The sequence below is a fragment of the Centroberyx affinis genome, unplaced genomic scaffold (assembly GCF_046629955.1).
Source record: "Centroberyx affinis isolate AG114_WGS23_722 - 3 ecotype Tasmania unplaced genomic scaffold, CSIRO-AGI_Caff_v1 ptg000139l_1, whole genome shotgun sequence".
In the NCBI taxonomy this organism is placed as follows: Eukaryota; Metazoa; Chordata; class Actinopteri; order Beryciformes; family Berycidae; genus Centroberyx; species Centroberyx affinis.
The window spans coordinates 306,597-377,107 of record NW_027278838.1 but is presented as its reverse complement, the minus strand read 5'-3'; the positions used below and the strand labels follow the sequence as shown (position 1 = coordinate 377,107).

Below are 70,511 nucleotides of genomic sequence, written 5' to 3'. Positions count from 1 at the left end.
GACAAGTCATATACACTGCACTCAAGTTGAAAGTGAAAAACAACAGATCTTTAATCCAGTAAACAAAATAAAGATAGTAGTAAACAAACAAAATCAGTAGTGTGGCGATCTTGGTGCCACAGGTGGTGTTAAACTGATTTTGTTATACTGAGCCTTTAACCAGGGAATTCATTAAAAGCCTAATTGAAAAAGGTATTACACCATCACCTTTTGCAGCAGCATGACACCAAGATGCCTTTATGGCCATTCAATTTGACTGAAGACATTTTACACACTCAAATTGATTGGCTAAGGACTTGATAAAGGGACTGATATTCAGCTAAGGGCAAATTTTAAATTAACTTTGAAGCTGTGGAACACAATTCACAATTACAGTATGAGTGAAAGAAGTAAAATGTCAAGAAATTAACCTCGATGTAGCGGCTGCCCATGTGGTGCTTGTGGCGCTCCAGGGCCAGGTCTCTGTGCTCTGGGTTGATGAAGCGAACTAGGGCCTCGCCGTTCCTCCTGCCCTGGGCATTCAGACATAGGGCCACACCACCCCTAGATACACACACACACACACATGCAGGCGTGCACATGAACACACAAAGTCCGCTGGAGAAGTCACAGCTCTACTTCAACAAGATACTCCTGACAGCATGGTTATCAGAGCTGGGTCCAGTAAGGTTGGCCAGAGCCTAATCATGTCAGTCAATTTCTCCTCAAACAAATTTTCCTGATTGACATCTTGTTGACAAGAGTGGACTCATCAGCTGGGCTACCATGTCAAATAAATGACTAGTGTCTTTGATCCCAAGTTCTAACCATTTGGGTCCTGACCCTAGCAAGTCCCATCAGACCTAGCTGCAAAAGAGTGTCAAACAATGAGAATTTCAAACAGACTCTGCAAGCACATCACTGGTTTCAAGAGCAAAAGTGGGAGTACCAAGTGTTTCCTGCCAATTGAAAGAGGCTCAGTTACAAATCTCCACCCTGATTCAGATGCTGCACACCTGAACCTCATTAGGCAGCCAGGCAGCCTATTGTTTGTTCTTTATATCTTCCTGCCTTCATTTGTTCTGACTAAAACTAGACACATACTGTAATACAGGGCTATTCTTTCTGATGGTGGCGCTATAGCAACCATCCAAAGTTTAAAACTTTGGAAATTAATTAAAAATCAGCCATATATGCTACAGGAGTACAATTTTCAGAGGATGTAGGCCGGTGCAATGGGAACCTCTTGTGTGGAAATTAGAGCAGCAACGATTAATCGATTAGTTGTCAACTATTAAATTAATCGCCAACTATTTTGATAATCGATTAATCGGTTTGAGTAATTTTTTTAAGAAAAATAAGTAAAAATTCTCTGATTCCAGCTTCTTAAATGTGAATATGTTCTAATTTCTTTACTCCTCTATGACAGTAAACTGAATATCTTTGGGTTGTGGACAAAACAGGACATTTGACGACACCATCTTCGGCTTTGGGAAACACTGATCGACATTTTTCACAATTTTCTGACATTTTATAGACCAAACAACTAATCGATTAATTGAGAAAATAATCGTCAGATTAATCGACAATGAAAATAATCGTTAGTTGCAGCCCTAGTGGAAATTATGAAGTTCATCACCTTTTTGTTTTTCATAAAAAAAACTAATTAAGTCAAATTCCTATTATACGTTTTTTAAATTTCATCAATTATTCAGCTCACAGTGACTGAAAATGACTGTAAATGCTAGTGACAACACACTGTACATTCTTGCTTAGTAAGTGTCCAAACTATGAAAATACCGTGATATTCTACAGGTTCTTCTTAACCTGTAGAATGTCACTATATTTTCATGGTTTGGGCACTGATGATGATGATGTGTACTGTTCAGCAAGTTACCTAAAAAATGAATTTTTGCCAATGATTTGAGTTTTTTTTTGTCTTGCAAACAGTTGCAGCCAATGGGAAACAGGGGATATCTGACCATCAGCGTTTTGCTTACAGTGTACCAAAACCTAGTGAAAATAATTTAAAAAACATCCACATTTTTTCCAGATGAGAGACAGTCACACAAATCACTTGGACTGTTGTAACAGAAGTTCAGAAAGTTGAATGGGATAATGAGGCTACTGGAAGTTGCCCTTAAGGTCCAACATACTTGGCAATGTTGAGGCCTTTAAAGAAGCGAGCAATGTCCTGGTCTGAGGACTGCCATGGGAGGCCCCGCGCTCGGATCACCGTCTCACTGTCCACTGGCTCCGTCTTACTGCTGCACAGCACACCATGGGGAGATAACAAACAAGGGGGGGTTAGCATAAGCTGGGAGAAATCTGAACGGTGTGTGAACGGGAATGAATTTTCCTTGTTGGCACAAATTATTAAATGCATCTCCCTCCCGTCTATAGCTTCTAGAGAAAATAATGATGAATTTACCTTTCCAACACCATCCCTCTTGTTAACTTTGAACAAATTGTCCACCAAGCTCAGGCACGGAGGCCACTCACAGTAAGTGCTTAACACAGTAACACCCCCACTGCGATTAAATGTCAGGGGTTGTCAGGGTTATAGGCTATTGGCTGTCTGAGAACAGCAGGATTTGGTGCTCTGCTACTAGATAGCCAGGTAAGCGCTTGATGGCAAAGTTGGACAGCTTTAATTACACACTTGTGGTTTCCTTGTTGCTGTAATCAATGCTAAGAGCCTGAGGTCTGAACATGGAGGGGATTGTCAGTCAGGCATGAGCAAGAACACTAAACAACAGTCCTGCCTAATAGGTGTGGCAGGACAGCGTACAACGATAGAATAAGATAAGTTTCTATACAGGGGAGAACAGCTGAAGCCCATACATACCATGTGCCAGATTCAAACTTGTACTTCACTGTTTCAAAGCAGGAGAATTTGTGATCTAAAAAAAAACAAGAAAAGAAATTAAAATTATACACAAATGATAAGTAGGAAGCTGATTATATAATGTGTGTTGTTTGGTTCTCAGATTCAAAACAATGTTGTCTCCTGTCTGTCTGCACTAAACAGGTTAGCCCAGCCGAGCAGCCTGTGTTTTTAGCACTCTGCATTCCTATTAGTTATCACACCCAAAAAGATAGATGGGCTAGGCAGTTAATGAGAGGGTAAGCCAAAAGGGACTGCCACAGTCAGATGGAAAATACCTGATTCGTGTTTGATTTACTTGCTCTGCAACATCAGTGGAGTCATCTTACATGGACACAATCTATCTACAGTATATCCCAGTGAAACACCTAATGGTGAATGTACACAATAAAAAGTTTTGCTGCTATTAAACACAGATATTCAAGACCTGCGTGCACTGAAAAAACCCTGAGAAAACTAAGACATTGAATTTTCTGTAGCTACTGTAGCTTCCAGGTATCAGTGTGCTTTCTATACGTTTGGGGTTTTGCTCCAGTGCCAAGAGCTGTTTCCTTAAGTTTTCCATAAAAATACACCCACGCAAGACCCACGCAGGACAAAGGGGTGATTAATCAGTTTTGCAGGCATAGTGCTGATACGGTAAATCCCAACCATTTGGTAGTCAAAGTAGACAAAGACAAACAGAATAATTTAATAATGGTAACTTCACTGATCTCCCTAGGGAAATTCTCTTGCTTTCACCCTCTCCACAGGGAGGTCAGAGTGCAGGGTCAGCTACAGAAAAGCACCCCAGGATCTGCTAGGGATTCAGTTCACTTTTTGACCCAGGTCTGGCCGATACTTACTGTAGGGCTCAGCCAGGATGTGGAGCGTCAGCTGCACCATGCTCCTCACCTCCGTCACCCCTATCACCTGCTCTGACATGGGAGGAAGACCAACATCTGCACACAAGCAGTTAAAGAATTTTTCCATTGGTAGCCATCTATTGTTTTTGCACTTTGTACTACTTGTTGATGTGTCCTGATTCTGTCCATTGATTATGTGTGTATGTCTTTTTACATGACTGAATTGCCTTTATGAATTGGCAAGAGGATGAATAAAGTTCTAACAAATTCAGAAAAACAATGCAAGGTTAGTTCAGTTTTAACAAAAACAGGGTGTGAGTAAGTTTTCCCTTGCATTTTCCTTAAAGTCACAATGAAACCGCATTTTGACAGTTTTTTCTGTGATTTGATACATGTCCTGCTGAAACAGGATACTGGGGCAGGACATAACGCTGGGAGGGATCTTTCGAAAGTGTAAACCAATGGGATATCGGTTAGGGAGAGAAAGACAGTTTTAATTGATGGGAAGAGCAGAGGGATGGGATTGTTCAAAAATCTGTGATGGTTTTATTGGTTGGGATTTTTATGTACGCCTCCTGGTACGATATGAAGTAACCACTCAAGATTCACCGTTTTCCCGGAAGCATATTATGACATAGAAAATCAGATAACAAGATGAAAAAGTAATTTTGCATTTCATTGTGACTTTAAAGTCTACAGTTAAAAAAAGGTTATTTATTACATATGAATGGGACAAATATGGTAATTCTAATGAATGACATGAGAAGTACATGCCAGCACAGAAGGATACATTCTAACATGGAGGACAGTGCAAGCTTCTGCACAGGGCCGGCATTGGGGCAGCATTTGTGAAACTCCTTCCTCACGTCCACAAATGAGAAGAAACATTCGGGGAGGACAAGGTTCTAAAGAGGAGAGACAAGAAACAAGGGAATCAGTGGGGCAGCAGCTCATACACCAGGAGGTGAGCAGACTAATAGTCAGAAGAAACAGCAAACAGACAACTATGTAGCAGGCATTTTGAGAATACTAGTTTCAGGGATGTGATCAGAAACATAAAAAGCAGGAAAAAGGTGGGAATCCAGTAATTTATTACAAATGAAAAAGGGGCTCCGTGCCTACATCTGAGGGGAAAAAAATCAAATTTTTGTGGCTTAGAACATTTTAATGCTGGCAAATTTCTAGAATGGTTCATGAGCTAGTTTAATGGTTTTCTTGTGGCTTCTCACATACTACAGTTTTTGTAGGCAAGACATGCAGAAAGGCCTTTCCCTTCTACCCAGAGCCATGAACAGAGGAAGCCATGTCTGTCTGTATGATTCAGTGTGGATAGCTGACATTCCGGTGCAGATTACGACATGTTACTGCTCAGCAATACGCAAAAGCAAATAGTGGAGCCACGCTTGGCAAAAATACTGCCTTCGTGACCCAGGAAGTAAATCATACATGTGGCTAACATGTCAAACATGGAAGCATGCACTTTGCATCTGTAAAAACCTACCTAAACTGTTTTTCTTTCAACTAATTTGACGACATTTTCTCCCATTTAAAACAATGTTTGGGAACAAGCCAAACAATTGAAAACACACTGCAAAATGTCAAAATTTCATGGGAATCAATGGAACAGCGTCTCTCTATTCCTAGAAATGTGAGTTTTTGGGCATACAGGGTTTCTGCAGGACACAGAAAACTTAGTGGGGAACCAGTACCTTTTTGGAGGCCTCGGGGTGGAGGGCCTGTCGAATGACCAGGGGACCGTTGACACAAAGTGTGTAGGAGTTCCTGCCAAGGGCTTTCACTTCTGATGACACTAATTGCTGGAACTGCACAAAGAACCACAGAGGAGCAAAAAGGAAACATGGATGTGATCAGAACAACTTAGCAGGCAGAGAATTAAAACAACACAAATCATGTGAAAGCAGGACTTTCCATGTTAAATACATCAAGTGTCCAAAAAAAAAACATGAAATCTTTGGACACCATCCAGTGTGAAAAGTGAGGGTTTACACAGTGGGCTCAACAAAACGGGTGACAATGGTGTCGTGTTTGACATTTGACCGTCTGTATGTGTGTGTGTGTGTGTGTGTGTGTGTGTGTGTGTGTGTGTGTGTGTGTGTGTGTGTGTGTGTGTGTGTGTGTGTGTGTGTGTGTTTCCCATTAGGAACAAGTCTTGTCCGACAGGTTTTTGTGTTTGCCTAGTGAGTGAAGGAGCGGACAAGAGAGAGGGGGATGATCACAGCACTAATCACCTGGATCAAGGTTTTCACTTAGCGAGACCAACAGACACAGACAAGAGGAAAAACAACCCGTTCGAGACAAACCTGTCAGTCTCCACTTTCCGTAAACACTGTTGGCTAAATTAGCTCAACCCCAGTACCAGTGGCTCCCACATACCCACCTGTGTTTATTCATAACTTGCACATTTATTGGGCCCCATTACCACTGTTGTGTAAACCTGCTGGTGGCGTTTAACTGTCAACAGCAGACATCACCTCAATATCAACCTTCACAAAACTGCTTCCTGAGGCGTTCTGTCACAGAGACCCAGTAACCTTCTTGTTGATTTGAGTATAGTACTTCCCAGAATGTGTTAAATTATCTTCTGGAGGAGTGATTTAACATTTACAACATACTTCCTTGGCTACCGTGTAGGCTAATCTGACAGAATTTATATTATTTTAGGCCGCTATACTACCCAACAGTGTTTGAATCAGACCACTTTACTATGCTTGGACTTGGAATGGCATTGGAAACATAACATAGTTAATAATATAAATCAAATGTCTTTAGCAAAATTTGGGGAACCCATTTTATACTTCTTGCGATTCACCTTTGCATCCTGACCCGGATATTGGAAAACCTTGTTCTAGAAAAACAAATCTAACAACCACCACCCGCCTTTTTGCCTTCACTCTCCAGCATGCAGGGATCAGACATCAAATGAATTAATTAAAGGGTAACTTCGGTATTTTTAAACCTGGACCCTATTTTCCCATCTTTGTGTGTCTAAGTGACTAAAGGGGACAACAATTTTTGAAATTGGTCCAGTATTGAGCGAGATTGCTTCAGCCAGCAGCCGAAACGGGCTGCAATGTAATCCGACGGGGCAAATGCGCACCGTCAATGTACGTCCACTGAAAGTGCTTGTTTTTGCCACTGACAGGCTCAGATTGTTATTATAAGTGTCTGACAACATTATGGAAAGGACCCTACAGAGAAATTAAACGTTTTTCTTTACCTTTCACTTGATCCGGTCTGTGTGTAACCAAGTCTCGCTCAAGTCTCGCGAAAGTGCTTTGGTATAGGATTTCTTCTCCTCTTTGGCTGGCAGTAGTCATCCCGGTCAAAATGGTCACTGCAGACCCGATGGTTTGCAAGGCGCAATGTATGGACAGGAGTGTTAGCATCCATTTGTAGCACGACTAGCCACAACTCCAGCGTGTCCCTATCCAACAAAGGTAGTCTATGAAAGCTGTGGGAAGTGTTGCACAACATTTTGTTGGCACAATTCGGAAATGTGCAAACACAACCCATTGTTTTTTTATCTTTTAGATAACACTACGCTACAATTTCTGTACTCCAACACATCAAACTCCTCCCGGCACTCCTCTCTTCAACTCTCACTCACGTTTCCACAGTTGACTTCCTGCAACAACTCAACTCTCGCGAGTCTTGAGTGAGACTTGGTTACACACAGACCGGATCAAGCGAAAGGTAAAGAAAAACGTTTAATTTCTCTGTAGGGTCCTTTCCATAATGTTGTCAGACACTTATAATAACAATCTGAGCCTGTCAGTGGCAAAAACAAGCACTTTTAGTGGACGTACATTGACGGTTCACATTTGCCCCGTCGGATTACATTGCAGCCCGTTTCACGGCTGCCGGCTGAAGCAATCTTGCTCAATACTGGACCAATTTCAAAAAATTGTTGTCCCCTTTAGTCACTTAGACACAAAAAGATGGGAAAATAGGGTCCAGGTTGAAAAATACCGAAGTTACCCTTTAAGGTCTAGCATTGTTCTTTAAGGAGGTTTTGGAGAAGGGGGCGGGGGGTACGCGGTATCTGTCCGGGGGATCTTATACCTTGGTCCCAGTGATTGACTGGAGGAGGATAGTTTCACATGGCCACTGGCTATTTATGACAGATCTTCAGACAGTGAGAGAGTATTAGAGGTACATGTTGGGGCACGCTCCTTAACAGACAGGAGAGAAATGCAGGGCTATTTAGCAACCCCAACCAGCTGCTGACGAAGGAACTAATTACTTGGGTGTGTGTTTGTGTATGTGTATGTGTATGTGGGGTGTAGGGGAGGTAGGGGGTAGGGTGATAAAGAAAGACTGAAGAAAAAAGAAAAAAAATAATGGAGAGAGAGTCAGAAGAATCATGGATCTGAAACAATACAATATACTTGGGGATAATTACACCGGCCCATAAATACTAACAGACCTCTAAAACATCATTGGCAACTGAACTTCTAACCACAGCAGCATGTGTAACAACTGAAAGGTTTCTTGATGTCAACTCAAAACTGTACATTTTATAAAACGTTAAATTCAGTGCAATCCCTCTCGGCTGCTGCTGTGCATTTGTAACGGAGAGGAAGAAGTTAGTTAAATTCATTCTTCTGCTAGAAATCCTTCTCTTCATTCAGTTTGTGACTCGAGGAAGTACAGTGGTAGTGACTAATGATGTCCTCTGTGGGGTGAATTACTCCCATATCACACGTTCAAGGGCACGAAAGATAGTGGGGACACTCATCACTCTGTCCAAGAGCAATCGGATAAGTGAGATAGCAGCGTTGCCATGGTGACCAGGATCTGATCCAGAGGTTATTGTTTGACAGGGCCATCCTCCCATGTGGAAGCATGCAGGCGGAGGCCGTTTATGGCCTGCTCTACATTTCAACTGCGATAACATTTCGGTCATCATCATCAGCATAGATAAAACACAGCCGGATGATTGGATGACAGATCCTGTATTGCTTGGTATCCCAATCCCTACCCTAAATTACTTCTTGATTAGAGGTTGCCATGATCAACTCTGCAGGTAAAAATAGGTCAACAGGTAAAATGTGACTAAAAGGGTGTATGACATGATCAACAGTACACACTGAGCTTGTTCCATCATAAGCAACTTTGTTTTCATTGCACCTTCCTTTCTGATCTAATCTTGAGTCAAGTTCAACAATTACATCACTAAATTCAACAAATGGTCCTATGACATCAAACCACAGCATCAATATGCCACCTGAACTGCAAGCCTCATACAAGTAATAACACAAAGACTGGAGCACTATAGCCGTGGATGGGTTTGTGAATGCCACAGAAAGTTGTAAAAGATCAAGAAAAAAAAGTCACAGCTGTGGAAATCCAAAGTCTTCAAAAGGTGAATGCCATAAACCTCCTTCAATGGACCTAGCAGGACCACATTCTCCACATGCATGAGAGATCACAACTGTGCACCATGTCACCTGAACTCCAGCTGAGTGTTGCACTCCCGATCTCTCTCACTCCATTTCTCCCCGAGGGGATGTATGCGTCTGAAAGCTCACACTACACACTAGGTATTTTCTGTATACCAACTTATAGCAGTAGAACATTTTGAAGGCAAGGCATGAAGGCAAATGTTGCTTTCATTGAGTTGATACTAAGCAGTAAAATCCAAAACTATGCTTCTCTATAAAATTCAGTAGATTAATTCACAGGCGTATTTGAGACAGCCATAGAGCACAATTTCATGTTGGCTGTGGTAGGGCTGGGCGATATGGACAAAATCAATATCACAATATTTTTGACCAAATACCTCGATATCGATATTGCGACAATATTGTAGGGATGACTATTGGTGCTTTCACAAAATATTTACACAATGAGATTTTTGATAAATAATAATCAGTAATGTGGCTATAATGACAGTGGGTAAAGGCAAATAATAGAACAGCTAGAACAGTCTGGTAAGTTCAGAAAATTACATCACTTTACTGTAATGCAGCCTTTAAAACCAGGAAAAGACAACACTTATGCCATATCACGATATTACGATATCCAAAATCTAAGACAATATCTAGTCTCATATCACAATATCGATATAATATCGATATATTGCCCAGCCCTAGGCTGTGGGAATAAGACTGATGTTTGCTCATAACTGTGCATGCAGCCCCACCTTGAACAATTACTATAGCCGGATTAGTGAGAAAAGCAAATGGTTTAAAAGAGGTGGTGGCACACCCTGTCCCTCTCTCCTCTGTGCCAAAACCAACGTATAATTGAGCAAACAAGCCAAAGAGAAGACAAATCTAGCAATGAGAGCAGATATGTAGAGACAACAGGCCCTTAAGCACTCCCTCATGAGTGGGTAATAGGAAAAGGTAAACTTGAGTGCCTTCACCTTAAATTTCACACTTCACTGAGCTACAATGAATCAATTTCAAATGTGCATGATCTGAAATGCAGTCCTTTACATCAGAGGCTTTTACTTGTGTTCCTGTGTAATGCTGCGAACAATGTAACAACATCAGATTAAAGCATGACTTACTATCTATTCTTACTCTGCTTCCACTAAAAAGTTTTCTCTTTTATTTTTGCAATTTGCTGCCAGAAAAGATGAACCGCCAACTGCACTAGCCTTAAAATGAACAACTCTTAATTCCATGATACCAACATTTTGTTCATGCCTTGATCTTCTTAGAAAGTCACACTTGGCTCTGCGCTCAAAACCAGCCACTCCTTACCAGTTATGGTGTAATAAACCAGGTTTCATTTTCTGATTGACAGCACCAACTTTTTCTTAGAGGGAAAACATTTTCAGGATTTTCCAGGGGAACTATTCATTTACTCAATTGGAATTGAGTAAATGAATCTAATAAAATTGAACCCACTTAACCCATTTTTAAAATAACCTAATATTTAAAAATAAATTGCAATATTTTCGTAAATAGCCTACAATATTTTATTGAACTTGTGTTACATTGATGGGACAAGGCTATGACTTAACACTAGTCTCTAGAAAACACCAACACCAGGTTCTGTAAAATAATTTCAGGACCAATTTTAATCCAACATTGGGTCTCACCCTACTCTCTGAAAGGCATTAATAGGTGAGGGGGAGGAAGTGGCCTTTGAACGTGGTCATATCAGAGTTTTCTCTCCAGTAGAGCTGGACTGTTTGCATGCAGAGGCAAGGTAGGGTGGTGGTGGCTGAGGCTGGCTATGATAAGAGCAGCGGGGAGTGCCAGCGCAGTCCTCATGGGTCACCATTTGACGCAACTGAGAGTACTACTTGCAAAAATTGTGGATAAAATAGTGAGTGTGATGAGGGAAAAGAGTTTGTGCTCAAACAACAGGGGCAGCGGAGCTACCAGGCACAACAGTTTCACCATTAAAAGCTGATCCTTTTATTGTGGCATTAAAACTGACATTGTGGTTTTAGGGATCTTCAAAGGTCGGTCAAGAAGATAAACATCTGCTTGTTTGCGTGAACCAGACAAGAAGCATTCACACAATGCTAATGCAGACTTTTAGGCTGGCTTGACCCTGACAGACGAACATGAAAGTGTCTTCATATATTGGAGGAGATGTGATGGTTCTTCAGTGATTATCCAGAGTTAAAAAAAGGTCAGATCATGTCTGTCTACTCTATCTAGCCTTTAGGCTAAAATCCAGGATAGCCCTGGGATGGGATTCATCATATTTCACTGTCACAATATGGCTGCCTTGGTAGGCAAGAGGCAAGTGTTAATCAAATTGACAGCCAAAGCCAGTAGTCAGCATTCATGGCATTCATTAGATATTGTGTATGAGAATGCTATGACTAAGTGGCAGAGTAGGGCTGCAGATCAGGTGCATCACTCCACAGGCTGTGACATGCTGTCACTCTCCCAGCCTGAAGCCAAGCTTGTACAGAAACAGCCCACTCCCAGGAACCACACTGCAGGTGTGAAGTGCACAACATAATGTGATAAAGTGCCAACAGCTACAGTCATAAAGCATGCTCAGATACTCATACACCATCCATCTCCATCATCTTTCTCATACTACTATTCTGACAATGTACATATACTGTAGGTTTGATTGGCTGCCCGGATCTGTGGAAGTTACTTGCTTGCTTATATACCAAGTAAAATATTGTTTTACCCTCTGAATATTATGCATTTAAAATCACAATACCATGGAGTATAGCTGTCAGACTGTATGCAAGTCTGTGTTAAAAGTCAGTCCTAATCTCTCCAGCCTTCCCTGGCTTAATAAATGTTTCACCACACCAAACAAACAGACATCCTTGGGGGCCCTGGCCACATGAGTCGACACTGACAAGCCCACCAGTGAGAGATACGGCTTCTGCTCTGCACCTACATACCACTGAATAAGGTGGCTGGACCATCCCACCTAAAGGAGTTCCCACTCTGCTTACCAGAAATTACTTTGTATTGGTTTAAGTGGAAATGGGTTGTCTAAAAAGGCTGTGTCAGCAGAGATAAAAAAAATAAATAAAAATAAATTACTGGGAGAACTGCTATGAAGCCAAATGCTTCACAACTGTAGTGTAATGCAGTGACTCAAACAGTCTGGAATATTGCCATTTTCATTCCTTCCCTGCTATATATCAATAAGGATTAAATTTAGCCTGCCCAATGGCAAGAGAAAGTAGACAGCCAGACAAAGGTATGAAAAGTAAGAACTGATTGCTTGGGTTAATATTTGAAGGCTCAGCACACAAACTAACCTGCATTGGAATTGAAAAGCCTTACTAGGCCTCTGTGAGAGACAAATGACTTCAGCATTCAGGCAAAGCTGCCATGCAATGGGAGTTATTAGTCTGTGCTTTCGGTGTCATAACCACAGCAGCATCATCACTGTCCAACCAAAGAGGCTTCCAAAGAAAACAAACCCATTTTGGATTGATTACATCAACCAACCTGCTTGTGCTTGGGTGACATTAAGAGACAGAGCAGCACTAACATCAACTAGTCCAGCATGATGATCAACTAGTCCAGCATGATAATAAGAGGCCTTCAGACTATGAAATACTGCAGGGGGCAGGAAAGGGTGCACCGAGTGCAAACAAATACTCTTGTCAGGGTGGTTGAAAAACACGTTTGACAACATAAGCGCTTTTGTCAAAACATACCTACTGAAAGGGAGGCACCAGAAAGCAAATTCACATCTTGGTCATAAATAGATGGCCTACTCTCCCCAATGAGCTGCTGAAACCAGCTGCTGTGCTTGAAGCCCACGGTCTCAAAGCCTATCCACATCAGTCCGCTCGGCTCCCTCCCTCCTGTCTGCCCTCCTGCGTTCCCAGGTAAACATTCCGTCTTCCAGATGTCTGCAGCATGCATCAGTCTGAAACAAGACTAGACCTGCGACTCCTCTTCCCCCTCCTTATCTCCAGCACCCCAGGCTCTGCCCATCCTAGCTACTAAACCTCTCTAAACTGTCAGCAGAGTTTAACTGTTGGGCCAAACGGCTGACATAGCCCGCCGGGTGGAATACAGTTTTTCAAAAAGGTCATCACTGAGAAACTTGACACACCTTGCATTAAGTTAAAGCTTTACACAGAGTCAAGCTTGTCTCATCTCGTTTTGTATAGCTGCCAGAGTTCCATATAATGATATTAGAGATTTCTTATTTAATGAGCTATCTGGATTTGATGTGTCTAAATTAAGTGACGATCAGAGATTTCATAGTGTGTGCGAGGCTGAGCACCAGGGTATTTAAGGCCAGTTTAAGAGGAAAGACGACTTGAAAGATTCATTTTTGACCCGTGATTGAACTCACCCTCACCATTTAACAACCAGTGAGTCTCACCTGTTGCAGAACTTCGTCCAGAGGCTCTGCTTTGAGGATGTCGTCCAGTTCCAGTCCTGTCTCTTCTTTACACTGGTCTGTCAACTCCAAAGTGTCTGGCTTGACAAGACATCTATGAAGCTTCCCGACCTGTGAAGGGAATTAGCGTTTCATGGCGTAGAGAAGGCTACTCATTTCCACATTCATATATCCCTTTAACACATTTCATATAGCCGACCCCCAATTTAGGCAATGAACTCTAACAAAAAGATCAGTCAAACAATTGACAATGTAGTTGCAAAAGCACTTAATTGTCAATAAAGCGTTGTTGTTTATGTCGAGAAGTTGACATACCAAAAAGGTGTGCTTTCCCCCCCATTACGTTACAGCCTCCTCACCTGCAAAATTTTGGTTGCACACCTGAAAAAGGTGAGCTAACGAGACGGTTTGAATTAGCGTGTTTGAACTGATGTAGCTAGCACTTGGGACACAGTACAGACGGTTTAGAGAGCACACCTTGTTGGTTTAAATGTCAGCTGTCAAACATACTATTCCACTACAGGTAGACACTGTGCCACAAACACTTTGGCTACATAAGAAACCTTACAAGGGGTCAGAAAGGTTCGTACCTTTTTCTCATGTAGATCCACAATTTGCCACACCAAGAGAATTATTTCCCTCTCATCCGAACCCAGTTTACCCCCATTTGCACCAGCTGTTGCCCCAAAGAACACCACCAGAGTATCACTGTGCGAAGCCATCACGGACCACAAGGGTAAAAACTACAATTAAAGCAAAGATCAAATAAAAATAACACGAGGGTTCACCTTTTTCCAAGTGATAAGAAGAGCGAACAAAAGATCTGGAAACTCAATTGAGGTAAACGGAGACAGAAAAAGGAGATTATTTTCAGAGGAAACACGAAAGAGTTTGCGGTCAAAGACTCTACCTGTTCCAGTACTTGAGTGTGTTCTATCCAGAGATACTGGTTTAACTGGTAAAGAAGGGTGGAAATCCGTGTTTCTTTCACACGAACTCCATAACAAGCCCTGGAGGGATTTTTTTTCTCTCCTTTCTATTTTTTCTGAGTTACCTGTATGGCTCAGCCTCTGCTGGAGTGAAGTCTCACGGGTCTTTTCTATTGGCTGCTTTGCAAAGGTGAGGGCGGGACGCGGAGGTGTATACTCTAATCTCATTGGTCAGATCCGTTGAAAGAGGAAGCAGCAGTAGGCGTGTATACTGTTGTGATTTGTGATAGGATTTACATTTTAAGTCAATTTTAAATACATTTAAGGCAATTCTTAATATTCTCTATTCAAAGTAGTGCTGCACTAAGGTATCTCCAGGTCTACATCAAATCATGATCTTAAAAATATGTGTTATAAGAGGGAGTTCATACTTTTTTAACAACATATAGACATTATCTGGGGTCAGTGCAAGGAGACTGAGATAAAAATGAGTGGGGGTGTGGTGTGACTTTTGTGTAGATTTTTTGTCCTGGTCCTGTACCACTTGTCCGTGTTTTTGCCAGTTGTGTGTTCTTTTGCACATTAAAGGATAACAGTGGGAATAAGTCTCTATGTATTCATATCCTTGAAGAATATGTGTTCTGGTTTCATCCTGTGCTTCTCTTCATCTCTGCCCTTGTATAAACTATCTGTAGTATTTTAACTTTCAAATGAATACAGAAGAATTCTCTGTATGCTCGTGCCTCTGCCGACCATCCAATATAGGAACCACCAGTTGAGACCATTGTAGCTTTTGTGTTGAAGCCATAATAATAATGGTTGTTTCTGCAGATTATACAACTGCAGCTACAACTATATATTTTGCAGAGTGAAATTCTTGTGTATAATCTTAATTAATGTGATGTGAGGCACCTGGCAAATGCTAGCAAATTATTGCATAGTCAAAAGTATTCTTCTGTGCAAATGAGTTAGAAATGCTGACCACCTTTCTGAAACTCCACACTCTAATGTGATGCATCACAGACTATGGAGTGTGGGTGCACATACAGTTACATACAATTCCAATGTAAGGGATTGGTTTCCGTATGGACACTGACCTGCTTCAGGCTATGTGTACCAGCAAACATCTTTCTACTTCCCAACACTGGCACCGTTAGGGCTGAGGACATTGCCATACCCCAACACATAGCATGGGTGATGTGTGCAAAAATAGATACATTTAGTTTAATTTTGTGATAAGCTGCAGCATTGTCAGGTGGGACAACCAGGATAACAGTCCCAGGTCCAGTAGGACCCTTTCAGGAAAATCAGTGATAGTGTGGTTGCATTCATAAGTCATGTGTAGGGCCTGAATGTCAGGTTTTGTCCTGGGACTGGGAATACCTAAAGTGGCCGTAATTATTAGGTTTTGTGGTGCGCTTGTCACACTCACCAGAGACATCAGTAGTGTGAGGAAACACCAGCACAGTTAAAAGTGAAAGCATGGTGTCTGCCATGGTGTCACTTTTGCCATAAAAGAGGAAAAATCAAATAAAAACATCTGATTGCAGTGGACCAAATTATATTAACATCAGGCAGAGCCCATTAGATTTGACTGAAGTTAATAGAATATTTTTCAGACCCTCAAAAACAGACACAATGTATTTACAGGCACCACTGCAAGGATATTACTCAATAAGCTGGAACACCTAGATCCTTCCCTGTAGATATGAGCAGAGTTGAAATGAGGATGTGTTTTGTTTCCAAGTAAGGCAATAAATAGTTCGGGAGATGGGTATACTGCTTAGGTGAGGTGGATATACTGTAATCACTATCTTGTACATTTTAGTGGTTATTAGGCTGATAAGTGAGTACACTTTGAATACCAATAAAAAGAGGACCATATCATGTACACCTGTGTATATATCCTCTACACCACTAATTGACATCCACCAAACCCAGCTGATATATGAAGCCCAAAAGAGCTTCCATCATTCTGCTTCTTTGCAGCATCAGTCTCTATTTATGGAAGCTAAGGGGATCATTTGAGAAAATGAGAGTGATGATAACAGAGTATTACCCATTGGCAATGCACATTAGAGATTTAGTCATCATAGAAGCCTAACTTTTTACTGCACAAGTAGTACTGAATTCCTACTGCAATACTGTCCTCAATAGGAATTGCTGGAAATTAAAATTTCAAGTAACAGAAAGCTCAAGGAATGGCGATGGAAGACACAAGTTTTGAGTTCTAGATTGCAACATTTAAAAAAGGAAGTTCATCTACAAGTGGCAGGTGCATCATGGCTGTAGCATGAGGGAACACAATAAATGACAAAAGTGGACCTTGTTGGCCATAATGAATATGAGGGATCAACCAGTACTGATGGAAAAACATCACAAACACATTCATATACAAATATGACAATGATGATTCTCTGCTGTGAAACACAAAATATAGAGCCAGAGGGAGGAGGAGCTGCACCTGACTCCAGATCAAAAGATACACCTTACATCTCTGTTGTGATACCAACTGCAGAAAACACATCAAAGCCAGCCACAACACTGTGTGCCTAGTGTCCCTTGGGAAAAGGGAAGCACAGTGGAATTAGCATTGTACATGAGAGGAAGTAACTTCTGATTCATGGATTCTTAAATGTCTTCAGCTGTGATCCAAATAGAGTACATATTTAATAAGAGAGTCCAAATCTAATCTATTACAGAGCGATTGACAAATTGCATGCTAAAAATTTAAATCAGCAATTTGACATTATAAATGTAATATAATTGCTTTCTATTACTTTTGGGAACCACAGAGGCGCAAAGACACATGGAAGTGATCATTATGTGATTACTTTGACTCTAAAATCTTTAAAGCGATTTAGAGAGAATTATACGCTTGAAAAAGGCATCTGCACACTGCAAATCTGTGCAAAAATCATTCATTGCGAGCTTTCTGTCAGGAGGCCTTCTTCAAGGCATGAAGTCAAGGCATTCAATGCCTTGAAGAAGGTCTCCTGACTGAAAGCTCGCAATAAATGATTTTTGCACAGATTTGCAGTGTGTGGATGCCTATGTTCACATCACAAAATTAAAGTGAAATCATAAAGGCCATACACATGGATGTGCCAGATGGCCTGGATCTGACTGGATACAACCCCTTTGCCAGGCTCTACGTATCGTCAAACCTCTCACCAGCAACACCCAGCTGGCTGTTTTACTGACACTGCCAGTGGTTCTGACAACTCTCCAAGTGCAGCAGGAGAATGCAGGCCAACATGCAACAACACCACCAGCTCTCATTTCATACCGAGAAGCTCCTTAACTCCTTAATGCCTCCAGAGATGGTCAACATCTAACATCTGGAGAACAGAGGATTAAACTACTGTATGTAGATACACTGTCTTAACACAATGATACATGGGCAACATTTTGAGGCAGTGTGGATAGAAATTTCACATCAAATTATGATATTATACATTACTTCCATAAAGCCACAGAAACAACACACACACACACACACACACACACACACCTAAATTCAACCTTGAATTTAACCTTAAATCATTCCAATTGAAATTGGCAGAGCGAGCGTTCATGCTCCTTTTCAGCACTGCCATGCTTCACACTCACACAGTGATATATAACATCACTCAAAGTGAATACAAGATCATGCGGTAAAAATAAAAACTAATATGTCTTTGTGGAGGGGTTTGTATGGCCACATGTGTGAAGTTTCTTAGTCTCTTGCAAAACTATGCATGAGTATATTTATATGTAGGCACCGGAACAGCTGTTGGTATTAAAACGTGCCATTACTTTCATAAGAACAGCTATATACCACCTAGAATTTACAATAACTTTGTAAACAAAATACAAAAAAACTTAACAGGTCCCTACTGGCCTGTTTAGAGTTTTCACTAGTCTAGTCTCTGGCCTGGTTCCCAGAATGCCGTGTTTTGTTGCGCCTGACACTCCCTTTCCTGCTGTGTAGGTAGCTATGGGCCAAGAGATGATAGTGAGTGCAAGGCTTTTTCTCTCTTCACCTCCTTTCACTCGTCTAAGTCCCCCACCCCGAAGACTCATTCACAGAGTCTCTCTTGTGACCCGTCATTCCTCCCTGCTGTGAGAAGTAGAGGGAAACACACACAGGGAGATACTTCGGCTGAAAACCTAGACTATTACCAACCGTATGCAACAACAACAACAACAACAAAGAACACTTATCTACATGGCACCACATCGGAGACATGCTTATGCATGTTGTCTCTCTGTGGCACTATGCCAACATGCTGAGGGCTTCCTTCAGCAGGTGTAACTGGTGAGAACCTGTACCATTGACAAGCCACCGTGCCGAGAAAATATTTTATTTGTTTTGGTTCTAGTGGTGAGTTTTAGTATCATGTGGTCTAAATGCTGTTCAGATGTCTTCCACTCTTCCAACAGCAAATATAGATGTGAATTGTGGCAATCAACAATTATGAATGAAGTTGAGAGATGGCCAAGATTCACGGTCTTGTCCTGTTGTGTGTATTGATGGCAGGGTTGGGGACATTTAAAGGGATTACAGTAATCTGATTACAAAAAATGAATGATAAAATTGCTGAAAGAAATTCAGTGATCATACTATATGAAAAAAAATATTGCTTGTATGATTACCCAGAGGCATGTTTGAAGGGAAAAAAGACTTTTCATCTTGAGATCATATTTACAAAAAGATACATTTCCACACATCTTAAAATAATGGTTGATGATATTGTAGATGATAATAATAAATTACTGCCTGTAAATCTGAATAAATTGTTTTACTTCATGCACTTGCTACTGATAGATGTTTGTATACTGCTAAAAGTCGACATACACTGTGACCCCAAGATTCATGTGTGCCAACGGCAGTTAAGCAGATGGATGAGCAGCTGCTATTGCTTGCTTTTTTGAAACCCCACAGTGGTGTTTGACTAGTTTTCATTGGCTATACAATGCTGAAAACCATTCAGAGCATAAATGACAATGCATCCATTCAAGAAAAATAAAATGTATTTCACACACAATAACAGTAGTTACACTCTAATATGCCTAATATACTGTAGGTATTCTGTAAATGTAAGTATACTCTGGGTCTCCTCCAGTAATGAAGGGAGGAGGATATACCAGACATATCCCACACTGCTGATCTCGTCTCACACACAGATGGTTGCTTCCTCATTCTGGAAGAAGAGGCCCTTCATGTCTCAGAGTCAGCTATGTTTTCTTGTGTGACCGCTCCCCGCACGTAATTTGTGACACACTATTTACTCACTGTATTTTTCCACTATCACAGTTACACTAATCCTGACTCACCATTAATCAAAAGCCCCAAGGTGATGAGCACTATCACTCTGGTTTATTCAACTTTCAGCTCCAACCAGTATCACAAATCAGACCTATGATTTGTGATACTGATATGTTTAGAAAAATAAGAAGCAACTTATATTATTTCATTTACCCTGGCAGGACAATTATCATGTCATGGAATTTAACACAGCATACTAATGAGGTGTTAATTTTTTGAGTTTGTAGGAGTTTTATAGGAAAAAAAATAATAAAGCACACATCAACTGGTTCCAAATGTTTAAGATCATATCTTTTTTCAGGTCTGTGTACTGGACAACTGAATCATCCTCCCTAAGTTAAGTACAACAACAGTCCAATCTACTTTGAGTTGCCCAGAAAAGCTGTGAGCCATGTTAAGATTAAGAATTGTAATGCATCATAAGTATACATAGTAGCACATAGTAACCCATATTATAATCATAATATCATATAATATGCTGTGATACATCCAAAACTTGTGAAGTATTTGTTGGAGACACAGGAATTATATGATATTATAACACACGCATTTGTAATACATCCAAATGTACTGTACTGGAGGCAGGTGAACAACAACATACAAAACCTACAGTGTGCTCATGTGATTGGGTTGTGTTGACACAAGCCTCCCTGCATCTCTGCCAGGTTTTCTCACACTATGAGCACAGAAATCCAACCACCATGGTTAAACATGCGTGTTTTTGTGATTATGTGTGCAGTGTGAAAGTGTTGTATGTTGGACGAAGGTGTGGCGCACAGAACAAAGTTTATAAGAACAGGCTAAGACAGAGACTCGGGTGCTTAGTCAGCTCATATATAAATCATTTTGTCAGTCAGTTAAATGTATAGAAAGAAAGTCTTCTGGGCTTCTTCCCTTCTTCAAGGGCCCTTTAGCATAACAGGCACCAACTGTGAGTGTGTGTAAGCTGTATGAGACGAGGCAGTCAGTGATGAGAAAGCAGGGTGGGGATGAAAAAGAGAATCTGTGCCCGACAAAACCCTTCCCTGGTTAAATAAAGGTTAAAATAAAAACACACAATAACAAAGTCAAATAGGGATACATGTTACCATTATGAAGCTGTACAGAGAATGTATCAAAATTCCTTCATTGAAAATACAGTGCTGACACTGCCACCTAATGGTGAGGACAACTGTTATGTGGTCATGGCAACAAACAAACTCAGTTTGCTTTTACAACAGAACATTATAAATACACATCTGTACCTCGCTTTTAAAAATATCATAGATTTAGCTGACACTAAAGCCCTTTGCAAAAACATTGTGGGTTTAATTTCTATACGACTGTGGCAAACAGTAAGACATGATTCCGCTTTTTACTGCTCCCCAAAGGGAACACATGCAGTTTTTCATTTTGCAATCTCCGGATAGGGAGGAAGTTGAAAGCATGAGTGTTGCTGTCGCAGGAATCTGAAGTGAACCATGACAGATTTAGACTTGTCACCAGCAGTGCAAAATCATTATTTTACAACAGTAGTCATTCTTATTTGTTTTTGTTTTTGTTTTTGTTTTTTAAATTGAATAAGAAATAATACTAGGAGTTTTGTACAAAATATGTTATGTAAGTTAATCAATCTCACTCACAATCATAATGGCCCTAAAACAGAAAGGTTTTGGAATATTGAAAATGTGTTGTTTCCATCATCCATCATGACAACCAAAGCAGTGTAAAATATGAACTATCTGTGGCAGAGGGGTCAAAAATAAATAGAGGGAGACACAGCCACAAGGTAACTAGCTGAAAACACACTGTGCTAATTGTGTTCCCAAAACTTTGCAAAAGTAATCAATAATACAAGCAAACAATTAATTACAGCGTTTGTATGGCTTCAATAAAATAATACAAAACAAAAACGTTTCATTTCATGCATATGGTACCATTTATTATGCTATTAGTGCATATTATAGGAAATAAATGTAAGTAGTTCTAATGCTTGCATTAATAGTATAATTATAAATATATTCTCTACAGTCACAATAAAAACAACATTACAGTATTTTGTCTAGGTCATTTACAAAGTGGGACACATTTCATCATGTAACTAACATCATGTAATTGTCTGTGTTTTAATTCAACAAAAGTGGCCTGAAAATGAGCTTAATTTAAGGTCAAATTGGGTAACACTTTATTTTTCTGGAGCTGATATGTAGCTGTTAATTTCTTAAAAAAAAAAAAACATAGAAGATGAAAGAGGTCAGTTTGGTGGAGTTGATAAGATACTGTTAATTTCTAAAAGAGCTGGTCAACATGTCAGCTGAACAGACAAAAACTGTTATGTCTGTCTTCCTGTAAGGTTATAAATTACAGAGAAGTAAATAATTCAACAAATACCAAAAATAATTGCTTCCACTAATTTCTGTATAAGTGAATAATTACTTAGGTTTCTAAATCAAGCTCTTTTATTTATTTATTTATTTTTAGAAATTAAGTTTCTTATCCACCAAAATGACCTCTTCCATTTTCTGTATAACTACTACATCATTTTATGGTTCCTTGTTGGAACCACCTAAACTTTAGGTGGTTCCACCTCGGGAAAATGGGGGAAGAGTTTAATTGACTAATTCAACTCTTCCCCATTTTCCCGATAATTAGTACAAAACGTCATGGTGCTTTCCACGAAACTTCCCAAAAAGTTGACAGTTACATATCAACTCTTTTCTAGGAAATTAATAGGAAATTACAGACCTGGAAAATAAAGCGTTACTTAAAATTGCTTTGTGTGAAAATATATAATACAAAAATATCTACAAGACACACAACATATACACCAACCCATACATTTACAATGTCAAGTTGGACCATTTTCACACATGTTTATTAGAACATCCATTTGGTCTTTGGACTCAGATAGACACTGAGAACTGTTGGTCTGATGGCTCTGTCTCTTGGACACAAAGGACAACTCTCTATTGCCCTCACCTGGGGAGGTGCTGGAGATGTGGCGGAAGAGCTTCTGGATCCCCGTGTCCCGCAGCGAGCTGCGGAACGAGCGTGCCGCAAACATGTAGAGGATGGGGTTGACGGTGCTGCTGATGAAGACCATGGCTCCAGCGATAATGGTCATTGTGTTCCTCGCGCTCTCCACATTATCTGCCGCATCGTGGTAGGAGTTTTTAATGGCAAGGTAGACAAGTGAGAGGACGTTGCCCACATGATGCGGCGTCCAACACACGGCGAACACCACCACCACGCTGGCGATCAGGACCGTGGACTTGCGCTTGGACTTGAAGGTCATCTGAGTGATGCGGCTGTACAGGCAGCCATAGCAAACCACCAGGATGGAGAGGGGTACAATGTAGCCCACTAGAGTCTCCAGCAGCACACACACCGTCTCCTGGCTGTCTGAGGTGTACAGCCGGTACAGACACTGCTCCTCCCCGCTGTGTCCGTCCACCATCTGGGTTGGGATGACAGGTATGCTGAACAAAAACGCTGCAGCCCACAGGGCCAGCAGCACTTTATTCAGGGCTTTTTTTCTCCTCCAGTCAGCTGAGGCAAACGGGTGTCGCACGGCCACAAAGCGCTCCACGCTCATGAGGGTGATGAGGAAGACGCTGCTGTACATACAGGCGTTGATGACGAACACCATGGCCTTGCAGGAGGCCTCTCCAAAGACCCAGGAGTACACCAGGGAGTAGATCCACAGAGGCAGCGTGATGAGCACCAGTAGGTCAGCAGCAGCCAGGTGCAGGATGAGCACCACGGTGTGGGAGCGCTGCGTGACGTGTCTCAGGATAGTCCAGATCACCAGCAGGTTCCCCGGAGCCCCCACCAGGAAGGACAGGCCCAGGATCACACAAGACGCCGCTGTCCCGCCAGCAAACTCCTCAGGGGCCATGTCTTCGGAAGGAGGCAGATCCACTGAGAGGTTCATGCTGCATGCGTGTGTGCTGCCAGTGGTGTCCTCATGAAGACAAAAAAAAAAGTGCTGCACAAGCAAGCCTTCACTTCCCTTTAAGTGTAGAGTGAACAGGAAAGGGGTTTCTCACAGGGCCATCTGAGAGACGGAGAGGTGATTCATCCATCTGGCCCTTGTGTCACGAGAGACAATGAGCAAGTCAAGTTTTAGAGCTCAGATCTTGGATTAGGGTGTTAAAGGAAATTAAGTTGCTCTGTGAAATGTGGTCCAAATGATATAGTCAAGGAGATTAAATGGATAAAAAAATCCACCCTAAACAAATTTACATATCTTACACTAATATGTTGTACCAGTGATCTCAACTGGGGGAGCAACTTTGTGTTTATATGCATCATATTTTATAAAACAGTGCTTCTAGCACTACCATGATTCATTTAGATGTAAAAATTCAAACATTCTGTCAGTTCACAATGTTAATCTGCAGTTATTTGTAAACTAAACAGCTTCAGGTTTTGCCTCTTGATGGTAATGCATAAATCGACTCATAAATAGATTTCCAACCAGAAAGTGATGTATTCATAGATGAGATTTAACAAAGCCACAATGGGACTGTTCACCCCATAAGTAAACCACGAAGGGTCCAACCTTGATGCCCTCCATGGTTCTGTATTTAACAAGCTCTTCCAACATTTCATTGTCACAGGAGTAAGTCTAACCTCATGCCTGGAGGCTTGGATTATGAATGACTTCTAATGATATTATTTCACCTCAGCATCTATTGTAATTTAATGTCTCTTAGAATCCTGATTTTTGCCATGTTTCTTATAGGACACAGATTCACTTTATCAAAACACAGAAAACATTGTTGGAGCCCATAGACATTTATTTATTTATTCTATTTACTTGGAACTGCGATAGATCATTTGAAACTAATATCACCAATATGATACAACTGATAATGATTCAACTGAAATATCAGCTCCAAAGAACAATAAATTATTTAGACATTTCTTCTTTCACACAAACAGGCAAGAAACTTCATCATGTAAAACAGTCCTACTTCAAAATCTGGGTTACTGTGATCAAGTTTTACTAATGTGCAAAATAATTCAAAATGAAACAATTTTATTAGTTTTCAAAACATTAAGTCAGCATTAAGTGAGGTATTTCATTTAATTTCTCAACTAAAAAAGACAGAGGCCTCACCATTTGAAGGTTAGTATTTTAGCATTTTGTCACTTGGACAATGTAAGCATGAGGTCCTCAAAAAATATTACATACAGTGCAGAAAATCACATTTAAAACTTAAGACTATATCACAAGTAACTATCATACCCATTTAGAGAAACATATAGCCTAGATCATAATCATATGTATTCATCAGTGACACCTAGGGGTGTAGTTGAAAAAGGATGGGAGGATATGGTATTCCCCTGGAAAATAACTGGTCTTCAGACAAAGAGCCAAACAACTTTCATTTTTTTGAACAGCTAATATGCTCAGTTTTCTATTCAACCTACATCATTTGGAGTGTGAACGCTATGCATCACCAGATACAACCTCTGCTGTCTTTATGAGTCAGTGCAATATTGCAATGTGCAGTCTTAGGATAGTGATATTTGTAAACATCAGTCAGCCCAAACCTTAAATCAGACCTATGTTGTTGTTCATATGAAGGCCTCCATTATGAAATCTATTCCCTTAATTAACTACTACGGAAGCTAATTGAGCTAAAGCTGAGGGAAAACAACATTCCTCCCTAGTCTTCATGTTATATTGAACAAACCAAGCATTGTCGAGAAAAAAAAAATGTCACAGTCACAGTTTCACACTGTCACACTTTTTTCTCACACAGTGTCAGACATCTGCTCTGTCTGTGGTTTTGTTGCCCTCTTGCCAATCTGATACTGTACTACTTGTTCCCTAAGTTTGTTGGTGTGAGTGGCCACTTCCTGGAACAGCCTGACCAATCGGGTCTCCTGGAGACTCCCTCGGAAATTCTTAGCAATGAGAGCGTACAGCACAGGATTCACTGAGCTGCTAATGAAGGTAAGGGCCCCAGAGATGAAGATTAAACTCTCCGGTGCACATCTAGCTCCATCGTTTGTGTCCCGTGTTAGGATGCAAACCAGATCAATAATGTTGATGATATGGTAAGGCAACCAACACAGTGTGAAAGCTATCACCACACTGCTGATGAGAACCATGGATTTCTGTTTGTGTTCGAGATGCATGCCCTTGAGCTTGGTAGCTACAAGACAGTAACAGATACCAAGGATGGTGAAGGGAGCTACAAAGCCCCCCAAAGTGTCCAGGCATAAGCAGATCATCTCTTGTGCCACAGAGCTGTACTCCATGCCAAGACACTGCTCAGTCCCACCAATTGTATCCACACGCTGGGTCAGTATGGCAGGAACTCCCAAAAGGAAAGCCAGGAGCCACACGACTCCTAGAAATGTGTCCATAATGGTCGTGTCCTTCCATGCCTGCATCTCAAAAGGATACCGGATGAACAGAAAGCGCTCCACGCTCATGAGGGTGATGAAGAAGACACTGCTGAACATGCAGACTTTGATGATGTACACCATGGCCTTGCAGGAGGCCTCTCCGAAGACCCAGGAGTACGCCAGGGAGTAGATCCACAGAGGCAGGGTGATGAGCACCAGTAGGTCAGCGGCAGCCAGGTGCAGGATGAGCGCCACGGTGTGGGAGCGCTGCGTGACGTGTCTCAGGATAGTCCAGATCACCAGCAGGTTCCCCGGAACCCCCACCAGGAAGGACAGGCCCAGGATCACACTGGAAACTGGACCACCTATAGCAGACAGCTGATCTACCGCAAAGCCTGTAGCATTCTCTGAAGCGGACGAGACGCTCATTTTTTTTATTTTTAGCCTTCACTTCTCTATAACACAACAGGTAAGAACTGAAAGTAACTGATAATTTGATGGCCATGTAATGATTTACCTTGCGTGACTAATAAACAAGTCAAAGGTCTTTTATAGTTGCTCAAATGATTATTACCCAAATTAAATCATAGACTGTGGAAGCCTGGGAAATGAGTGTCAGATTAAAGTTGAAGTTGAAACCCCAAAACCAATGGGATGCATAAAATCACAATAAAGTGGATAGCCTACCCGCCTATCATTCTGAAGATATTATAGTGGGGAAAAGTTCAAGGTTCATTTAGATGTTTTCTCTCTACTCGTTATGCTATTCTTAGGCAGTCAAGAAGAAGAGGCATTGGTCATTTTTTTTAATTCTAGTGCTTTAGTGCTTTATTCATGTTATAGTTAGGTTTAATGCACATGTGAAGATTGTGTGAATCATTGTCTTGCAACATAAAGCTGTCGATGTGCATCATTACGCATGGAAAGCATAGCGACAGGAATTTCATCATCTCCAGAAACGTAAATTCCACATCATCAGTGCCTTGCAACTCTGCCCCTCCTGGACGAGTACATCAGTTTCCTCTTGGGAGAAGCTTTTTTTTTGGTGCAGCCGGTCTGGACTCTCATCCTTTAAAGGGAATGAGAGGAGCTGATTGGATTGATAATTCATTCCTCCAAATCCAACTCCTTTTACAACTGTGCCACAGGTGCGCCGCAGCTACACTGGTGCTTTGTGCCTCTGATCACAATAATTACAAAAAAAGTGTGATAGAGTCTATAATCCTGAGGTGTCACAAATTCCATATTCTTCAAAATGTATAAATTCCAGCCACCGGGACCTCAACAAAAAATACACTGCCTTACGACCACATTACCACTAATGCCATTTGTGAAGTTGCAGGTTTTATAATGTAGGGGGGGTTCAAAAATTTGTGATGGTATTATTGGTGTAATGAAATATAAAATGTAGAGTATGTACATTTTTACTGTAATAAATATAATTTAGACAGGGAAAGATTTTGTGCTAAGGTTAGAGAGGGTAGCCTGGTTCCAGACTCCTGAATCGCGTCCCGCCCACTCTTCAGATTTTGTTGAGCATTCAGAGAATAACTTTCTCTCAATGGCTCTGCGTACGCCTATGGGTACGCCATGACGTCATGACGTCAGTACTAAACATACAACGTTTTCCAGGAAGTAAAAGTAATGGGATTTGATACAAAAATACGAGAAAATAAAATTTGGTATTTTTAAGCATATATTGTCAAGTAGATGCACATTAAGATAAGGAGGATTTGCTGACGAGGTGGGAAAATCGTTTTTCATATCATTGTGATTTTAAAGTTGTTACGATGACGTTGTTATGATGCGCAAAAGAAAGTCTCCTCTCACATAACCTACTGCTTGCTCGTCGAAAATAAACATGACGAGGCTGTCAACTTGGATCTTCACATTAGAACATCAACAGTAAAGGATTGAATACAGCAAGGGGCGTTGGCTATCGGATATAACTGGAATATTGACAAACTGTAAGTCAAGGTTTACGAGCTTGGTATCTATTGGGGCTAGCAAACAGTGGCTAGCTACGTAGCTAACGTTAGCTAACTAGCGAGCTAGTGTTAGCTAATGTAGCTGGGTAAATAGCTAAACAGGTTATGTTAGGGGCGTGAACTCCCATTATTTAACTACTCGGGTTATACTTGTTATCCAGCAGCAGAATTAAATTAACGCCTAAGACAGTCCTATCAGTAAGTATTTTGCACCGTTACCAACTGTCAAACGTTATTTGGCTAGCTTCACTTGGTAACATTGATAACATTAACTAACGCTAACTTACTGGGTAAGATAACAGGCTAACGACGTTAGCTGTACTCTGTCTTACATGTTAGCCAAAAAAATCTCGCCTTGAATCTTGTCTCAATTATAAGACTGTTGAAAACGAATTTACACAACACTGGCTAGTTACCATTAGCAATGATCAGGAAACGTTTACATTAATGTTTTAACATTTACATTAAGTTAACTGCAAGTCTGACAGATTGTAAATCACCTAACTATTACAGCTACTTTTCTATTACTTATACACACATTCTGCCTTCACAGGTTGTTTGCAGAGTTCATTCAGCTCGGGGATCATTATACGCTAATTTCCCAAGTTTGGTGGTGTAGAGCCTCAACATTGCAATGCCTCTACTGTTCTTGGAGAGGTTTCCTTGGCCTAGCCTGCAGACCTACACAGCGCTGAGTGTGGCTCTGCTCGCTGGCAGCATCTTCAGTGCCTATACCACTGTGACTGACCAGGGCTTTGGGACCTTGGAGACAGATGAAACACCTACTCCCTCTGAAGTTGATCTTGAACATCTAAGTAATGATATTGGGGACACAGAATTGGCAACCGCTGTCCTGTGGTATCTCGTCACTGACAGTCTCTTTGTATGGGTGAGTTTGATACAATATAGGACTTTGTATTGTTTGATAAGCTAGTTTTGTTAGTTTGTTTACCAAAACTAATAATGTTTCTTTCTTCTTTGTCCCTCCCCAGGTGTTAGTCAACACGTTTTGCTGCTCTTTGATGTTAATCGCTAAGATGATCCAGTGTGTGGTGTTTGGACCCCTGAGAGTCAGTGAGAAGCAGGTGAGTTGTGTAGTCACAACAGTGTTACAATAAAGCTGATTGTATCTGTTTTATATTATTAACCTCTTGCAAACAAGGCCCAAATGAGAACGCAGGGACCCAGGCTCCTGAAAATATGCATTGCAGCTCTTGTTAAGTGTTCACCCATCAGGAAACAGGCCTATGAGCTCAGTTGGGTCCCAACTCGTATCTTTTTGAAACACTGTTATAACACAAACCTAACCTTCACTGTTGGATATAGCCTTACACTTATTACAGCTTGATATGTCTGACACCTCATTTGCTCTGTGTTCATCCCTCAGCACCTGAAAGATAAGTTCTGGAACTTCATCTTCTACAAGTTCATCTTCATCTTTGGTGTACTGAACGTGCAGACAGTGGAGGAGGTGGTCATGTGGTGTCTGTGGTTCTCTGCCCTGGTCTTTCTACACCTCATGGTCCAGCTCTGCAAAGACCGCTTTGAATATGTAGGTTTTATTAACTACATCAGCCATTTTCACTCTTTCGTTGTGACTCAGAGCTTATTTTATGGATACTTTGTAAGACAATCTTCTATGTAGCAACAACAGGTAGCATGGTGCTAACATTGCCAGAGTTAGGGGTTCTATTCCCACTGGGGCCGTCCATGCCAAAAATGTATGCATTCATGGTACTGTAAGGTGCTTTGGATAAAAACATGCATCAAATGGTATATATAGCATGTTACCAAGATTTGCTGTTTTTACACTAGTAATTTACTACCCAAGTGTGCTTTATGTTGTAAAGACTAGCTGTAGAGACACTATAATAACCCACTAATAACCTAGTAACATTTGGAACAAATTTATTCAGAGTAATTTAGAATAATTTACTGACCTATATGTACAAAACTCTGCAAGAATGTATAGCCTACGATTGAACTGATTGGATGGGCCACTCAGTCAAGCTTGTCTTTCCTGTGAAGGAAACACTGCCTCAGAGGAAAGCATACTGTTGTCATGGGTCCTTGGTGATGGGAAGTTATGATTTTCTGCTATAGCGCCTCCAGGCTGTTTTGAGCTCTTACTTGTGAGGGTAGGATACACATGAGTTCAGAAACGTTAGTTGCAAACAGTACATAAAGGTTCTTTTGAATGGATTATCATATTACTATGCTTAAGTAGTGCAAAAGTGATGAAACGTGAGGCAATGGAAATAGCCAGTATTGCCTTAAGCAGGGGTAGGGTTAAGCACAATCAACATGGATAACAAAAAAAACCTCTTGGTTATAATTATTGGCATAATTGCCCATCTATAATACCTCAAAATGTTCCCCATGCATCATTGCTGTCAGACTTTGTAGACCTTGTTCCATTCCATTTAATAGGTAGGTCTAGATGAGCCTGTTTCTGTTCAGGCTACAGAGTAAACATGATAGGGCTAGACCTACTTTTTCTGTGACTGTTTTGGCACTGCTGCTGTTTGTAGGTCTACAGACTGAGAGTGATCATACAGTACTGTTTTCAGGTCTGGATCTATTAATAGTACCTTGTGCTTGCATGTTTGGCTACTGATACTGTTTCAGCCACATCATTGACATTACCCTGTATCAGATTGTGTTCTGCATGTTGGAAAAAACAAAATATCATAATTAATCACCTCCTTACAAGTAATGATATTTGAAAGCGGTATCAGGTTTGTATGTTATCTGTGATGTAATGCTGACTGGGTGTCAAGTGTACCAGCAGGTCATTTCTGCCAGCCCAGCTGTAAAATGTTTGTATCAGTGTGTATCAGTTGGCGTGTATGAATGTCTTGTGGCACTCTCACCATGTGCAGCTCTGGCTGTAGGTCTATAGGTTAGCAGTCTGTCAGTCCTTGGTTAATGTGTCACCCGAGCCGTCCTCCTCTCCCACCACTCCTCTAAAGGGCTGTGCATCTTGATGATGTCACAGAATAGGGGCCTGTTCCTCTGGTTTCTGACTTTGGGTTAATAATTACAAGTGTTGGTTGAACTGCCTGAGGTTACAGGAATAGGGTAGTATCAGTGTCCTGGACTAATCGTGTGGTATTTTCAAAGAGTTAACTTTTCTAGAATTTAGAAAATCAGTTTTTTTTTTGCCTGTCTCAGTTGTATTTTTGACTTTTTATAATGCTTAGTCCCGAGGTCATGAAATGTGTTCTATACACTGGGGACAATGTTAGCTGTCAGTCACAAACATTTTTGTTTGGGAGGTGGGAGCCAACAAGTTAGAGAAGGAATCTTGTGACTGAGGTTTGGAAACATGGACTGGTTGAGTAAAATCTGGAAGGGGAGGGGAAATTGAAGCACTTTCTCATCTCTCAACAACTGCTGTATAAATGTCCCTTTAGTAAGGTACTGAACCCCCAACTGCACCAGTGATGCTGCACAGTGGCCAGTAGTGCAAGGCGGAAGGGGTGTGTGTTTGTGTGTGTGCATACATGCTCAAAACCCTCCCTCCTCTTGCAGTTGAATTAATTATTGGACCTACCCTGCAGTCCATTTTCAATCTGTTTAAATGTATATCATGTTTTCCCATACAGCTGTCATTCTCCCCCTCCACACCCATGAACAGCCATGTGCGAGTGCTGTCTCTGCTGGTCTCCCTGCTGCTGGACTGCTGTGGTCTGGCTGTGGTCTGCGGTCTGCTGGGTGCTGCCCATGGCTTGCACACCCTCTCCTTTATGGCAGCGGAGGTGAGAGCCAGGCACCACAATTGGGTGAAAATGGACATCTGCTCTACAAAAAGATCTTTTTGTTTAAAGTATACCTAATCAGAAAATGGTTATGTGGACAAATTTTCTCCAAAAATTAGTATACTTAAAATGTCTGTGTGTTATGTTTATTTCCTTTTTTATCCCCGCTTATTGAATTGGAATTTGGCCAGTGCTGACAACACTTACACAAAGTAGGTTACACAGAATTATTAATGCAGATGCAGAGCTATCTCTATTAATCAGTAGGTACAAAATCACACAAGCTTTTGGTTAGGCCCATGTATTTGATAAAGATTTCAAATAATATGCCTATGTCCTTCAGGTGCACTTCATTTAATTGATCAGACTAGAAGCTGTCCTCAAAAGGGAATGCATAATTTTAAAGAGAGGATGAGCCTGATGAACTCACAAACCATTACTGTACAATTTTAAGTACATTTGTCTGCCATTTCACACGGATACTGTTAGTATTTTGTAGTCATACTCTATTACCTGTAATGTCATATTTGGTATTTGTTTTTATGGAAAGATGAAAGCGCAAGAATTACATCATATTCACCTGTGTATTAACTGATATATAATCTTTTTTCAGTGTCTGCTGGTGACTGTACGCACGGGGCATGTCATCATGCGGTAAGTGCCTTTAAAGCCCTCTCAGACACACACCACAGCAGCACTGACATGGCCTCTGCAGATTTAGAATGGTTCAGGGGCTAATATTAGCACCACCATTTGTTTTTCCTCTGTTGCCATGAGCACCAGTTTGAAAGGCTTCTTTGTCCCAAAGAGGGACAATCAGGATTAGGCTAGCAGCAAAAACTCTAATCAAGGGAGGCACTCATTAATAGGTTTAGCCTAAAACTAATACTTCTAAACTATTGTAAAATGAAGCGCTGTTAGCTTAGTACATAGCAGAATTGTGTTTGCGGAAACCCATTGCCCTGTACTGTAACAGTGAATGATTGAGTGGTTCATGTGAAGCCCTTAGCTTGTGTTTATTCTGTGTTTAGTACACATAGTAGATGAAGGTTCAGCAGCCTGGGACTATTTCTACCATTTGTGGCCCTTTTTTAATGGCTTAAAGCCATTATATACAGGCAGAATTATGTGGAAATGGAAGATGGGCAGCTTTGACCAATCATATTTTTTCACTATACTTATATTCCCTATCCTTGTTTATGCTATCCAAATGGATTTAGTCCCATTTGCCAATCTATTGCTATCTATTCCTGCTGAAGGCAACATTGTCTCAAAATGTGTCCCATGTATCATCGTCTTTGTATTAAAACTGAACTGATCTGAGCATCCGGAAATGAAGGCTGTGCCACACAGGCAATTTTCTAAGGCAGTGTAGTTGAGCAAATTTACCAGCAATTATGCCCTATAGTCTTTTTATATTATTTTGCATGTATTAATTTTGCCTCATTTTCCATTTCCTAATTAAGCTGAGAGCAATATTGCCCACCACCATTCTGTCTGTATATTGCCCATGTTTAATGACCTTAAAGAGCTGTGTGTCTCCCTCTAGGTACTCCATCCACCTGTGGGATCTGAACCACCCAGGGACTTGGGAGAGTAAGGGAACATATGTCTACTACACAGACTTCATCATGGAGCTGGCTATGCTCTTCCTGGACCTCATGCACCATATCCACATGCTGGTGAGACATGACAGAAATGACAGAGTAGCCCCTCTGGGCAGGCCTGTGCAGTATACTAACAAGTCTAGGTCAAAACCTAGTATATGGCTGGACCGTGTATGAGTGTGCCACGTGCCACGGCCGACCAATGGTATAACTAACTCCGCTGTAGACTGTTAATACAGAATAATAGTCCATACATCCATACTGATCTCCGTTCCACCGCGTCCTGTCTCCTCTCTCCGTCGCTGTCCTCTCCACCGCGCCCATGGCGCGCATTGATCCTCCCAATCCAAGCGCCGGTCGCTCTGGTACCCATCGGTGCCAAAAACGCCGTTCGCCGGACACCCGGTGACGCATCGGCGTCGGGACCCCCGCTGAAATCTTGGCCGGATCACCGGGAACAAATCGGCACTGGCCAGAACCGTGCCCCCAGGAAACTCCGGGAAGCAGAGCGCCGAAACCTCCATGCTTGTCTGTGTCTCTCTCGGACAGAACAGAGGGCTATATGATATAATTGTATAGATTCTACTTTAGCTTCAGCTTACATGCATGATATTGGTCAGCCTGCTTACTGTGTGGGAGAAACGGGCTCCCGATCTCAGCGGAGAAACAAGATGGCGGAGAAAACGAAACTTAAATTTCTGGCTCTGTGATCCTATGATATGCCACGTGCCACGGCCGACCAATGGTGTAACTTTATCACTCAGTCAGTCAGTCAGTCAGTGACAGACATTCGCGTTTATAGGGCTGGCCCTGCTGTTGCGGTCCAGCCAATAATAAGGAATGCCCACTTCTGTTCGGATGAAAGTCTCATAACTCTTTTTTAATTTTGGTATTTTCTTTGCAGCATTGATGTGTTAAGTAATATTCTTGACCATGGAGTCTCTGAAACTCATTTAAATTGCAGTCAATTTTTCTTAATTCTTGAAAATATGAGCTCAGTTTGACCTGTATTTGACCTGCAGTTTCATCCTTGGCCTATCCTCTCTCACTCTCTCTGCTCCCTCTATCACTCTTGCTCTTTCTTTGCCCGATTAGGGCATTCAAAAATGTAGTGAAGGGTTTGGAGGCAAATTCAATTGGAATTTGTAATTGCTTCCTTAGCTAGACCCGTTTCCTCCTGTCTATATTTTGTTTTATGTGCTTTTAATGTTTGCTTGTATGTTGTTTGAAACTCTGTATTACTGCTATCTTGGCCAGGGCTCCCTCGAAAAAGAGATTGTGTAATCTCAATGGGACTCACCTGGTTAAATAAAGGTTTAATAATAATAACATTTGTCCATATTTCTCTCATTAGCTTTTTGGTAACATCTGGCTATCCATGGCAAGCTTGGTTATCTTCATGCAACTGCGCTATCTATTCCATGAGGTCCAGCGCCGCGTCCGCCGCCACAAGAACTATCTTCGTGTCATCAACAACATGGAGGCCAGGTCGATTTTTCTTTCTTTTCCTTCAGGGTTTTTGGTTTCTTTGTATATAAATTATTTCTAATGGAGTTTGTAGATATCCTACCCTATTATTTTCCTGCCATTATTATTTGTGTCTCCTTCATAATATCATCATCTATAAAGGCACATTTTTGCGGTGTGTGTGGGGGGGGTGTTATACAGTATTCTACCATGAACTTTGTGTACTGCGTTTTGTTTGCAGGTTTGCTGTTGCTACGGCAGAGGAGCTGGCAGCTAACGATGATGACTGTGCCATCTGCTGGGATGCCATGATGACAGCACGCAAACTACCCTGCGGCCATCTCTTTCACAAGTAAAGAGTGACTTTTCAATCAACAGGAATTGCTGCTATGCAGGAATTGCTGCTATGCACGATACAGGGTTGGAAATTTTACTGGCGCCACCAGCCTGTGGCTTGTATTGTTCTGCCCAGTGCAAGTTTGTCTTCCCTAGCCAGAATCAAGATGGCTAATGGAGAGGGATGGCAGGCAACTAGACATGCCAGGCTTGTGTGCAGTATCCTTAATTGGGCTAGTGCTCAAAATCCTGCATACAAGGGTATAGTTTTTGTGGTAAACTTGAACAAGGAACAACTGTTGGCTCTTATAATAAAAATGTCAGTGTTTTGAATCATAACGAACATTAGAAATTTGACATTTGTTCTCTAATTTCCCTAGAAGTTAGAGTAGCTCGGTGAAAATTCAGAGAAGAATTTAATGAGTTGGTGACTTATTTGTGTTTGTCTGTATGTATGCTATTATGTGTGCTATATTAAACACTATTGTGTTTCTGCAGCTCCTGTTTGCGCTCCTGGCTAGAGCAGGACACCTCGTGTCCCACCTGCAGGATGTCCCTGAACATCAGCGGCGATGGGGGCCAGGTGGGAGGCCAGCAGCAGGGAGGGGGCTTGGAAGACAACATGGGCCCTGGAGGAGCTGCGGTAGATGCCAGACCACATATCAACCAACACAACCACTTCTTCCACTTTGATGGTAAGTCTATCAGACACAAACCTGGGCACGAAAATAGCTGCAGGGTTCCTACAGTCATACAAGACTGGGGAAAATTGTTTTCCCGGCCTGCTAAATGAAATGGAAATTGATGCATATCCAAAATGTTTTGGAAATGTCATGGAAATTACAACTTTTCGGTGAAGTGTTTAATGTGAAGTAAGAGCTGTTGGACATATGCTATATATGCAAAAACAGTGTTGAATGTGAAATTCATGGTCACCTATAATGTCCCAGGAATAAGCTATTAAGACAATATACATACTTAAGCTATCTCAGAAACCCACCTTGGTTATGCATTACCAGTTAGTGCCCTAAATCTACAAGGGTATAATATTTACTGGAAGGACAGGAACATCCATGGAGGGAAGTTGACAAATACATGCAGAGCCACATCCCAGCAAAAATAAGGTGTGACCTCTTGCCAAGAAACATTGAAGTGCAGGTTCACCTCCCACATAAACACAGAGTTAAACCTCTATTCATAGGAAGCCTATTTCGACATCATGTGTGAAATGCTCGATGATGTGTGAGAAGCTAGAAATGAAATTATTTGATGGGAGATCTCAGTATTGATTGGCTGTCACTGGACTGTCTGCTGAAGAGTAAACTTCTGTTGCTGATGCATGTCATCTAACTCAGGTTATTAATCAGCTGACATGAGTCTGTGTTAGTAGTGTTGGAAATGTGACATCAACCTGCTGATTTTACGAACGCTATAGAGCTCTGCTAAGGGAGCATCACTTCCCATTGGGTGTAATGACCATAACATATTGGCCATAACAAGAAAAGCAAAAGAACCTAAGGCGACACCTTAGATGGTCTATTAGAGATCCCACAGAATCATATTTGCGGGACTGTGGATATGGCAATCACAGCTTTCGATACATTTCTTCTCCCCATTATTAACAAACATACACCAGTGAAAAAACAAACAGTAAAAACTGATGTGGCTCTCTGAATTGATGATGAATTTAAAGATTGTTGGCTAAAAGAGATGAAGCAAAAGGTGTGGCAAACAGTTTAACAAGCAAGTGACTAAATTCTGAGCTTACATCGGTTTGATTTCTGCAGTCCGACTGCACCGGCATTAAGATGATCTGACAAATTAAAAAGTAGCCCATCCCTAAATCAGCTATCTGCACAGACGCTAAATGTACTAAGTTGTATTGTACTGGTTATATTTAACATGACAACGGGATAAATATAATATAAATATACTCTTTGTTCATTGACGGGGCTTCAAGTTTTCTCACTTTCACAGGCTGTGTGCTGCACAGCTAGATTGGATACTGAGTTCTTCTATTAACTTAAAACAAACCTCTGTTGCACAGGAGCAGCTTGCGGTCGCCACCCGGTGGTCAAAGTCAGTATACATTCGGCCATATATCAAACCGGTTTTATATTTTTTGCACTGGCTCAACCCTACTTTGGCAAAAGTGTTTTTCTTTTTCTTTTTTTGGCTGATGTCCTTAAGGCTACACCCCCTACTTCTTGTGTAACCCCTTACTTCCTTGCTTTGTTGTTAGTATTCCATCCTAAGCAGATCAGCCAACAGATATACAGTTATTACAGGTTATTGGTGTGTAGTTTTCATGTTTTAATTGATAAAGATGGTACACGCCATTAAAATTTGTTGTGCATTCAGTTGGTCCAATACAGTGTTTATTCTCACTGGTGGACTGGTACATTATCCACCAAAAGAAGTGAGAGTGGAAATAAAATATGGCATTAGAAAGCAGCTCACAGGGACTGTAGAACATTGTGCCCATGGTTGTACAGTTCACCATTCAATGATATTTTGAGAGAAAATGTTATGCAAGTTATGCTTGAGGTTCACATTTTGACCTTTTAATGTGGAGCTGTGCAAAGCTTTATCTTTTTCTAGCTAGAAGTCTCTGGAATTACCTTATACAAATAGGCACGATAATGAATCGTAATGAAATGCATGCATTCCTTTGCAGGATCCCGCATTGCCAGCTGGCTGCCCAGTTTCTCAGTGGAGGTAATGCACACTACCAATATCCTAGGCATTGCTCAGGCCAACAACTCCCAGCTCATTGCCATGGTGAGTGTATGTCTACAGTCTGATGATATCCTTGTTGGTTTTAAGAGCAGTGATACACGAGTGGCATTTTGAGACAAGGTAGTTGGATAGTTTCACTAACAATATACTTAAATTACATTAAGCCAATGCTATGATATCTATGTTGATTTTGTCCAATATTCATGCTCTTTGCAAATTGGCCGATGTCTATTGCCTCAAAATATTGCCTGTGCTACTGCTCTTAACACCATTACCTTGCTGCTCATAAGGTCTCTGTCCTCTGGGTAAAAGCTTGTTGCCATGGTGAGTTTGTGTTACTAAGGTGACGACCTCATTATTAACAAGAGATTTAGCACCACATGTTGGGCTTTCACAATTAGATGCCCAATATATGTAAGCAACCATGGGGGGCTGTGCTTTACAGTCATTTTAGGATAGCTAAGAGACATGGTTAGGCACAGTGCAAAGCCGCCTTAAGGGGCTTTAATCAGTAGTTATTAAATAGTAATTCTTCCCTAAGCATATAGTACTGGTAGGACTAGTAGGACTGGTATGAATGGTGATTTTCAGATAGTTCATTACTATTTAAATTCACAGGTTTCTGTTTATCAGGCAATTTTATAGCGGCTTTGACATTCAACTATTTTCATTTTAAGACCTGTGTGTATTTGCCTTTTTAAAATATCAATATTGTTCAAGGTTCCACTCACTAGAAAATAAATCAATCAATTGTGTCCTGTCCTCTGCCTCCTCCTCCAACTCTCTCCCACTCTCTTTGCTGCACCTCCTCGTCATCAGGCCCATCAGATCCAGGAGATGTTCCCCCAGGTGCCCTCCTACCTGGTGCTGCAGGACCTGCAGCTGACCCGCTCTGTGGAGGTCACCACCGACAACATCCTGGAGGGACGCATCCAGGTGCCTTTTCCTGCACAGGTCAGTCAGTCAGGACTTAAAAAGGCATAAAAACACTTTTTAAAAAACAATTTTAGTTCATTCTTTTCAGTTCCTTTCAGTTCTGTTGAAAAGATATTCAGTCCATTCCATTTTTCTATTTGGTTACATTCTTTTCAGTTCATTTCTTTGCTTTTAAGTTAAATTCTTCTCAGCCCAAATAATTTAAGTTAAACTCTTTTCCCCTCAGTTTGACTAAATTAGTTTCATTTGTTTCTTTTCATTTCACACCTGATTCAATTCTGCTCTCTTTATTTCAGTCCCTGTAGTTGCACTGTGTGAATTATTCTGGTGAAAGGAATAAATTCTCAGTTGTAACAGTAGTAAAGCCACATGCTGATTGTGTTGACTCACTTGGGCGTATTTGATGGTTCAGACCACTGGTCTTTCTCTGGGTTTGAATCCTGGCCCATGCCATGCTGTCACATCATACCATGCCCTCTTTCTTGTTTCTAAAACTACAGCAAAAAATCTTCACAATACAGTTCTAAACTGCACACTCGCAAGGATGTGTGATTTTATTTTTTGGAAACACAACTCTTCATTGAAGTTCTTCTGTCCTGATCCCTCTAACAATTCTGTCAGTAGTTAACTTGTTGTACTTGTTGTACTGGTTGTACTTGTACTTAACCTGCTTTCTGTGTCATCCTCATCCCTGTAGTTTTATTTAAAAACAAAAAAAAAAACAATCTGTCACACTCTGTCATGGCTGTGTTCCCTCCTCAGGCCGCAGAGCGTTCCCCCATCCAGGTGAGCCCCGGCACAGGGGAGCAGGCAGGGCCCAGTGAAGAGGCAGAGCCAGGCCCCAGTGAGCCAGACAACATGGAGGTCAGAGGCAGTCGCTTCTCCAAGTCGGCCGAGGAGAGGCAGAAGATGCTAAAGCAGAGGAAAGAGGAGATGATCCAGCAAGCACGCAGGTTGGTTCACTGCCGGTTGGAAGCAGCAGTACTAAGACATGTTTTACATTCATAATAAATGGCCTTTGTTTTTGAATTGAAAGCATAGGTCTTTTTCTGCTGATGGGATGTGACCACACTTGATAGAGCCTCGTAGCTGCACAGATTCTGTTTTATCAAAATAGAATGACACCTATCTGATGACGGCCTCAGTCCTTCGTCCAAGCAGGACAACTCTTTATACTGTAAAACGAGTAAGAGAAAGAGTTACCAGAGTGGCTCAAAGGCTTGATTGTACAAAATTAATAAGTTGTAAAATGACTGGAACACCCCTTGTGCAGAGATGTGAATTTTGTCAGGTCTTTTTCAGGATTCCATTTTTTTTTTTTTTACATTTGTTAATTTATAATAGAGATTCCTGGTTTGCTGCTTCTCTCTATATCTTGCATTTTGTGTTGTTATGATCATATCCTTACATGTGCATCATTACTTCCTTATAGGAGATATCTAATCAAGAGTCCAGATGAGCAAGATGAGGATTTGCCCACACTGGAAGAGGACACTGTCCCAGAATCGGACTCAACTGTGCTGAGACGTAGGACCATGGCAGCCGCTGCAGAGAGACGCATGCAAAACCAACAAGACCCGGCACCCTGATACCACAACCATTCACTGGCACACGGATTGGCTTAAAAAATTGCTCGCAGGAGTGTCTACCACACTATCACCCTAAGAGGCACCGACAGAGCTAGCTCAACCTCCCCCCATTCGTTATACAATCAATGGTATCACCCATGCAAAACATAATAATACAAAAAAGCATTGCAAACACGGCCTTTGGCTGCAAATGGAGTTTCGGCTGTTTTGGGCTGCCTAAGTAAGATGAGACTATTGCGAATGGCCACTGCATCACCAATTACAGCGTCAGTTTTCTTGGAGCATTGTTTAAATTGAGGGGTGTCAGTCAACAAGTGCAAGGTTGCGTTGCCCTTATGTACCTGCCGCACATTACAACCACCAGCTTCAGTAGAGATCAGTATCTGCCATCCTTGGGACTGGCTGTCAGAAAAGAGCATGCATTGCATTCAGAAGATGCAAGTCGGTTTTGAAGGTGCCACTGCTAGGTTAAGCTACTATTTGGGTCTTAGTTATTTTCCTTTGATCAGATTTTTTTTAATTTTTTTTTTTATTTTTGTGTTCATGGGGGGGGGGAAAGGTTTATATCATGGATGGAGAAACTCAACTGATGTTTTTGTGTGTATTATTTTATGAGATGAGTTTCAACTGTGAATTAAGAGTAGGCTAGACGATGACAACACGCATCCTGTAAAGTTTGTATTTCTTACCTCAAGAGTAAGAGAATGTCACTTTAGTGTTTTTCAGCCTTTCTGTCAAATATGAATGTACCTATCAAAATAATGCTGCAGACAAAGTGTTTTTGACCCTCATGGGTTGTTCTGTATTCAGTGTGTGCCGTCTCCCATTGTACGCAGTTTTCGTCTTGTTCATATTTAACAACGGGGACAGTGGGGATGTGAAGTTTTTTGTTACCTTTCCCCTGAGATCCTTAGGCAACAAAGGGGATGCATTACATTTTGTACAAGAAAAGTCGGTGTTATCCTTTCTCATCCTTCCTCAATTCACCCGCTCCTTGCGAGCATTTCTGTCTGAATGAGACAAATTAACCTTTTCTACTCAGTATAATAATGGGGTCCTCGCTCATCTGGGTCCACCGTTAAGGAATTTTAAGGAGTTGAATTTGTGCTGCCTTGTCGATTCACACTGAGGGGTGCTAAGCGGGAAAAGCATACTGGTGGGGTACATAATCACCCCCTGCTCATAGATTCCATCCAAACCACCTTTTTTTAGATTGTCGGTAAACCAATTCAAAAATATATTTCGTATTTTTTCCAGCCGGTTATGGTATTACCTTTGTTAACTTTCTCATATTTGATTATTTTCTGCTGACAACAAGAACTGATGATTTTGTAATGCCAACAGGCATTACAAATGACTGGTACCAAGGGTTACCAAGAGTTACCATGGGTTATCTCCTCATGGTATGAAATGCCGCATTAATTATATCTTCTTCATCTCAACAGTGTACAGAGTGTTGACTGGGCCCTTGCAAGCTGCTGTTTGCATATTGTCAAACTAAAATCATTCTGTAGCTGGTTTTGCAGTTATATAGACAGACTCATACTTGGAGACAATGTATTATAAGTGTTTGGTTTCTGTGATTACAGTGCAAAGGTGGTTTGAGTTGAGTTATGCATGAATCTAGACAAGTGCTTTTGTTTCCTTCCACTTTATCCCAAAGAGCATCCCACAAACTTCCACTAAAAGCTGAGGTCTTGTGATCTTTCATGTGTGTTATTTTATTGGTCAAACTCGTGGGTCGGAGGTTGTGAGAAGATACAATACAGGATTTTGATTTCAGATCTTCACCGTTAGTCAAAATGTTAAAAAAAAAAAAGAAATCAGACAGTGTGAAGACAATTGGTTTCATTGAATTATTTAACAACTTTTCATATCCATGACACTTTCCTAATCATGGGTTATGTTTTGTAACCATTACATATTTAATCCAAACTGAAAAACTTTTTGGACTGAGCTTTCTTGTATTTTTGTGCCTAAATCAAGAATGGTTCAATTATGGATAATTTCTGTAAATAATGTAGTTTTTTGTAAAAAAAAAAAGAAAAAAAAGTGTACTATTAATACAAAAGACTCAATAAACGGGGCTTCTACAGCTTTTTAATGGAATGTAATTTGATCTAATTTTTTGTGAGGAACCCCATTGTTATTGAAGCAGTGCTTTCTCTCTCCATATTTCAAACAGACTGCTGCAGGCCGAGTCACGCACTGGGAGAGTGTGAAGTGTGTAGACTGGATGGGAGATGGATTTTTGCTTATTCAAAGATTATGCTGTTTTTGTCTGGTAGGAACTAAGACAATTAATGAAGCCATGCCTACCCTTCATAGTGATCAGATGTCCATACAGTGGACCTTTGAGTTTATTACTCCCATAAATCTGTGTGTGTGTGTGTGTGAGAGAGAGAGAGAAAGAGAAAGAGGTGTGTGTGTATGTATGTGTGAGAGTTATTAGGAAAACCTTTTTGGTCAAAACAGTATTTTTCAGTGTCAAAATAGTCAGTTACTTACAAGTCACTTACAAGTCAGACCTACAAATCAGTCTCATTATTCTAGCATGGCTTAAGATGAGGAGGGGAGGGAAGGGGAGGAGGGGAGGGAAGGGGGGGGGGGCTCTTTAAATATTTTACTGACGTCATCGGACCGCGCCCCTTACCTCCAGCATCTCTGCCACGTCATACAGAAGTGCTCATGCCAGGCGGAAACAGCCAACAACACCCCATGCTGTTACGGTCAATGATGTAGCCCAGCCTCATGCAAAACTAGTAAAACAGCCCGGTTGCCATTCACTTCACTTCAGGGTGTTCTCAGTTCAACCGCCAACGCCGACGTAACTTCTGTTGTCATTGTATTGGTAAGTAGCTGCATTCTTGGCATGGCAAGTTATGTCATGGAAGTGAATGTGAATTAAGTGTTAAATTATAGCTATAGCAAGCTAGCTGTGTCTGGGTTGAGTTTGAAGGAAGCCTCGGTGCCTTAGCTGGTCATTTGAGACGAGACAGGAGAGGAGGAAGATGTTCTATAAATACAGCTACATACAGTAACCGGCGGCTGTCATCAGGTCTGTCTGAGCTGTAAGCTAGCTTAATGCTGTGTTGCTGTCAGAACAACCTAGCTAGCCAAACCTGTGTGGTCAGAGTCATTTATTTGTCAGCGTGGGCAATTTGGTCAAATGTAATATAGGCTAAGGTATTGCGGGGAAATAAATTGTTCTCTTCTCATCACAAAATCTGTACTGAACACAGTGGAGACATTTAATAACTTGAGACGACAAGGGGGACGCCATTCCCCCCCATCTTCTCACAGCACCCCAGGGTGGTCAGCTGTAGCCTCTAACGTTACTTACAAGCCCACAAACACAATACAGTCATATTCTTGTGTGCGTGGCTTCTGATCCGGAAATGATGACTAGCAGCAGTAAGGTGTAATTGTGTTTTGATGCTATGGAAACTAGAAGCAAAGCGCAGTCAACTGAACTATCTCTATCTGAGACACATTGGACTAGTGACTGATCTGTCATTAGATTTACTGTAATTACCTATAAAGCCATTTGACTTTGCAGGTCACTACCTGTTGTAAAAGACAGGTTACAGCAATAATAACTGTTGGCCTTGTTCTGTGAATGGTAGCATTGTGTGGGATGGGCACCTCTCATATTACATATCCTGGATGGGAGGAGTAATTGATACGTATCCTGGTATGGGAAATAAAGAGACTGTTAACCCCATCACCTGTATCACCCCATAGTGTATTATGTGAGAAAGGGAATGCACTCGTGGGCTTCTGTTAAATAATGACACATTTCCACAAAGTGTATTTGTCAGGACAAAGTTCTGTTTGACTTTGACACTCAGAATAAACATATTGCCAAGGCATGGTATGATCCAGGTTGAGAATACAGGGCTTAGTAGTTACAGACGTACCTCAATGCCTTGACATCGGAGGATTCAAGTATGCCATTCATTGAAGTGTTTCAGTTTCATGCAAGTTTCATTCGAGTGTGTCAGTGTTTCATGGTGCTTTAGTATTTGAATCAGCACATCACATCAGGTCCCAGTGTAAAGATTTCTGGTTGTAGAGCTGCCAGTCTTATGCGTTGCTGTGAAAACTTGTTTGTTGTAATTTGTTTTACTTGTTCAACATATAAACCATGAGTATGATCTAAATGAACAAGAGTCAAAATGAGATCTTTCATAGAGAACAGATGACAGCATACATAAAAGGAGAATTGTTTAATACATACCCAGTCCAGCCCAGTCTATGTACTTAAAATATATGTGTGTGTGCCTGTGTTCCCCGAGCAGAGATTGAGGAATGCTGCTGGACGAGACTCCGCTCTTTGAGCCCTCCCTGCTCCAGGAGCTGGACTGGAGCAGCAACACTGTCTCTTTCTCTTCCCCCATCTCGCCCTCCAACCCAGGCCAAGGCCTGGTGCTCCGGCCCCTCTGCACTGCAGACTTCAACAGGGGTAAGACAGAGACCGAACTGACAACATATTCCACTATTTCTCCTGTCTTCAGTTAAATATAAAGAAGAGAAAATGGCCTTCTTTGCAAGACATAATGTGAAAAAATGGTTCTTTCTTTTTTTTCTTTCCTTGAAATGGTTACAAGCGTTGGTGGTGAGTGTCAGCCAGTAACTTTAAAGGCCACCGCAGAGGAAATCAAGAATTCACAACAGGTAGAATGGAAATGCCTCTCCAGAAGAGCGCCAACCATGTTGTGTTGTTTTTGTCTTTCAGGATTCTACAAGGTTTTATCTCAACTCACCCAGGCAGGCGATGTCACACCAGAGCAGTTCATTAGTAAGTCATGCTTAACTTCGTACTTCTCTCAAGTAACACTAAAGTGAGATTCTGATGGTTGTTTTGTCTACAACACTGACATGTGTCATTAACACATGCATTTAATTCCAGTGCCTCCAGTCTAACTGTCTTAACTTGGACTTCGTGCCCAAAACAATTGTCTATATAGCTATTAGAATCTTAGTTGTGTTTCAGAAGGGGTATATTGACACACTTTCCAGAAAACATAGAAAACATGTATTTAAAAAAAAACAAACAAATAAAATGAAAAGACGAGAGAAGAAAATAAATAAAATGCTGTCTGTTGTCTCCCAGAGAAGTTTGAGCATATGAAGAAGACGGGAGACTACTACGTCGTCGTGGTGGAAGACACAAATCTGGGACAGATCGTCGCCACCGCCACGCTGATCACAGAGCACAAATTCATCCACTCCTGCGCTAAGGTACATTACAGCCAGTGTATATTTAACGATGCAGGCAAGAAAAAGGTTAATCTTTTTACATTTTCCCTAAACTCCAATTCCCTTAATTTAGTTACTCATTGATGTATTGGTAAATAGAAAGCTGGGTAAATGAACTTGATGCAGTTATCACCAAACAACCACCACCATGAACAAAAACCAGTTATGTTTTTAGAATAGTATCATTTCATGTTTTATTTTCTTGGGGGGGAATAAACTGCATCAGTCTAATATTACCTATTATAGTTGTATTCTATGAATCAACATCATAAATATTTATATCATCTTAAAAAGTTGACACTGATATGAATTAACATCATAGTTAGAGGAGCATAAACAAATAATTTGGATAAAATTAGGTTTGCCCTCCACCAAATCCCTTCCCAAGGGGATGCATGAGTAATGTGGGCTAACAACAGGATGCCCTATTCCCTCATCACCCCCCACATCTTATTACAGAATGCCAAAACCTAAAGTTGACTTACAAAACAGAACCACTAGCCTCTTTGTTACGCAATCTGAAACTGAAGCAATGTTGCTGAGATATTGCAGTTGTGCCAGAGGTGTTGCTATAACAAGGTTAGCAGATAAAAATCATACCGATATTCCAAAATGTGCCACAAATATGTGATGGTAATAATATCCAATAACCAGCTCATTTTACCTGGCTTTGATTTACCATGTGACTTATTATGCAATATGTTCTTGACTGATTGTTTGTATCCTGTTGTCTGTTTGTGTTGGAAAGAATGAAGACCCACTCTGTTGTTTTGTTTGCAGAGAGGCCGGGTGGAGGAGGTAGTGGTCAGCGACATGTGCAGAGGGAAGCAGCTGGGGAAACTGTGAGTAGCTCTGCCTGAGGCCTGAAAGAGACACGTTTCTTTAGCAGACTGGTAGATTTGATTTTTAAATTCTCATGTGTAAGACCAATCTTAATTGTTCCCAAAAGCCACACAAAATTATTCCTGGAAGAGGCTTATTTAGCAAACATCTCCCTCAGTATGTTTCCTGCTCATGTTTTTCCCCCTCCTTTCTCTCTCTTTCTTGTAGGTTAGTTTCAACCTTGACTCTTCTCAGCAAAAAGTTGGATTGTTACAAAATCACACTGGAATGTGCTCCCAACAACGTGGCTTTCTACCAAAAGTTTGGCTACTCCGCCTCACATGAGACCTACATGCAGTGTCGGTTCTTCGACTGAGGACAAGAGAGACTTTACACCCCTTTTTTCGGGGTTTGACCCCAACTTTACAGACCCATGGAGATCAGGACTTGTACTGACAAAGTGTCGGAGTGTAGGAGTGCTGCTCTAGGATGAGTTTTGCCTTTTGGATTACAATGAATGAAATGGCTTTCAGCACACTTCCTCAGAGAGTTTATAAGTAAACATTTGCTCAAGCCCTCATCTTAGTCTAATGCCATCCTCCGCCCCTTTGGTAGCCATGGCTACCTCACCAGGGTGGAGCTCTGACATCATCTTACCCCACCCTCTGAAGAAAGGAACGTCTCTTCAATTCCTATTTTGTTACATTGTAATTTAGTAAATTACTTTGTACGGACACGGAACAAATACTAAATATATCTGGTAGGGTCCTATTATACAATTGCAATAAATGCAATTATCGCATGGGAAATGAAGATGGTACTAATTTAAGTTTCTGGTTCCAAAGCAGCTTAATTTTCAAACATTTTCCACAGGCAAGAGTTACTGTTTTCTATGAAAAATATCCTGGCAGGATATACTGAAGACCCTGACTGATTTGATCTTAGCCTCAAACGTCTCTGTCACATTACTGATTTATCCTAAACTCACCACTTTTACTGATTATTCTGTTTACCGCAAATTATTAGATTGAATGCAAAATCTGTTAGCTAGCCACTGGCTTGCCAAGGGCCAGTCACCAAAGAAAAACATGAATGGATTTTTTTTTCCCATTAACATGATTGGGGCATTTTTTTATGTAGGCATATTTATTTTGTAGAGAATTTGGCTTTGGGTTTTATATTTCTAATCTGTGCTCTTGGTAGAGTGCTGTAAATTGATTATTAATATCTCAGAAGACTTTGATCTTTGACTGTAATGTTGCTGGGTACCTGATGAAGGCTCTGATACTACAAAACATGAAGAATTGCTATCAAGACTGTTCTTGTAATATACATTTCTTGTGAACAAAAAACTTTTATATTTTATAAGGTAGTGATAAGTAATGATGGAAGGTTCTGTTTTGTATTTTGTATGGTGAATATCGGACATTTGATCACAGTTGTGATTAGGATCAAAGGATTTGTGAGATGGGGGTATGGATAAAAATGAGTTTTCTTAAATTACCTGTATCTTATTTAAGTTTTTGTAGTTAAGTTTGTTAATTATGCTGTTATTCTTGAGAACTGGGGAACATATTTAATGTAATTTATTTACAAATATATATACAATAGTCAAATAAAATATCTGATGATCTGCAGTATTTGCTTGTCTGATGTTTCTAGTTAGAAAAATTTCCAAGACAAATCGATGAAAACTGTACTACAAAGCAATTTTGCCAGGATTCCTATTCTTTTTAGTAAATGATAGTACATAGTAAATATTTTCAGTGAACAATAGCCAGGATATCATTGATCAAATTGCCAAAGTTTATGAATTCATTTGCACAAATGAGAAGCTGGGCATGGGGATAATTTGGTTACAGTACTCAATATAGTTATGCCAGTAAAATATATATATTTACAGCTTAATTTCTACAACTTTTAACCATTATGAAGTGGAATACAGCCTAAGATCCTCAGGCAGGGCCTTCCTAGCCAAAAGGTTTAGGTTTAGGTTTAGGTTTCAGACCGAAGGTGACCGAGGCTTTGCAACAGCCAACCTGACCAGCTTCAGCTCGCAAAATCAGCATCATCTTTTACATTAATTTTAACAGCATTTTTTAAATATAATTTGTTTCAATTGATGTCATTCCTGGCTTAAACATATTTTTTTCTGCTTTATCGGTTAATATTAATTTGTTTTCTAAACTGGTGCAAAGTTATGTAGAAAATGTATGATTTTGTTCCCTAAGCTTGTCCTGCAATATATTATGCCAGTCTGAACAGACAAGTGTGGGTGTTACACACATTAAGGCAGGGTGCTGCCAGAAAGGTTTCTGGGGAGATTTGTTTTTAAAAACTTCAAATCAGTAAGAGTTGGACCTGTAACCATTTATCTCAGGAGATAAATGGTTTTAGCATTTTACTGTACTCACAATCTTATTTTTCACAGCGTGACTGGAAAACTAGTCTCTAAATTACCAGAACATGTAAGCGTGTTTATGAACAAAATGCTCGACAGTAGATTTCAAGGTTGTGAAGCATTTACACACACTACTGTGATGATACACGCATCTGAACACAGCATTAAGTCAGACTTCTTTTTATTAAGCAGTGAGTTGTTATTTTTCATTCCTTACTATCCCACGTTAAGCCTGATATTAGTCCATAACTCCCACTATTCCCAAACAAAGGCTTTAGCTATTCCTATTGTCATGTCTTCCTCTGGGCAGACGTCCTGGCTACTTTCGCTTTTGCCGACTGCCCCCTTCTGGCCACAGTAATAATTCAAGTATCGAAAGTGCATTATTGCAATACTGTCCCGCTGCAAATGCAAAATGCTTTAAATACTATAAAACTGCAAAAAAATCGCCCATCAGTGCATACAGCTTGAGAAAAAAACAAAACAAAGAAAGAAAAAGAATTACACAAAAATGTTATCAAATTCTCCCGTTCCCCATCAGCTCTGCATGTCTCAGACATCAGGAGTGCTCCCCCTCCCGCCCCTTGTCCCTTCCCCTTAGAAAAAGTTCAAATATTTACATTTTTAATCCCAATAAAAATGTAAAAAATAGAGTGCACTGCGCCACACGGCTAAGTATCAGCAAAGCTCATCCATTCTGTGCTGCCGTGACCTGCATTCCTCCAAAGTCCTCGTCTTCCTCCAGGCTGCGTTTACGGCTCCCTGGTTAAGAAACAGGGGGAGTGAGAAAGAGAAAACAAATGAACCTACAGCAATACATCAATAAGAATACGTTCCCCCTCCACACCCAGGAGTGTGAGATGTGTGTGTAGTTAAAAAGGAAGCTTGTGATCACTATAATAAAAATAATTTTGTGCTGTAGAATTGTCCTGCCTTCACTGACTTTTTAAAACACTACACACACAGTCCCTGCTGTATTGAAGTGGAGACCGCTCAGGGAGAAGGGAAAGACTTTAAAGGGAGGCGTGAGCTGGTCCTTGAGGGCCGAGTTTGAATGTTAGCTTCTGTTTGTGTCTTTCAATAATGCCTATTCATAACGCTAGGGAAACTGAGTCTAATTAATGCAGTATTTCAGAGAAACCAGCCACAGTTGAGTTGGATAATAAATTAAAATGAGCAGATGAGAGCCGGACTTGTATAAAAAAAGGCATCAGCAGTGAGAGACTTGTTTTATATGGCTGCTTAGGCCCCCACCCCTTCAGCTAATATCACTCATATTAGTGTTTTGCTGAAGTCTGCTATCCACAAGTCTGACTCAACCTTTTGCCAAACACCTTAGTCATTGTATCAAAGCCAATCAACATACAAACAGCATGATGCCAAACCCTCTTGTTTTGAATGTAGCAGTGGATTGAGACCGGCTGCTGAAGAATGCAAACGCTCTCTGGAATTTACTTTCTACATTTATTCCCTCTTGGCAACAGCTTCAGCCAGACCCAACTCCTGTGCTGGTACACTGATAAAATGACATGAGGAGATAGGTGTGGCTGTACAGGATGATAATAGGTATGTACAAACCTGCCATCCCAGCCTGTAAGGAGAAGGACCTGCCCAGCTGCATCGGCGACATCATTTTGATCGTCAACTTGGCTAGGTAGATCGCTTCGTATTCCTGGGAAACAAGTTACTCATTATCACAGCTATAAGGAAATCAGTAGCTGACCTCACTATCGATATTGTACAGATAAGATCACAGGTGTTGGGATAGTGTGCTGAACTTTTTGCTCTCGTCATTGAAAATGCTTTTACCATAGAAAACCCTTATTCAAAAGCTGGCTGAATTTGCCTCACAAAGGAAACATAATTGTTGTTATTTTAAAGACCAAACCAAACCAGTTCCATTTTACAGCCTATTTGTGATACGGCGATGTGTTTGCCTGACAAACTCAAAGAAGCACATGGCAATATATCTTGTTGACATAACAGATCAGTTGCTTGCTGTAGCTATGACAGTGATTTGTTCACGATCACGTATTGATTGGACTGTCGCAGCCCACGGGTTGACAAATCAGAATTTTAAGTCCCATCTCTCTCCATGTCAGAGCTTACCTGTAACTGATGCACAAAGCCCACGTTGGGGTTGATGCAGAACCTCCTCTCCTGGACGTGGCTGAAAGCATCCCTATGGAATAAACAAAGCAGCAGGTTACAACAGCAGCCGCTGGCAGACTGAGCAGCTCAACCATCACAAACTTCAGCAGCAATCGTGTTATTTTGAGAATTCTGTTCTGTTCTGTTCTACAATTCTGTAGCAAATTCTAAAGAATGTGATTCTATTCCTGCTGAACCTTTTCAAATATTTGATGTTCTACATAGCAATGATGTTATAGTGGGCATTTGGTTAATCTAACGCCCTCAGCAGTGGTACTCAGAGGGATAAACTATACAGTTATCAAATACTGGTACATAAAAACTGTGTATCTTAAGCCTTTAATTGCATGTAACAACAAGGACCAATCACACACATTTATTAGAAAAGTCAGATTGGTTTTATCCTGTGGGAAAATATAGAAAAAGCAATTAATTTGAGATTGGAAACTTGCCTGTATTTCATCCCAAAGGTCTCCATAAGGTATGCAATCACTAAGGCAGCACTGAAATGATAAATGAAAGAGATATTTTATATGTTTTATATGTTCAGCTGTAATTTGTGCTCTGCTCCATCGTCAGCATTTAGTTTTTTTTTATTACTTCATGTCTCTTAGAAACTAGCTACTAGAAACATAATTGGAACATTATATAGGATTCACTGCACAGAGTATAATTATCAAATGTTATATAAAATAAAAAATAAAAAAATACCTTCTTGAAATCCCTGCATTACCATGAACCAGTACCTTTCCTAAGGGAGGAAGACCAAAGATTGTTGATAATACTGCTCAAAAAGTGAAAGTGTATCTATTCTATATGACAAACAATATGAGCATTCAAAATGGAAATTGATGTATCATTACCTCCAGTTGCTAAGCAGCTATCAATAAATTCTTTAGTCTGTTAGGAGGTAGGAGCAAAATGAAATGGTAAAACACATCATGCATAACGGAAAATGCACATGGTATGTCTCACATTGAAATATAAATCTTGTTAACAAGGAAGCAAACAGTATACTTTTTATAACTCACCATAGGGAAAAATCGTATAATATTTTCCACTGGATTGTCAGCAATATCTAACACAAGGTATCTACAAAAAATATAATGACATTTAGTGCATGGGCTAGCAAAAAAAGCACTTATTCAAACAGCTTTTCACACAAAAATGCACTGATGCAATGAGAGCTTCACATCAAATGTTCAGATATAGAGAGGTCAGATGATAGGGAGTTCTTAATTAATCACTTACCTAAATGTATGTGGGAAATTAGGCTTGATAAAATTGGCTTCAATGTCTTGGCGGACACACACAATATGCGTTATGCCCTGTCTCTCAAGGATTGGCAGCTAGACAGAGAAAAAGGAGAGACATCACATGAGCTATAACAATAACAGACTTAACGATAACAGACTCATAGTCTCTCTCTGTCACTCTCTCTGCAAGTGTCAGTAGTTAAATTGTTTAGAAATTACCTTGCTTTTCATTGCAGCAGAGTAGGGACCTAAAAACAATCCTGGTAATATCTCCTGAAAAGAAAGACACAGCAGGATGACATCACTGAAAGCACAGACACATTTCTTGCAGTCCAATAGAATCAGTCACATTTACAGTATGTTCTGTTGTTTAGAGGTTAAACCTTGTTTCTGTGATTATGTATTTACTAGGATGAAGCAATATAGCACTGCATTTAGCAGCTGGCAGAATGATCTGCCCACTGTCTACACCTAAGATGGACCATGCAGTATTAAAACTCTCACAGCCCGTATGTCTAAGATAACAATAGTAGCTACCAACGAAATTCAACATGTCTAATCCGTTTCTCTATATAAAAGATCCTCAAACTTTTAAAGGGCCATAATGTCCAAACAGACAACAGACCAGATTTTCATCTTTTATCTATGACTAGTATAGCATTGGGGTAGTCAAACCTATGACACGTTTACCAACATTCACACACTGTTATTTAGCATAACTGCTTGTAACTGAGAAAAATGACAGGATATTCTTTATTCAGCTGGGGGCAAAGACCCTTTGGGATCCACGCCCTGCTTTTGGGGAACCACTGCCTTCTGCAGAGAAAAGCTTCAAGACATTCTGCTGTCAGAAAGCCCTTGCTACGAAAAAAAAAACAATAAAAAAAAAAAAAGCTAATGTTATGTACCTGCATTTCTCGTCGCATTGGATATGCCCAGTCCTGTGAGATAGGAAATACAATGTTAGCAACCAAGACAAACACGGCTAGTTGCTTGGTGGATGTGATAATTGCTAAAAGTGCTTCAGTCACCATATGGGTATGATTGCCGACATAGCTACGTGGCTAATGGCAGGAAGCTAGGCTATTCAGTGTTAGCATAGTAAACAATAACGAGAGGGCACAAGGAGATACCGACATGGACTTATTCTAAAAAATACTGACGATTTCACAAATAGACTGCAATGGGTTTGCCAAAAACATGATCACTTCTCTCCGTTCTTTAGCTGGCAAGCAATAAAGCTAGGACTGCTGGTGGTGATGTTAGCTAACATTAGCCAGGCAAACACACACACACACATGACATTCCAGCTAATGCAAGTTGCCGTGCACACACCAGAAGATCCTCCTTGGACGCGGGCAGGGACGGGAACTGGAGTTTATTCTCCTCGTCCATTCTGCAGTGTATGCGGGCACTGGCGGCCCGGCTCTGCGCGCGGTATCGATGTTTCTGACGGCGCGTTAGCTGAAGAATCGTTGCGGTTTGTTTTGAGGTTCCACATGCATGTCCGCCATGCTGCTGCTCCCTGACAGATGTGTCACGTGACCACGCACTTGGACGGTGGACGCGTGGAAAGAACAGAACAAGAAAGAGCCAAAGGAGAGCAACAGCGGCATCTAGTGGTCGCTGTCCGACACTCATAACAATTTTGTTTATAACCACTCAACTGAGTACATCATACATCACTTCAAGTACATCAACACACACAGGTCGAAACAAAAAAAAAAGAAATTATAATAATAATAATAAAATGATAATAGGCCTATAATAGGGGAATTATTGGAATAGATTATAAAGTCTTTTTGGCTTTTTTGCAGCTTGCAAATCATGACAATAGTCATTGAACTTAATCAAGAATGCATTAAACGTGCGTGTCTTTTCATTCCATTTCCATTTGTGGATGTAGTATACATAACAATTATGTCAGTAACGTAAATTTGATTTCCATCAAGATTATAGTCTTGCATCTTGTAAATTATATCACTTTTAGATGTATACAGTACATACATAAAACAAAATCCATTTAGCCATGTACAAATATCAAAAATAAAGTCGAAACTCACTTGTACCTTTCAAACAGGCATTCTTATTTCCCATATGGGCTTACAAGACCCAACAATTCGCAGATGTTTCATTAACATTTTTAATTTCCAAATAATTGTGTACTGCTTGTAGACTGTGTAGACTGAGATAATACATCATTCATTATGTACAGCTTATTATGTTCAAACATGAATGAATTTCTGAGTGGCACCAGAGTAAATTATCAGAGTAGACTAAATGATCGTTTTGGCTCCTTGAATCTAATTAATTTGCTCCATTTGTAGGCTTTGATTTTGTATGCGCCAAGGCCCGCTATGTTGACGCAATAGTGAATTTTCCATAAAGTTTGTCTCATTGTTTTCTCAGGGACAACCGCAGCCTTACACCCACTCACATGTTAGAAAGGGGAAGAACAGTAATGCGCTACAGATATGAAAACAGGTTCACACATTGAACCACTTCCCTAATGTATAATCAGGCGATGACACTGCCCAAGAATGACTGGGAATGATATAGAATTATCTACTATTTCTGTACAACTTTACTAAAAGCTCATCATTGTACTTCACAAGCTAAAGCCACACTATGCCACTAATGAAATAGAACCCTAGGATGTTTAACCATTTTATTAAATCTTTTCGCATTACAACCATGTAGATTACACAGCCTAAGATGCAAATGAGCATTAAATAAGTTATTGAAGTTCACAACATTGATAAAAAGTCTCAGGCAATAGGAATATCTATAGAAGTAAAGGGGAAGATCCTGAACTTCGGTCAAGCATGTAGTGCTTTATCTCCCTTAGTGTACATTAGGCAGGATTACAGCTTCCATGTGGGTTAAGAAATACATCATCATTACAGCATTGTGCTAAATAGACCAAGTGTGATATCAACCCACAAATGTATATGAAGGGTTTTAATTTCAAAGTGCAATACATTTGTGTTGCAATATATTGTGTCCTCTAAATTGTTGTTTCTCAAACTATGGGGTTGGACCCAAAATTAGCCAGTGTGTTGAAATTGTTTGAAAATGTTTTATTTATGACACACTTAAAGGAGTGAATACAGTTTAGCAGGAATTAAATTAACTTAAAAACAAAGCAGCAGTGACCACAACAACAATCAATATGGGGTAATCAATTACAAACAAGATAAGGGCAAAATAGTATTAAGTAGTAGATAGACAGTAGATAGTATTAAGTATTAAATGAATTATAATTTAAAGGGGCAATAAGTAAGATATTTACTGCCCCAGAATACAAAATGACCATAATATATTTGATAGGGTGATAGGGTTGGTGATCAATATACCAATGACTGATTATGTCACAAAGTGCTGAGAGTTCTGACCATAGAGATATAATACGTGTTATATCTCTATGGTTCTGACTTTCAAAAGTCACTTTCTGGCTCGTACTCTTTTGGAGCAAAAAAATCCTAGTCTATTGGAATTTAAGGCATTGCAAGACATTTTGTTCTCAAGCCAAAATGTGGCTTTATTATGTCAACGAGGCCACTGTAACTCAAAGGGATGGGAGGGGTGAGAGAGGTGAGCGGGGTGAGAGGGGTGGGTAGTGGCGGTGGTGGGGTGGGACTGTGCCAGAGACCCGTCAGTGTTGTTGCAGTTCCTACTGGTTGGTAATGGAGGTCAATAGAAGTCATACGTTACATAATGGCCCTTTAAATGGTTCTTTAACTTGAAAGTGTTCCCACTTTTGTGCCTGTTAAAGTGTCAGTCAGGTTTTTGCCTTAAAACCACAAATTACTTTAGCCCGGGTCAACTCAGCTCAACTGAGCTTGTTTTTTGTTGTGCCATGGCTATGTGTTGTGTCCTCTGCTTTATATCCAATATCTACACTCAGGAGCCACCAAAACCAAGATTGCATTGTGTGACCTAAATAACACGATATTATAAAGGCACCGGAAACTTTAGAGTGTATTGAATCACTTTATCTGAGATAAGATAAGATTAGATTACCTTCAGTTGGAGGGCATGAGACATGCAAAAAGCCAGAGAACAGCCATATAGGTTAGAAGGACAAGTCTTTTCAAATAAAACAAAAATAAAATAAAATAAAAAGTAAATTTTCAAATTTCAATAGAATCTGAGTCCCAATATAGAACTCCTTAACTCTCAAATTATTTTGCCACATTGGTAACAGTTGTGAGTTTGTCCCTTTAACAATCAGGTTGTCATTGAGATAGCGATGTCCCGTTATACTCACAGGGGGAAATCATGTGGTTTCTTAGAACAAAAGCACACATTTGTGTTTTGATTGCAGTTCTAGACAAGAGCTGAAGCCACAAGGAAAACATGGAACCACTCTGTTTACATGTCATGAGTTCTGATTGGAGATTAGTTTTACCTTTCAGCTTCTTGTGGATAGCATAGCAAAGAATACCTATAGGTCAATGACGTTAGTTCTTGGTAAACAACTGCCGCAACCGCCCACTAGATACTGTTTATAAGGAAGTAATTTGGTGTCAGACTGTTAGGTGAGAGTGTTTCCTGTGCAGACTGCGTGTTGTGATAGTGTGTTGGGACAGAAAAAATGATAAAATCTATCACCGTAATCTTGATCTGCCTGGCAGTGGGATGTTTCACCCGGAAACAACCTCACCATTGCAGTGAGTAAAAGAAAAAATATGCATTTTATTCTGTACTTTTTTATCATCAAAAATTGCATGTAAGGTTTTGTTTTTCTGAATAAAACTGTAGTAACATGCTGAATAGGACAACTGAATACAATGCAAGTATTAATCACCCAACTCAACTTTTTGCATATAATGCAAGTAATGTGTTTGTTTTGCATACAATACACACAGTTACACAAGATATGCAACAAATATAATTTAATTGCATCATTAATTCACTTCTTCCTCTATTTTAGCCTGTTTTTTTTATACTTTAAACTATATTGACTAAAGACTCCTTATCTCTAACAGAATCGCCACCACTTCTGTCTGGACGTATTGCTGTGGCAAGTGTTTCTTTCAAAACATAAAAAATATTTATCAAGTTACAATCATAATAGCATAGCAATCTCTGAAAGTACATTTGGTAAATAATGATGTTATAATTGGAAGCCATTAAAAGCTCTTATATCAGGCTAACACGTTACTGATATAGGGCTTTGTATGTTAATGAGTATCCTTATAAAAATACCATACTACCATAGATGACTACCATAGATGTACTGTATATCTTAAGCAAAGTGTTATCCTAATTGTTTCTCAGGTAAAGAGTCTTTGATCTGTGAAATGACTCCAAACTCTCCTTTTCACAGATGGCCCAAAAAATGAATCTGATGGTCGATGCCAAATATATCTATGATGCTTATGGCCAGCGTATACGACTCAAAGAGATTGGCACTTTTGACAACACAACTTTCCACTACGATGGGCTCCTAAACTACAAAGAGGTACATCAATTATAACGACATTTCCTTGGACTGTTGTACAGAGACCTTGTCATCAAATTCTACAGCAAAGCAAGGCAGCTGGGGCCAATGTATGACTATTTTACAATTCACTAGTACACAGAAACAGGTGTTTACAATTAACTTTTTATTATGTTACTCCATCTGTATCTGTATTGTGTTTTGTGGTGTTCTCTCTTGACTCTGCTCCATTCTACAAAACTCAGATTCTACTCATCCCCACTCTAATCCATTACATTTCCCCATATAATTTCCCTGCGTCTACCAGCATGTCATGTATCTGATCAATGAGCAAAACCGCACCTGCGTCAAGCAGCCCCTGAAGGGTGACTTCAAGCCCATGGAGATCCCCCACAATGCAACACTGCTGGCTGCCATCATTCTGGGCAGCTCCTCCGCCCCTCTGGACGGACTGGAAGTCAATACTTGGGTAGGAGAGACGGAGGAGAAGGGTAAGAGCCGGCCTCGGAACAAAGAATTTTTATGTTGTATGTGTCAGTCTTACAATAAAATGTTAAAGAATAACTGGGAGATACCAAATGGGATGTTTTCAAGTATGTGGACACAAGGACATTATGAAGTGTCTATATTATATACAGTATACATACATCACCCATCAGCCTAATTACCTCTGACACACCCACCTATGCAAAACACCCATTGCTTTTCAGTGCCATAATGTAAGAGCCATAAGACAGTATTACAGCTTTAGCCTCATTTTCTTCACAGACATTTAATTAGCAAGAGTTGAGAAATGTTATTAAACAGGGACAGTTTTAATGTATTATTCAGGAATTCATATACTGATCTGCAGTTTTCATCTGGCTGGTTAATTGCAAAGCTGGCTTTTATTCTGGCACTTTATTGACTCACATTCTTTCATCCTTGTGTGATTATTCAGCCAAGTACATGATCTCAGCCACTGTGTTTGGTTGTATTCCTGTGAGCACTTCCTACCACACTGACAAAACTGGATGGGTGATGATAAGGTTAGTCTTTGGTCTGTAACACAATCATGCACTTTGGTAAATACTTTTATTTTTCAGCAAGCACAACATATCACCCACCATGTCACCAGCATATGGAAAGAGATTTCAACACTAACAGAAGTTATCACTGATATGCAAATCTACATACAATGAATATCAAATAAAAGAAAAAAAATGCATTTTTTAAATTTGATTCAATAATGTGATTTTCTTTTAAATTGCCCTCATGGTCAGAAAGAAGATGCAAATAGACATCCACATTGTCACACTTTGTATGTTTCAGAAGTATTGTTCTTTTTAGGTTTTCAAAATAAAAGCAAAGGCTTGAAGTAACAGGGAATATTGGGAGCAGCCAATATCAATTAACATTATTTTTAAGATATTTCATTTTGAGATGGAGATAGGCAGGCCAAAAATGTGAAAATATTTTACCAAATTCAAATATTACTTTAGGGTTATAAGGTGAATGTGCTTAGAGAATATACTATCAGAAGCAGAAGCAAAAGAATGGAAAGAATATTTTGCATTTTTGAAGAGCTTCATCACTTATATTTTTATCTGTCTGCAAGTTTCAGCAAGTGAATAATAAAAAATCACATCCTCGCTCTGTCCTATTTATTCACAGCTTTTATAACAACATAATTGGTGTGGAGAACCCTGAGGAGCTTTACCCTCCGCCTTACTGTCAGGACGTCCAACTCAGGGATGAATCCTCTGGCTTTTACAGCCTATTTGAAAAACACTGATTGATCTCATATGGCATTGCTCAGCGTTGGTTTTTCAGCAATCAACCTTGAATTGTCTCAATAAAACATACTAAATATTCACTCATTCTTGACTTTGAGAATTATTTTTTGACTGAATGAGCTGACTTGCAGTTGCATGAAGAATAAAGATAGAGCTGTTATAAAACAAAATGAAACAGAAACTGTGACTGCATTAGAAAAAACAGTTGTACCAAATCATGACTACTTTCTTCAGTAATAGCTCTCTGAATAAAACTGATGAAAAATGTTTCCTTTATCCCATACAGGCAAGCACGAATAGCTGCCTTATTTTCCCCACATCTGCAATGGCAAAGTATAGATCCTCTGAAACAAAAAACATCCATTTATAATCAATAAACTCTGACAGGGCTACTGCGGCTTCATGATGAATAGAGCTAGACAGAGGCAGAGGAAACATTATGGCAATTTAGTGAGAGTAAGGCAGGGGACAAACTAAGTAGCTATCACTGGCTTTGAGCCCAGTGTGCCCAAAGGGTCCATACAGAATGACTGAGGATAAAGCGTTTTTTTTTTTTGTCTTAAGTCATATTCATGGCCCATGTTATCAAATTTTGCTCTGGGCCTGCGAGAAGAAGAACTCAAATATACGTAATATAGCTCTCCAATCTCCTGCCTTCTCACAAAAATCTCTACATCTTCAACTATTAAATGCCGTCAGCAGTGTTAGAAAGAAACTTTACTCAAGTGGGAAACTTCTAGATACAAAACCTTGTATTTTTACTCCACTTCTTTTCAGCGTATCCCACTATTGACTCTATTGCATTCATCCAACAGCAGCAGTATCTTGTTGCTTTGAAGAAATCGATTATTTTTGCACACAAAAAGTGAGATCAGTGTATAATTTGACACATTTTTTGACCGTAAGCCAGTCCACTTAAAGGATAAGCTCAAGTTGCATGGAAACAATTAATGTTTCTATCATGTACAGAAGCACGGACAGCCTCTGAAAACACTGTGATCCTCTAAAGACAGCTCTCAAGTGGTTAGCCTGCCTCCTTGCTTCTATTCAAACAACGCTGTCTTTAAAAATATCACTTGAAAAGCAGCATAATAACACTCCAAATGTCTCTATATATGGTATGCGGACACTTTCAGCTCCAAGTCCTTGCTCTACTCTTCAAAGCACGATGCATATAAGCCAGTAGATCAATCATCCACTTGCCATCCTTAGACACCAGATGGCAGTCAAACATAACATTTTAAAGCCAGCAGAAGGTGTTGGGCATGACCGAATCCATCGAGGGGAACTTTAGATAGTAGCTTGGTTTTGGTGAAAATGCCCATCACTTTGTATGGGGCTGCAGTGCCAAAAACAGACCATAAATGCACGCTCACTTGCTCCAGTGTACCTCTCATTTTGACACCGCCTTCTGCCTGACGGCTGTTGGGTTTGGCTTGATGAGAAAGGCCTGGAGCTTGAAACATTATCAATATTAAAGGGTGTGTCGGAGCAGATGAGCGCGCTGGCTCTGATTCCTTTTATTGGCCTATATAGAAGAACATCAGTTAAATGTATTGTCGTCTCATAGCTGTTTAGATTAATGATGAGGCTCCCTCAAACACTGCCGGTGTCTATTAATTTGCTGTCATCTCCTGTAAATATAAACAAGAAAATAGGTTTTCAACAAGATGAATGTGATCACATTGTTATAAATATTTTATATGAATATGAGCATGTTCTTACAAATCATTTATGTTTTCTCTACATCATTGTCAACATGTTTTGTTAATGTGCCCTGCATCTGATATACTTGGCAGAATCCTATGTTTGGACCCAAGCTTAATATCAAACTTACGACAACGAAAATTACCTTTCCACATGGAGACCTTGAGTCAGAATGGTGTCTGCACAAACATTGCACTAGGCTGCACAGAGCACTTCACCTTGCGTTGTTTTTGTACAGTATACATTGTAGAGAGCACTTCACCATACAATGTGTCTGCTCACACAGCACAGTATGCTGTAGAAGGGATTATATTTCTTTATAGATTCATGTCCAGAGGTATCAATAGGAGAAGGGAATCAAATTGAATCATTCAATTCACTCTGGGGCTACATAAATATGAATTAAATAACAATATATGAATACTATACAGGAATACACACCAGCAATATTTCACCAATACTAGAATGTATTCACTCAATGCTAAAAACAGCCTCATCCAGTAACATCTATGTAATGTTTGGGCACCAGCACCCGCTCTCTCCCTCCTACTGGTTATTGAGTCTGCGGCTGAGGCTCAGCACATCATTACTAAATTACTGATTACAGGCGTAAAGCGATACAAATGAGGAGGTTGCCCCTGATGGTTAATTGGTAGGATGTAATAACGGGGAGGTGATATGTGGGCCCTTAATTGTGTGTTTACCGCACTATTTATTGGAGAGCGTCCCTCCCTGGGCTGGTCGCTGATGAGGTGAGCCGTGTTTTCCGCTGGCGTGCCATCAATCCTGCTTCATTAAGGACACGGCGTATAGGAAGTGAGAGGAACATAGGGTTTGTCTCCCAGCTTGAAGTGTGCAGAGGCGTCAGCTCCGTTAATGACTTTCAAATTCCCACTGACATAAAATTTGTTTAGAAAAAACCCCAAAACAAAGCAATAACAACAAAGAGATCATGATTTGTTGCCTGGTTGATAGCTGTTTTGTGCAAGAGGGAGGAAATAAATGAGGGGGAGGAAATGAATGGGGGGGGGGTTATTTTAGATTGTATGCCACAAGTTCTCCTTCCTCTGTAATTCTTGCTTGAGCCCATTTTTCCAGGTCAAGGAAACCTGTGATCACAAATTGCGTGCATGTCTGTGTGTGTGTGGATGTGAATATTACAGTCAATAGTGGAAAATGGTGAATGCACACAATGTCTATTTTGACCAAGTACGTGGTGAATGCGCAGATTAGTGGTACTGTATGTGTGTATCTTCCAGTCACTGTGGGTGGAAAACATTAGTCTTAATGGCTTTACGCACGTCACATGTGCCCAAGGCACGGTGAGCGCTTTGTGTGTGCCCTCCACAGGCCCACATACTGCACCTGAAGGTCTTTTGATGAATAAATGAATTACAATATTGACTCTGTAGTGTTGGCTGATACAGTAGAGCATTATTAAACTCCTTATGGAGTTATTGTAGACCATTTAAAATTCCAGGCCTGACTGTCAGAAGCAAGCATGTTTCGGCATTCTACATCATTTGATGCACAGATGACAATTTCTATATGTCCTGGTCAATATGAGCAGAAAAACACCATATTACAGCTGCCAAAATTGCCATATTACAGTTTACAGCTGTCAAAATTGCCATATTACCGGTTTAATTTAGATTTTAATTTTATAATCCTCTGAGACGCATTTCAGCAGAAGGGGCAGGGCATAGGGGATTTCAGCTGACTGTTGGGGGACTGAACCTGTGACCCCACTGGTGACAGGATGGTCTCTCTAACCATGAGGCCAACCTGCAGCCCCACATTCACAATGGCATGGTCACTCTCCCGACAATAAGAATGTTTTTCTTAATTTCTGAAAGTTCACTTTTAGAAGATAAAAGGTTGGGGTTTTTATTTTATCTGACAACACAGTGTATGCTATTTATTTTCAGCGCTTTTTGTTTGTCCACGTCTGCAGCCTGGCGTTTGATCACAGAGACCCACTGCTGAGAAATGAGAAACCATGGCAATGTATTCTGCAGCCCTGGACTTGAAGGCGATTTGGGTTGTCGGGGAAACGTCAGTCCAATCATAGAGTTTTTACTGTTAATGAATTATACATCTAGGTACATATTGATCAGGTGGTTTGTGCCTGTTGGCCAGGTTGCCATTCAACGAGGTGAGCTGTGATCAGAATGCCTGAAAAAGATAGACAACAGAGAGAGAGAGAGAGAGAGAGAGAGGGACAAGGCACCCCCAGAAATTTTTCATTGGGGTGGCCAAATGGGGCCACTGAAAATCTGGGGGTGGCACACCAAAACCAAAAGCCATAACTGAATTTCAGGAGTTCTATTATGCTGTTGTAGTGTATAGGCTAGTTGAAAACTATGTCAATATGAGAGTTAAGGAATCGCACACTGATATATTTTGGTTTCTTATTTTACAGTTAATGTTACTAATTATCTGATGTGCATAGACTAATACTATGCACATCAGTGTATAGTATGAGTATTAGTATAATAATTAGTACTACATACGGTTTGTCGCCAACAGACCACCGCTGTGAGGAGACCACAACATTGAGCATTTAGTGCATCATGATAAAGTGCTATATTTGAAAAGGCGATATAATCTATATCAATACAGATGAAATCAGTCGGGGATTGCCATTGCCATTTTTAGCACTTTAATTTGGTACTTTCAACAATAAATATTTAAATTAACCAACACCAGGTAACAATAAATTCTAATAAACTATAACGTTGTCTAATAACAAACTATAAACAATTAAAAAGTGGAGTAAAGGGATGGGCATGTAGAGAAAGGCACTGAGCCTCTCTTGATGCCGTTCCACTGGCAATGGAAACGCTGCTGGTGCTTGCACTACTGAAAAGGTCAGTAATTTTTGCACATTTTGATGTCTCAGCTTCACGGGCCTTTATTTTTTGTCCCTTTTCGTTTTTTGGAAGGATTCCTTTCCATTTTGTTAAGTTATACTGCTGTCTGATCGGCTCATCTGACGCTCCGTTCGCGAGGGGTGGAGGCATAGCTCACTCACCGCTCTCTCTCTCTCTCTCTCTCTCTCTCTCTCTCTCTCTCTCTCTCTCTCTCTCTCTCTGTGTGTATAACTGTAAAAAAAAAAAAAAAAGGGAAAATACGGGAGATTTACGGGGAAAATTACCAAACGGGAGTACCGCGGGAGAGGGGGTGAAAATACAGGAGAAACCCGGGGAAAACGGGAGAGTTGACAGGTCTGAGCTCAGCTGCTGCTGTCCATGAGGCGGACTGTCATCTGGCAGCGCACTGTGCAGCAGCAGGCCGGGGGAGGGGTCGGAGTGTGACGCAGTGACGGACGGTCAAAAGCGGCTGGCTGGCTATGCATTTGTTATTTTCTTTCACATGAACTATTATGAAAAATATACATTATTAATTTAAATGAATAGTACCTAATGTAAACTATCAGATAGAAGCATATTATGCATACTCAGAAGCATAGAGAGAGAGCGAGAGAGAGAGAGAGAGAGAGATAGAGAGAGAGAGAGAGAGAGAGAAAGAGAGAGGATGGGACGGGGGGTCACTTATAGATGAGAATCATATTGAGGTCTACGCTTCTCGCGAGGCTTAAGTCAATTATAAATCTATTCTGATTTATTATGTTAGAGTCTGATTCGGCTCCTGTAGAATCATTTTCAAAGATCTTCAATTAAGATCTTAGACAATTGCCGTCCATTTTAAAACAAGTACCGAAATTTAATCAGCTGTTGAGAATAAGCATAAATCGGCACCAGGGTTAGACTGATTTACCCTGCTGCTGTGGAGCTTCCTCTTTCACCACAGCTCTGTAAAAACAGTCTGTAAAACCTGCAATAAAGTTTGATTTTCTTTGCACGTTATCTATTCTTTTATCTATTATCAATCATATTTTCTCTTCAAAGTGTGGTTTATCCCAGACTTTCCCCTACCACTGAATGTGTGTGTGTGTGTGCAAAGAATTGCATCAGTCTGGATTTCAGTGGAGAGTTTTAGTTTCTCATGATGGTCTAAATGCTTTTTCAGAGGCTTTTCCACCCTGTCAAGAATAAAAAATTCTACTACTTGTATTTTTTTATTTAAAAAAATCAGGACAAATTAAATAAAAGTTAAAAGATATTGAATATTGGCAAAAAAATATAAGCATAAAAAAATACAAAGATATCTGCGCTGGCCTTCAAAAACCCATAGCGGTCGAACCTTAATAGGCGCCCATCCCCTCTGATGATATTTTTGCTTTCCTTTCTAGTTCAATGTTTGCAGGCATCAAAAATGTTGAATTTCCAAGTCTTGGCAAGAATGCCGATACCCCATGGGGCATCTACCCGTGGCTCACATTAAGCAAGGCCAATCAAAATAAATTGGGAAGGCTCCCGTGACATCTAGTGCAGCTGGTCCACAGTCATGTTCTCATTTCTGACCTCCCTGTGGAGAGCAGCAAAAGGACTTCCAGTGGGGCTTCCAGTCGCTACAGTGGCATCTGCATCTTTTGTATAATATGTTATATGGAAGAATATAGCCACAAATATCTATGAAATGAGAGGTATGTGGTGACGAAATTCAGTCAGTCAAAATGAAAGAGATGATTTTTCATGACATTATTAGAATATTCATGAAAATATAAATAATATACTATACCTTAGACTCCTTTTACACTTGGCATCGACATGCATCTAGGTCAGTGGTTCTCTACGTGGGGTCTGGGGACCACCAGGGGTCCTTGATGGGGTTCCAGGGGGTCCAAATTGATGAATTGTTAAACTTCACCATTATTTCACTTACAAGAAGTTAACACAATTAGAGAACGTAGAAGAATGACTGTTTTGATCATAGTTTCACTGTTATCTCTCTACCTACAATACAGATAGTCATGTGATTCTATCTGTATTGTAGGTAGAGAGATGATTCAAAATCATATCTAACAATAAAAAATATTCTCAGATTTGGGTCCGAGAGACAAAATCTCATCGAATGGGGGTCCGTGGCCCTAATGTGGACTGAATTAGGGTCCTTGATATGAAAAAAGGTTGAGAATCACTGATCTAGGTAAACAGATTCAGACAGAGCAAAAACACATAAAATCCAGGTGTAAATGGCCTCACTGAAGATCTGATCACCCAATTTGCCTCCTGGCCAAGAATGTATTTGACCACATTAATATCAAAGTTTAAATGCAATGTGTCTCCAATTCACACTTAATATACTACAACAGAAATAAACTTTTGCACACAGATCCCACAAGGAAACACAGACATATCAAACAACTGACAGGCAACTCGAATAGTAACATACCTGTCAAAAATTGATTTTCAGAATATTCATACATGGGAAACAAGCGAGGTGTTTATGGTCAATTTTAAGCGACATGTGCAGCGTTGTGCACATGTGAGCATGTGTGCATTTGTGTTTTGGCAAAGGAAAAGAGAAATCTGATATGTATAATGGAGATGCATTTTAATGTTAGGTGTATATGTAATCCAACAAAATCATATTTAGACACAATTCAGGTAATGCAAGAACGAATGCAAGATCAGGATTTAAAATGATCTGTATTACTGTTGAGTTGAATTTTAAATAGGTCACATTCTTGGCTTCTGTTTGAAATCAGAGTGTGAGTATGGCGTATCAGTGGACTATTAAAGGATAACAAAGAGCAGACAATAATGGAAATAGAGCCAGCACACTTATTAAGCATAACAAAGAGCACTATGTAAGTGTAACAAAGAAGAGAAGTGGACAGAGTAACACATTGGTGGGAGAGAGAGGGTAGAAAAAAAGACCTCTCTTTCTCACAATCTTTATCATTTTTCAAATTTTCTCCTGTGAATTTCTCTTTGTATCCTGCTTCCATTCACTCTTCTATCTTTCGCCCAATCTCTCTGTCATTCCCTTCCATCTCTTCCTGCCCCTCTCCTCTCTCCTCCCCTCCTCTTCCCTCCCCTCCTCTCCTCTCCCCCCCCCCCCCCCTCCCCTCCCCTCCTCTCCTCTCCTCTCTCCAGGCAGACATTTCTTTGATCCTTGGATCCCACGCCTTTCGCCCCCTCCCCCTCCTCTCCAATCCTCTGGGGGTCTTATTAACAGACACGCAGTTCTCATGTTTTATTGCCTATGATAAAACCTTGCCTCTGATCTCTCATTACAGGCCGGCTCTTTGGAAATGGGCCCTGCACCCCTCGGCTTAATATTGCCCGTAATGGGGCAAAGAGCTAAATGCACAATCTGAATGTGTCGGGTACATAGCAGGTCCCTGTACATTAATAAGCTATCAACTCATCCTGGGCTTGGCCTGATTCTGGTCCCTCTGCAGATTTAACATGGGAATATAGTGGTTGTTGCTTGTAAAGGGCAATATTGTTTCAAACAGAAATCATACATTAATACATAGAAATATACAGTATACATTCACACACACAAACACATAAATACACACACACAATGTGTGCCATGTACACATATCGTACAGGATGTATTTCATCCTGGCTCTGACTCTCTCTCTCTGGGGGAAGCGGCCTGGCTCTTTCTGTCTCTGTCACCCGTCCCTCCAGTCCCTCTGGGCTACAGAATGACAGCGGGCCGCAGACTGAAGGAACTACAGTTGGCTGTCATTGTCTTCTTCTTCTCTGTTCTTTTTCCGACCTCGCAGGTATTCATTTCACGCGCGTGCAGGTCACTGTAGCCGAAATGTGTTGCAGTTCAAATGTACTGTAAGTGTTTAATTTTAAGAGGAGATCTCTCCTCAGATGGATTGATTCCACGATTTTGTCTTTAATGTGGAACACTGTCTTGATATTGCACTGAGCTGCATGGAATAACCTTCCACATGTTGATTGCAAAATGAATGGTACTTACACTTTACTTAAGCTGATACTGTGATTGATATCTTATCATCTATATACAGTATCTACCAATTCACCAGGAAACAGTGACAGTGTGACAGTGCTTGGTGAAATAATATATTCTATTTAGTGTACAGAACTGTTAATCCTTGATGTCGTAGTTTGTGGCCAGATCTAGCCTGGCAACTGACTGTTTCTATCAGAAGTGTTTGCTTATCCAGGTGGATCTGCAAACTAGACTTGACTGAACTCAGTTTCTCAATCATTAATAAAAATGTACTTTATTTCACTACAAAGCACATCAATCCCCATAAAGCATGGTATAGTGCTGATTATCTTTATTGCACTTCATTGCAGTATCCTCCAACTTGCTTTGTTCCATTTGCTCTCACTGGTGTTGCCTTTAGCTTCCCCTCACCAAAACATTTAATTTTTCCTGGGTTCCAGTGTATGGCTTCCTTTTCCTCTTCAATACATGTATGAACCCATCTTCCATTTTAAAGATCATAATGGTTTGTAATTATCAACTACAGTAAGTCTTGTGGGGAGAATAGGCCTTTAAGTCAAAGTACAGCACAGTTTGACATTTTTCCACTCATTCACAAGGTAGGCATTTTCTGTCTTCTCCTTAGCAATCAATCACTAGCGCTTTCAAGTCATTAATGTGACCCAAGTGTACTCATTAGAGGGATGTACTCTACACTATTCACTTAACTTACTGTATTATTCAAACCCATTTTCTCCATGCTACATGTTCAGACAGCTTGAGAGCTAGCATGGTTGTCCATGAGTTCAAGAGAATCACAAGTAAGTTTGTGTCCTTGATTGGTATCAATCCACTCTATATCCCACAGCTATAATGACTGCACATGGAGTTGCACATATTTTTTTTTAACTTTAAAATAAATTATTACTATACTCCTACAACTTCTACTACTTTTCCCCACTCTGCATCCTTCTAGCATTAATACTGTTAGGTTTTCAAAGCACTTCCTCAAAGGTTAGAATGATGTCATTGTACCCAGACCAACAACACAACCAAAACTACTGTTTTCATAGAACCTATATGGATAACAAAAAACATGGATTGGATTAACATTCAAACTACTTGAGGCAAACTTTATTTTACCAGAAACTTACACTGCCTTGTTTTTTACTGTGTTGATTCTGTGTATTTTGTCTATGTTCCATTCTCTTATCAACATGTAATCTTTGCATACCTGACCGTCCTGGAAGGTGGATCCCTCTCTGTGAGGCCCTTCCCAAGGTTTCATTTATCGTTTCATACGGCCGTTGTGAGTTTCTTTGAGACTGTACCAGTGATTAAGAGCTATACAAATAAACTTGACTTAAACTACTACTACAACTAACTATGCCTAAGTGGACAGACAACAAGTTAATCAAGCACTCTTTAATGTATTTCAGTACTTTTTTCCCCGGGTCTGGCCTGCTGTCAGCCCGTCAGAAGGAAAGGGGAATAAAGATGTAGAGAATAATTAACAGCATTTGACAGGCTGCTTCCTCCAAGCGTTCACTCCCGGTGCTTGACTGACAAGCGGAGTGCGAGGGTCACACTTCTGTTGCCGCTGTCTTTTCTTCTTTCCCCCCCTTCTTTCCTCACTTGCCTCTCTGTTCTCACCCTGCGTTTTCTTTCATTGCCGAGAGTTGTAAAGGCCCTAAAAAGAAGACGTACAAAGTTCTAAACCCTAAAAGAGTCAGATACCCGCTTCGAACTGTGTTTACTTCGCCGCGGCTCTGTCTTGTTTGTTTCACCAGGATCCTCCTGCTTGTTTTCACATTAAGGCGCCCGGCAAAGAGAAAATTCAAAAACAGAGAGACTCCTTCAAACGCAAAACACACATTCCCAATGTCTCATCAAGCCTCTTTCCGTCTCCTTTTGTACTCCCGGTTCAAACAAAGTCCACCGTTACGGCTTATCTGCTCCTCCGCAGGTAACGTCGACTTGTTTGTTGTTGCTGTTGCTCTGTTTCTTAAAGGGAATAAAAGTAATTGATGGTGAAAGGCCATTAAGAGCTCCCCCACCACCACCAGCAGCACCACCCTCCCCAACAGCAACAGCTCTAGCAAATCATCCGCTCCCCACCTCTCACTGTGATGTATAAGGCCCCTCGCTCAGGAGGAGCGCCTGGGCAATGTTTTATCTTTTGGAAATATCCCATAATTTATCATTATCACATCCAATTATAGGCCACCAAAAGCACAATGCAATATCGCTGGAGCTGTGAGCTAAAACAAATAAGTAAGCCGCACTGCAGATCTCCTCTCCTCCAGATTTTTCCTC

The 70,511-nt window shown here is 40.5% G+C and overlaps 7 protein-coding genes across 8 annotated transcripts in view; 3 read left to right on the top strand and 4 right to left on the bottom strand.

The window, feature by feature from the left end:
• Positions 1-14,587, bottom strand: part of esrp2 (epithelial splicing regulatory protein 2) — a 26,034-nt gene extending 11,447 nt beyond the window's left edge. Inside the window, exons 1-9 of one of the 2 annotated variants that reach the window (XM_071530955.1) lie at positions 14,450-14,587; positions 14,130-14,282; positions 13,522-13,650; positions 5,421-5,534; positions 4,502-4,616; positions 3,712-3,807; positions 2,828-2,882; positions 2,136-2,246; positions 411-543 (exon numbers count right to left, since the gene is read on the bottom strand). In XM_071530955.1, the coding sequence (XP_071387056.1) occupies positions 411-543; positions 2,136-2,246; positions 2,828-2,882; positions 3,712-3,807; positions 4,502-4,616; positions 5,421-5,534; positions 13,522-13,650; positions 14,130-14,261 (885 nt within the window). In that variant the 5' untranslated portion in view covers positions 14,262-14,282; positions 14,450-14,587. The other variant, XM_071530962.1, reaches the window with a different exon arrangement.
• Positions 14,588-21,744: 7,157 nt separating this feature from the next.
• On the bottom strand, positions 21,745-23,720 carry LOC139653986 (leukotriene B4 receptor 1). Its single transcript, XM_071531009.1, has one exon. It carries the CDS (start codon positions 23,690-23,692, stop codon positions 22,607-22,609), a length of 1,086 nt encoding a protein of 361 aa, XP_071387110.1. The 5' UTR covers positions 23,693-23,720; the 3' UTR covers positions 21,745-22,606.
• Positions 23,721-25,524: 1,804 nt separating this feature from the next.
• Positions 25,525-26,553, bottom strand: LOC139653909 (leukotriene B4 receptor 1-like). Its single transcript, XM_071530924.1, has one exon. The coding sequence runs from the start codon at positions 26,551-26,553 to the stop codon at positions 25,525-25,527; it is 1,029 nt and encodes a 342-aa protein (XP_071387025.1).
• A 1,208-nt stretch (positions 26,554-27,761) lies between these two features.
• On the top strand, positions 27,762-42,250 carry LOC139653919 (E3 ubiquitin-protein ligase AMFR-like). The gene is made up of 14 exons (XM_071530933.1): positions 27,762-28,091; positions 28,666-29,001; positions 29,105-29,197; positions 29,500-29,664; positions 31,721-31,873; positions 32,487-32,527; positions 33,423-33,555; positions 34,835-34,968; positions 35,189-35,299; positions 35,782-35,978; positions 37,961-38,064; positions 38,842-38,976; positions 39,721-39,911; positions 40,391-42,250. Exons 2-14 carry the CDS (start codon positions 28,747-28,749, stop codon positions 40,545-40,547), a joined length of 1,869 nt encoding a protein of 622 aa, XP_071387034.1. The 5' UTR covers positions 27,762-28,091; positions 28,666-28,746; the 3' UTR covers positions 40,548-42,250.
• A 1,006-nt stretch (positions 42,251-43,256) lies between these two features.
• Positions 43,257-48,262, top strand: gnpnat1 (glucosamine-phosphate N-acetyltransferase 1). The gene is made up of 6 exons (XM_071530986.1): positions 43,257-43,398; positions 44,849-45,012; positions 45,286-45,348; positions 45,664-45,791; positions 46,590-46,651; positions 46,860-48,262. Exons 2-6 carry the CDS (start codon positions 44,859-44,861, stop codon positions 47,005-47,007), a joined length of 555 nt encoding a protein of 184 aa, XP_071387087.1. The 5' UTR covers positions 43,257-43,398; positions 44,849-44,858; the 3' UTR covers positions 47,008-48,262.
• An 875-nt stretch (positions 48,263-49,137) lies between these two features.
• On the bottom strand, positions 49,138-53,952 carry styx (serine/threonine/tyrosine interacting protein). The gene is made up of 11 exons (XM_071530974.1): positions 53,775-53,952; positions 53,348-53,380; positions 52,659-52,712; positions 52,435-52,532; positions 52,215-52,275; positions 52,047-52,083; positions 51,895-51,934; positions 51,636-51,686; positions 51,142-51,214; positions 50,611-50,704; positions 49,138-49,794 (listed from the first exon to the last, which is right to left on the bottom strand). The coding sequence occupies exons 1-11, from the start codon at positions 53,832-53,834 to the stop codon at positions 49,721-49,723; spliced, it is 675 nt and encodes a 224-aa protein (XP_071387075.1). The 5' UTR covers positions 53,835-53,952; the 3' UTR covers positions 49,138-49,720.
• A 3,039-nt stretch (positions 53,953-56,991) lies between these two features.
• LOC139653977 (ependymin-like) lies at positions 56,992-59,725 on the top strand. Its single transcript, XM_071530997.1, has 6 exons — positions 56,992-57,112; positions 57,431-57,465; positions 57,772-57,906; positions 58,193-58,376; positions 58,826-58,913; positions 59,539-59,725. Exons 1-6 carry the CDS (start codon positions 57,037-57,039, stop codon positions 59,657-59,659), a joined length of 639 nt encoding a protein of 212 aa, XP_071387098.1. The 5' UTR covers positions 56,992-57,036; the 3' UTR covers positions 59,660-59,725.
• The last annotated feature ends 10,786 nt before the right edge of the window (positions 59,726-70,511 follow it).

Excerpts from the sequence above, each read along its gene's own strand:
- LOC139653986 (XM_071531009.1), bottom strand. The coding sequence starts at position 23,692 with ATGAACCTCTCAGTGGATCTGCCTCCTTCCGAAGACATGGCCCCTGAG.
- LOC139653909 (XM_071530924.1), bottom strand. The coding sequence starts at position 26,553 with ATGAGCGTCTCGTCCGCTTCAGAGAATGCTACAGGCTTTGCGGTAGAT.
- LOC139653919 (XM_071530933.1), top strand. The coding sequence starts at position 28,747 with ATGCCTCTACTGTTCTTGGAGAGGTTTCCTTGGCCTAGCCTGCAGACC. Across the intron at positions 31,874-32,486 it reads TCTCCTTTATGGCAGCGGAG|TGTCTGCTGGTGACTGTACG; the intron begins GTGAGAGCCAGG and ends ATCTTTTTTCAG. Across the intron at positions 32,528-33,422 it reads ACGGGGCATGTCATCATGCG|GTACTCCATCCACCTGTGGG; the intron begins GTAAGTGCCTTT and ends GTCTCCCTCTAG.
- gnpnat1 (XM_071530986.1), top strand. The coding sequence starts at position 44,859 with ATGCTGCTGGACGAGACTCCGCTCTTTGAGCCCTCCCTGCTCCAGGAG. Across the intron at positions 45,349-45,663 it reads CACACCAGAGCAGTTCATTA|AGAAGTTTGAGCATATGAAG; the intron begins GTAAGTCATGCT and ends GTTGTCTCCCAG. Across the intron at positions 45,792-46,589 it reads TCATCCACTCCTGCGCTAAG|AGAGGCCGGGTGGAGGAGGT; the intron begins GTACATTACAGC and ends TTTTGTTTGCAG.
- styx (XM_071530974.1), bottom strand. The coding sequence starts at position 53,834 with ATGGACGAGGAGAATAAACTCCAGTTCCCGTCCCTGCCCGCGTCCAAG. Across the intron at positions 50,705-51,141 it reads GCTTTGTGCATCAGTTACAG|GAATACGAAGCGATCTACCT; the intron begins GTAAGCTCTGAC and ends CTTGTTTCCCAG. Across the intron at positions 49,795-50,610 it reads CTTACAGGCTGGGATGGCAG|GGAGCCGTAAACGCAGCCTG; the intron begins GTTTGTACATAC and ends TTTCTTAACCAG.
- LOC139653977 (XM_071530997.1), top strand. The coding sequence starts at position 57,037 with ATGATAAAATCTATCACCGTAATCTTGATCTGCCTGGCAGTGGGATGT. Across the intron at positions 57,113-57,430 it reads GAAACAACCTCACCATTGCA|AATCGCCACCACTTCTGTCT; the intron begins GTGAGTAAAAGA and ends TATCTCTAACAG. Across the intron at positions 58,914-59,538 it reads ACTGGATGGGTGATGATAAG|CTTTTATAACAACATAATTG; the intron begins GTTAGTCTTTGG and ends ATTTATTCACAG.